This window comes from Pleurodeles waltl, chromosome 9 (genome assembly GCF_031143425.1).
Source record: "Pleurodeles waltl isolate 20211129_DDA chromosome 9, aPleWal1.hap1.20221129, whole genome shotgun sequence".
Taxonomy (NCBI): domain Eukaryota; kingdom Metazoa; phylum Chordata; class Amphibia; order Caudata; family Salamandridae; genus Pleurodeles; species Pleurodeles waltl.
This window is the reverse complement of record NC_090448.1, coordinates 580,411,156-580,483,244: the sequence shown is the minus strand read 5'-3', so window position 1 is coordinate 580,483,244 and position 72,089 is coordinate 580,411,156.

Here is a 72,089-nt window from a genome sequence, read left to right as displayed (position 1 = left end):
ACTGGAGGATTTCCGCCCAAAATGTGGCAGAAATCCTTCAGTACTCATGATCTGGTGGTCTTCTGGGACCCGCAGCTTTGGCAGTCTTGGTAAAAGACCACCAAAGTAAAAATGAAGGCCTTAGTGCATGAAAGTGAAAAAGATGACTGAAAAGAACAGTTCAAAAAGTATTTTGAGCATTTGGATGCAAAGAATGTTACTGTAGTTGCTTGCGAATTTTGACCTATATTTTATAGTTGTAGTACTCTTGGATATACAGTTACATTTAAGTTACATGAAATATAGAGGAATAGACAGAAAAAACGGTTGTAAATACTGTACTATATGCAAAGGTGGGATGCCCCAGAAATAATTTGTCACATATGTTGCGCTAATGAGCAATGGCAACAATTGCAGTAAATGAAGGTTTTGTACATATTAAAGTACAGAATGTTGACAAAAATGAAAATGCAGACTTATAGCAACCTTAAGGCCTTATTTAGAGTTTGGTGGGCAGGTTACTCCGTCACAAGTGTGATTTCATAATTACAAGTGGATTATATGCTAATGGAATTGTAATCAGTGGGACGGGATATCCTTCACCTTTGTGATGTATTAATGTGATGCATTTGTGATGCATTGTGTTGCATTAATTTGTTGGATAAACTAGTGTGCTGGAGGTGGCAACCGAGTGGCTAATATAGTTGCTGGAGCTTGGGCATGATTAGGATGTAGCTCAGTGACATGAGTAACTCAGGCGTTACCGATGAGTTTTGTCTGGAAATATTTTCATGGGATATCAACCAGATTTTTCTTCTTTTTTGTCTGTGATATGGAATGCTGTTGCTCGACAGCAGTTGGAACAGGTACGGTGACGGCAAAGACCATGTGTCAAAAACAATAGAAGTTTGCAGTTGATTCAGGAAGGATTTTGAATGTTGAATTAGGAAGCTCAGGTTTGGGTAAGACCGACAACATTGCAAATCAGATGTCTTCAAACTAAGCGGCGTAGCCCTCTGGGCAGTGCTTAATTTGTGCTTGTTGTTTCCGGTGCTGAGCAGCAGCGCTTATTTTTGAGGGTCGGGGCTTATTATTTTGCCTCAAGCATTTGCTGTGAGCAAAAGACACATATGGGAAAGACGGAGGAAGGGAAAAACGAAAAAGCGTCACAAAGGGAGAAAGTAGAAAGCTGCTAGAGTGAGCTGAAGGGGCAGAGAGTGGCTTTATATGGATTGAAGAGGCCCGAGATGGCTTCAGGAGTATGCTGTCTCAGTATTCCGTGTTCACACATTTAATTGCAGTAGCTTCATGTTTAAGAGGAGGGCTTTGGGCACCGGCACCTTTTTATTTACAAATTAAGCACTGCCTCTGGGGCTCCGTGATGCTATGTGTAGGGGGCATGCGTCCTTCAGCAGTTAAAGGAGGCACAATGTAGAGTAATTTACCAGTGCTGGAAAGGTAACCTGGAAGCACGACCTTCGTTTGGAGCGTTTTGTGCCTCTTTCTCACAACTCATTTAGAGTGATGGGAGAGGAGGAGCCTGCTGTCTTATCAGGATGGCACTGAACTCACGGAGATCAGCCCTAACCTTTGTCTGGACTCCTAGGACTATCAATGTTGACTGATGGAAGCAGAGCTTAGTGTAAGATGAAGGGACATGCGGGGCTCAATGTGATGTTTCACAAATAGGGAGAGGTGACTGCCTGCTGGGGGCTCATAACAAATGCCCATGGTACAGAGGATGGGGGCCTCATTGTGATTCTTTGCAAATAAGATGAGGACACTGCCTGCTGGGGCATTACTCCACTGCAAACCTATCCTACTGAGGTAAATATAATTAAAGAACTGTGCCAACAGAACTCAGGTCTGTTAATGTGAAAACCGCAGATCACATGAATGGACAGGAGCTGTGCTTAGATGTGTTTCTTTACAAAGCGCTGTGTTTACAATACTTTCTTAAATAAAGTATTGTAAACACAATAACAATGCTACAGCTTAGAAAGCACTTGGTAAAGAAAAGCAACTCTGAGATCTGGTATTTCTGTTCTCCAACGGATTCTGCCTCTGTTGCAGTGAGGTTGAGAGCATTATGCATGTTTCTAATTTCACCCTCTATTTTAGAGTGTCAACTTGGACCCACCACTCTCCAAACCAGGGATATTCCTCCAATTCACTTGAATGAGCTCATGTACTCTGAAAACCTTCCTCAGTCTCCTCCAAAAAACGTCATTTCCACGATTTCAATGAGATCACCATTAAGAATACCTGAAACTCACCCCCCTTGGAGATTTAAAGGATTTAGAGGTATGCTTCATGCCTTAATCTTTAAAAGTTGTACGTTTCTAAGGTGTGTGTCCTGCATCTATATGCTTTATTAATTGTTTATGAATAGATTGGAAAGCAGTGAAATACACGAAGAAATCATGTCAGAAGTTTGTTTTGCGTTTATATTTTCAAAGATGAAAAACATTTGCTTTTTCAAATTTTCGACCTTCTTTGCCAACCTTAATGTAATTTATGAAGCCTCAGTCAGTCTTTCTCCATCACCTTTCTGACCGTAAAGTTTTGAAGAAGGGCCAACATGAAAACATTTGGTTCAAGGAGGGCTTGAGAAAAGAAAGTCTGAAGGCCTCTGGGTTAGTCTTCCAGCGACTACTGAAGTATCCTAAGAAGATATGCGATCATTAATTATTATTTGCAGCGGCATCCAGATGAATCAATTGAGTATAGACAGAACTACTATTCCATTTGTTCATCCTTAGTAGCCTGGTCACAGAGAGAATGTGTTTGCAGGTGTTGTCTGGGCAGTGGTGGTGTGAGAGTGGGCAGATCATTGTTTTTAATGTAGGCTATTTTTTCTTGTCAAAGTGAGGAGGGAGATGAGATGTAGATAGGGCATTTTTAGCGGATGAAATCAGGAACTTGCCCAATGGCCACTACCAAAGTCTTTGAAAAACACACGATCACAATCACCATAGCCATCCAAGGCACCAGGCATGTGGCACCCCCTAGTGTTCCAGGAGAAACGCAGACAGACAGCATTCTCAATTAATTTAGAACAGAGTGCCCAAGATGTTGACAGTCTCTGTCAATTTAGACTCACTCCTCCAAAGTGCTTGTGAGCCAGCACTGTTTGCGCCAATCTCTGCATACTTACTCATATCAAGGTTACACAGTAACAAAATGTATCCTTGCCATGGGTGTGAACTACTCAAGACAATGTAGCCGGTAGTTGTAGCTCTGACCTCCTTGAAGGACACATGAGAAAACAGGTTAGCTTCCACTGGACTACTTGTAACACTGTCACAACCTTTTTCGTACAGAAGGAAAAAATGTTCTAATACTGGATCTGTCAAGCAGTTGTTCGTGCTGCCAGTTGAGGCTAGGGAGGGGTACTGGAGAATGAGTAAGTGTACAGTCTTTGGATCACTTGGATGTGGGTTTAGGAGAATTACTATTCATGGGTTTATTTGGCATTAGGGACGGAGTAGGGGGATAGCTATTTTCATTGGATCATGAGGTTTGGAAGGGAGTAATTTAATTTCTGTGCTTGTTAACGTCCAAACAATCAAAGAAGTTACAGGTTAGATCCTGTGTCCATCATTCTCTGTGCCGTTAAATTTCCTCTTGGTTGTTTGTTTAACAGTCACAGTTATGGTATACGTCTTCTCTTGATGGTATACTGCATCTAATGGCATTTTTGTGTAGGATATACTTAGTACCACAATGCGGCACCACTGACATACTAGTGGTGGAATATTGACTTCAGATGTTCAGGGGCATGCTCAAGGACGTTTCTTGGCTGTCTACTGGTGTAGGATCTTTTTTCTTATGGTGTTGATGTAACACGATAGTCGTCAAGATCTATGGATATAAAAGGTATGCAGAGTTGTGACGTGTGTTGACATCTATGTAAGTTGTTAAATGTGTTGGTGTGTATTTTTTGCTCCTGGAAAATGAATGTCTTGTCCCGTTGTAGCCAAATGTACTTGGGGGGTTTTGATGTGCATTTGCCACATCTCCCTTGAAATGTGTGTATGGTTTTCTGTGTGTGTGTGTATGTGTGTGTGTGTGTATGTGTGTGTGTGTGTGTGTGTGTGTGTGAGATCAGGCTTATAGATCTATAGGTCATGTCTTTTGAGCATGGTGCCATTCCATGATATGTGGAATCCGGTTCTTGTGGAGGACCATAAAGTGATTTGCTGAGCCTGCATTCAGACAGATGAGTAGGTGGATGGTAGGTTCACATATCATCAAGATAACAATTATATATTTTTTTCTATTTCAGAACACTTCCTTCTGTCACTTGGTGGCTCAGAACGGGGTATTCAATGAATAAAAATTTTGGGACGTTAGTAATGGAATTTGAGTAGGCTTTTATGCCATTTGCAATGAGTCAGTATATGGTAAAAAGTGATACAGAAACACAATTTACTGAATGAGGCATTCATGGCCTGCTTCAGTATTTGTGAAAACACTAGTGGAGAGATGCTGTGAGCCAGGGTGCTCAAATGGACTTCTAATTTCACGAGATGTTAATTTTTGTTTACATTTATGTACTAAAATACGTGTGAAACAGCTCTTGATCTACTGTAAACTCCTTTCGCAGTAATATCACTTTTTTACAGGCGTTGTTAGGAGAGGCGTGTTTTACACAGATTTGTTCTTCATATTGGTAGCCATTTTTATGCAGAATTAATTTTTGTAGCGTATTATCAAACATTTGGTTCAATCTCTTAATTCGCAGTTGTTCTAATGTTTGCAGTATTTGAATGGCAGCGAGGTCTTGCTAGCGCAGGTGCATTAAATTAAAAAATAAAAATTATTAATGAGTGTTCATGTATTCTGAATAAGGGGTTTGTATAGAAAATATAATAACGTAGAAAAATAATGCACGCATTTGAAAATGTGAATATGATGAGTGGCCGCCAATGTTCACAAGGTGTACTTACAAGTGGGTTATGCATTATGTTTTAGCTTTATTAATTGTAGGCCTTAACTTAGCGAAGGTCTTGGCATACTTGCAGGCCTCATGTCAAAGCTGTATTTCTTAACGTTTAATAAATGGCTGTCCTAGAGAGTTAAACTGTGATTTTCCATTTTGGATTGTTTAAAATGTGCTCATAACTAAAGGTTCTCATGAGAACCGAATGCAAGAAAATGCAGTTCTTGCTAATGTAACGTTTTGTGTGTAATGCATGTGAGACTGACTTTCTAAGGAGGAGAAAAATGGAGATACTGACTGGAGTTGAAGCTGCAACAATATTGTTACCTGACAAGCCGGATGATGAGGATAATGCAGGACAATCAATCAACGATATGTGAACGGAGTTATAGTAGAATTCATAGATTTGGAGTTTCAGTTTTATTGGACAAAGTGTGAACATGCAATTAATTGACCAATTGGGATTTGGGAAATAGTTTTAGTGGTTTTGATTTAACGACTCTGCAATGAGAGAAGACAGGTTCATTGCCCATTTTCTTACTGGCCGAAAGGTCCATAATTTCTTGTGCATCTTGACAAGAGACGTGCTTAACTTTACTGCTCAAAGACTTTGCGTTTTCTGAACTTTGATGCTGAATCCTGACGCTTTGCTGATGTCCTGAGGAAGAAGACTGGCTCTGCTTGCTGATCCACACTGAGGACAAGTATTATGAATTAGACTGTTGATTATTATGCATATTTGCTTTTTCTTTCTAGGTACCAACTGCACTATTTGATAGAACCATAGTTAGATGTTTTTCCAAATTGGTGTTACTAAATTGTTTTGCATGAAGGAACATGCTGATGCTAATCTGATGTTAGTTAAGGATCCTCCCTAATTAAATTATGCTATTAGGGAATAATGCTTATTGAATTTCTCCGCTGAACTCGAATGTATGTAATCACTCTGACGTAGTTGACTTTGTTATTAATTTGTACCATAACATTAGAATGTGTTGTATTTCAAGCTTTGATTAGATTACTTTTCTTCCGCTGCTTTGGACAGCCAATATTGTTTCTGTATGTGTTTCATTTGATTTTGAGATTAATCTACATGACCTTAGCATTGCTAATATAGGGAAATAAATATTCAAACTTTTACTAAAAAATGTGGTTATTCATGACTGAAAGGTCATGGTGTGTTACAATTACTGACTCTATTGATTATTACTGTTATTGATTGTTGTTGATTATTCATATTGTGTAATGGTTATTGATTATTGATTTGCATGTAGTGGAGCTATGGTAAGAACATCTTAATTGGGAGTCAAAAGGTTAATCAACCTATTCACGTCCCCTTGTAAGTTTACTTAGTAAGGTCAGACGCGCTAACACTTTAAACAAAGAAATCAAGCACATTGAAGGAAGTAAAATCTGAAAGGCGCTCCTGCCTCTGGTTTTAATTGGAATGTATGACTAGATATTGGGGGAAAGGGTGTGAAGGAAGATGCTGGAAGTGGTGTAATCTATCAAAAAGCAGTAATTGCAGAGACAGACGTTCAAAGTGTTATGTCACAAAGCCTCTATTTCACAGGATAAAACCATAAGGAAGGATGTGCTTAGCCAAGCCTTTTGCGTTGGGAAAGTGATCAAAAGCAATGCTTTGGGGTCCTGGCAATGGGGTCAACTGTGAGGAAGGAGGGCCAGGTGGCAGAGCAGGAGATTGACATTCTGGATAACAAAGCAGACGTTGAAGTCCAGTGATAGAAAGCGAGGTCAGATTGTGGGAACCGTGAGACAAAGAGGGTGGGTTAATTTGTTTACAGTACTTTAGCCTATTGTTAGGATAACTATTTTATGAAGCTTGATGCATAAATATCAGAGTTCAATAATGCTAATATTTGACTGTGGGATGCCGTTTGTTTTCCTCTGCTGTCGTGGATCTCAATTAGGAGTTGCTGGAGGAATTAGCTGGTACCCTGAAGTGTCTGAGTGCATTGCCAAAGGTATTTTAAAGAAGACTGCAGTCGTGAAAATATAAGGAAAACGTGTTTCTCAGGTAAAACAAGGGCAGCACTAGTCACTGTGTTGTGCAGCGCTGATTTGGGTAAGCAGAATAAATGTTGGAATATGTTCACCTCTTTGAACATGTTGGGTATAGACTGTGTTGCAATTTTCAGCTGGGAGTTTTATTTTTATGACTATGTAGAATTAGAGTCTGGCTTGCTTTCAAGTTAAGAACAATAGGGGCCGTGTTACATATATGGTGCATTGCCTAGTTTTTTTCATAGTGGTGCTCCCTGAACTGGATGTGCCTGGCAGAAATCAGGACAGTGTTCCTTATAACGCTAAGTGCTTTGTTCAGAGTGCATGCCAAACTCACATTTGCCCTTCGAATAATGCATATGTTAAAGACAGACAGACTGTGTGAAGCCTCTGACCTCCCTTTTACTGCAGACACCACCCCTGCCTGCATTTTAAGGAGGGTAAGAGGTCCCACTGCAGGTAGGTGCATTGAGTGACTGCACTTTCTTGCAAATTAATGTCTGGGGTACCTGGGATCTCCGTTCTCCCTCGCACAGGGCAGTCTGGGGGTGAACTGATTTTACCTGTATGTGGCAACAGAATAGATGCATCCCAATAGCTCCTTTGCCTCTGTGCACATATCTGTAATATGGCATGGGGATGAAAGCTAAGTGTTGCCTCCTTTGCACGCAGCCTGGCTCCCACGTAAATGAGGTTACACAACCACCCATGTGACTCGTTTCAATGCAAAAAGTGTGCTAGCAAAACCACTATTATAGAAGAGGGTGCCAAAGAATTTGCAAACCCTTCAATAATATCAAAATGCCCATGGATCAGAAATGTCTATTGCACTCCCAGGTTACTTTTTGTAATATGGTGCCACAGGTAGGAAACATGGGACCAGATGCAGCAAAAATTTGCGAGTCGCAAATGGCCCGAATCGCAATTTGCGACCAAGCAAATTCGGAAATGGGATGCAGAAATCCCATTTCCGAAGTGCAAATTGCGATGCGAGCCATTACCGACTCGCAAAAATAGCGAACCCATTGTGCGACCTGCAAATAGGTAGAAGCAATTTGCGAGTCGCAAACCATATGCAAAAGCCAGTCGCAAATTGCAACTAGTCGCAAAAAGCCCATTTTGCACACCCAAATTACCACTAAGTCAGAGCAGGTGGTAACCATAACCAAAGTATAAAAGGAGACCCAGAAAGCATCTGGGTTACTCAAAATGACTGAAATATATGTGATAGCAAGGAGGAGGAGAGTCCACGCCGCCCAGCAGAGGAGGAGGAGGAGCCAGAGACAGGAGAGGATATACAGAACCAGGCAGACACTTTTCCACCAAACTGAGGAGGAGATATTTGACAAATACAGACTCAGAAGTGCAGCAATATTAGAATTAATTGATCTACTCAATCCGCAGCTTCAACGACAGACTGTGCGCGGCAGCGCCATCCCCACACATGTGCAAGTGCTATGCTCACTGCACCTCTTGGCCTCGGGTAGCTATCAGGGGGTGATTGCAGTGGCAGGTGGGGTATCCCAAAGTGCACTCTCACGGTTCTTCAGATGTTTCCTAGATGCCATACTCACACACATGTCCAGATACATATACCTACCCAGGAATGAGGCAGAAATCAACAGCACCAAGTTGGAATTCTACAGAATTGCCAACTTCCCACATGTAATAGGGTGTGTAGACGGGACACATATACAAATATGCCCTCCGGCAAATCTGGAATATCTGTTCCGCAATAGGAAGTGCACACACTCACTGAACATCCAGGTGGTATGTGACGCCCATTATGTCATCATTGACATGGTAGCAAAATTTCCAGGGAATACACATGACTCTTACATTTTCAGGCACAGTGGGATACACCAACGCCTAGAACGTGGGGAGTTTGGAGACAGATATCTATTAGGTATTGCTAAGGACACCCTGAAGCCATACACACAGGTCACTGTAGAAACCCTCCATGCCCTGCTAACATTGTTAATTTTTGCCAAACAGGTGACAGTACATATGCGCTACGACCATGGATACTTACCCTGTACCTAACACCCAGCAATGAGAATGAGAGGCGATATAACAGTGCACATAGGCGGACCAGAAAAGTCATAGAGAGGACCTTTGGACTGTTAAAGGCAAGATTCTGATGCCTCCACAGAAGCGGAGGTGCGCTCCAGTATGCCCCAGTAACAGCTTTCAAGATAGTTGGCGCATGCGCTATACTGCACAACATTGCCACCAGACGTGGGCTACATCTCACCCCTGAAGACCCAGATTCGGAGGAAGATGAGCAAGAGCTACCACATCGCCATCCTGGGGATAGAAGCATTGCAAATCAAGGCAGACAGAGACGGGACCACATTGCAAACCAATACTTTGGAAGGTACGTGGTAGCTGTCACCACACACACTAATGTCACACACAAAAAGCCCAGTTGTGAAGTGGATCAAACAAAACATTTTAATAAGTGAACCTAATAACGAAATAACTAAACTGTTGGTAAGGGGCTGCACATGTCCACCGTCAATGAGGACACATTAACTCCATGTGCCTCATGAGTCCTGCAGTGTTTGGGCCTAACACCTCCTCCTGGTACGCCCAGCATGGCTCGTGCTAGGTGGGTCAGCAGACCCCTGACGTGCACTGCCACTCCACAAGACACGTGTGTCTGTGGCAGATGCGCTGCTGATGGTGGACCCCTCCTCACTGTCCTGAGGTGTCTCAGCCGTGAACCCTGCCACCTGCCTGGCCTCCAGCATGTCCACAGTGTGGCTAATGCGGCCCAGTCCCCACGCCACATCCCCTGCAAAGTGGCCCAGGTCCACCTACAGGCTCACGGTACGTCGTGACAGGCCTGTGGTGCTCACTGCAAGACGGACAATGGATGCTGCCATGCGGTCTAATCTCTGCACTAGTTGGCGCTCACGGCGCCTTGCACTTTGTCTCTCTGCCACCAGTTCCGTCACCAGTTCCGTCACCAGTTGGCGTATTGATAGTGCTAGGTCACTGACATTGTCATTCAGACTTGTGAACTGTGTGTTCACTTCTGCCAGGCCATGAGTAAAATTGTGCTCCGTCCTCGGCATTGCCCCAGAAATAATCCTCAATTGCCTTGTTTGCAGGCGCTGACCAGATAGGAGGGATGCCTCAACTGCAGACATGGATGCGTCCCCTATATCCTCCTGGGACACTGCCTGGACCTGGAGTCTGCGTCTGCGACACGGTGGTACTTCTGGGTCTTGCTGTCTCTCACTGTGGCTGGGACCAGGTGTTGTGTCTCTTTCCTCCATGTCCACTTCTTCATCTGGAGGGAACTGTGGTGGTGTGATGCTGGGCCCTGTAGTGGCTGCTGCAGCATCCTGCCCTGCCTGTGGTCTGCTTTCTTCACCCTGGATGGCGTGGCTGGTGGGGGTGTCTTGTGGGAGACCTGTGGGACATAGGGAACACACTATCAGTATCTAACATCTGTTGTATGCCTCCTAATAAACATTTGCCTATATGCTGCCTACTGTACTACATTGCCCATAATGCACCATTCTGGTGGTTGCTAGTCTGGAATGGAGCTAGTCTGGTTGTGTATGCTGCTGTGTACTGAGTGTGTGCGGGTATAGCATTTATAGGTGTACATGCATGTTTCATGGTACTCACTTTTTGATGTCCCTTGCTCCGACGTGTCCAGTGCTCCCATTCCTGACACTGCCTCAGGCTCCAGGGTCTGCTCAACCAATTCCTCCATGGCTGTGGGGGGTGGGATGGTGGATGGGCCTCCTCCTCTGCCCCTCACCTCCCTGAGGTGCTCTGCCACCCTCTCCTTTGTCCTGGAGCGCAGGTCATACCACAGTTTTTTTTATTTCTTCGATGCTTCTGTGGCTCACCCCTATGGCATTGATCCTCTCCTGGATGTCCTGCCAGATCCTCCTCTTTTCATTGTCTGGGACACTCAGCGATGCCTTTCCAAAAGGCTGGTCATGGCGCTGGCAGCATTCCTCTGTCAGCACCCCAAGTTCCTTTTCAGAGAATTTCAATTTACTCTTCCTTCCTGCATTGCCTGTGTCTTCCATTGTTGCAGCTGTTCCTCCAGGTAGTTGCTCAGCAGTTTGAAAAGGGTGTGGTCCTCCCTCCTCCCAGGTGTATTTGATGTCTTCCTGGCTCTGATGTCATCAGCAAGAGCCAGGAAGTGTTTTTCCAACTGTTTTGCTGCACCTGCATGCAATTTGCGGCACAGTCGCAATTTGCGATACCCGACTTGCAAATTGCGAGTTCGTTTTTAGCGAGGTCGCAAAAAGCGACCTCGATAACAGCGGACTTGCAATCTGCGGTTCGACATCATTTGCGAGTCGCAAATTGATGTTACTTTTTTTTGTTGGATCCCATTTTGCGAGTCGGAAATTGCGAGTCGCAATGACTCGCAATTTCCGACTCACAAATTTTTTCCTTCCTACATCTGGCCCATGATCTCCAAACATATGTTCACTCTGTTACTGTACTTTTGGTCAGCAAGCTACATATGATTTTAGGATTCATCATACTCATGTGAGTGTGGTGAACTGGGAGTCTTAAGGCAAATAATCATAATTCAGCTTCCATCTAACAAGGTCCAGCTATACCTGTGGCTTTATTTGCACTTAGAGGCTCATTACAAGCAATGCAGACTTTGGTGGGGTGTCTTGGATGGCCAGAATCGTGAATTTTGGGTGGAATTTCCACACACAAATATGGCTATCAAAATCTTATGAGGGCTGAATGGTGCATAACATAGAGATAGGGTGCCACAGATATTTTGGACATTATTGGGTCATTTTCCACTCCAACGTACCACCTGCTTGCTGGTATATTGCAGGAGGGTAGGAGAATGTTGTAGGGCAGGAGGAGGGTGTTGGATTGACTGTCCAAAGCCTGGCTGTTATGGCCTTAGTGAGCGTGAGTGTTGTACTGTTCCACTTCATGCAGGATAAAGGCAGACAGGGGCCTGACTCTGCAGATGCCTGCAGCCCCATCTGCTCTGTATCCAGGCTCAGAATTACTGGGTCCAGTATTTGTGGACCCAATAATTCCACCGTTTCGAAACTTCTCATGTTCGAAAACATCAGGCTATTCAGTATAGCTGTGGGTGGGGGTACTACTCCTGGTCACCTATAATTAGGGCTTCAGTAGCAAAGAAGTGTCTACTTTCAAAGTGCTGTCCCACTGCATCTGAGCACTAAGGGCCATATGAATCATTAATTCCAATAGTGATTACCAAATTGCAATTTTTTGCGTATCACAATTAAGTAATCGCTATAGGAATGTATGAAGCGATTCGCAAGGGCTCGCAAATGGACCAACCTCATTGATATTCATGAGGTAAGTCGCAATTTTGGACCCATTGCGAATGGCTACAAACACAGGAATGGTGGCCTGCTGGTCTCAGCAGACCACCTTGTCTGTGATTGCTTTTAAATAAAGCATTCTTTTTTTTTCAAATGCAGCCTGTTTTCTTTAAGAAAAACACGATGTGTTTAAAAAAGAAAAATGAAAAGTTTTCTTTTCATTTTTTTAAGAGTAGCCAGTGGTCCGTGGGACCACTGCCTGCTTTTAAAAATGTTTTTGAATGCATTCACAAAGGGGAAGGACCCCTTCCCATTTTTCGAATGGGTTACCACCAATTTGAAATTGGTGATAACTACGATTGTTTTGCAACTGCAATCACAGTCACAAAACCATCATACATCACAACCAAACCTTTCACGGAAGAAGCTTTAATGAAAAGTTTTGTGAAGATTTGTCAAAGGGCTCCAAAGTTATTAGCAAAGTACAAAACAATTCTATAACTAGGTTTTAACTAAACCTCGACATATAAATATGAAATTATATAGTGCCCGTTACCAGAAACATAGTGATGTAGAAAACCACACTGTACTTCTTGTGGCTCGATTACTCCACTGTGTTGTCAGGGTGCTAAGTAGCTGTTTTTAAATGAGATTAGGAGCTGTATCAATATCTGCCACAGTCCACTTATTTCTATAATCGCATGCATGAAGCATTGTACCTGCAAATGTGCAAAACAGGCCTGTCTATGTGTTTGCACGTAAGTGGATTCACTGGTGTCGTAGAGTTATTATTAATAAGCGGGAAGAGAGAATAATAGATTGTTTGTAGCCTCCAGAGAAGCACGCTGCCAAACCTTGTGATAAACATTGAGTTTGGCAGGCGGCCCAGGGAGCAGTCCCCCAGGCGAGGGCTGTGAGAGAGAAGCCACAACGGACAGAGTGTCTGCGCAGAAAGAGTGCTGAGCTCAGCGAAATCCAGTCACGAGCAGCTTGAAAGACAGGGTTAGAGGGCACGAGGCAGCTGGTGGCACCAAAAAGATATGAACACTCCCCGCACAATGAACTGCGCTGTCCCAAACACAGATCGCATGACTGCAAACCTGAGACACAGAGAAATTGCCCTGCTCTAAGAGAGACGCTTCTTTCGCTTGTTGGAGTCAGTGCACGGAATTCGCGACCCTCGGTGAAGTGTTATTTTACTCTAAACTTCCACTGTGCGTCCTTCTCCTGTATTCCATGCGTCAAGGCCCCTGAGGGTAAAATGGCTTGTTGGAGGGCTACAAATATAATAGGGAGAGAGAAGTGAGTTCTTCAGTTGCAGTGCTCAGACTGTGCCAGTGGCTGGAGGTGGTGGGCAAAGACAATTCTTTTGGGGACAGGTACCTATTTTCACCATCAGCCAATGACTTGGAGTAAGAGAGAGGCAGAAAAGGGATACAGGAAGAGGAAGCGAATGATAGGCAAACATTGATAGCGGGAGAAAGAACTTGCATGAGTGAGATAAAGTGTCAATAAGTGAAGGGCATGGGTGCTGTAAACATTTTCCCAGGGGAAAAAATGTTTGGTATGTGATGTGCCTGAGGGGCGCATTGATGCCAGCGGGGTGACGGTCCGGCGAGGGGGTTCGGGAGATTGGCAGTAAAGTAGGGGTGGGCGAAGCAAAGGATAAACATCTAGTGGCTGAATTGAACAATGTGAAACCAGAAAGCCTGGGATTAATCCCGGCTTCCCCACTTTTCCACACTGTGTGATACTAGACAATTGTTTAATTTCACTTTTCCTTCTTTTTCTTAATTGTCACGGATCAGCGGACCACGAAATAGATGAGGCTGTACTAGACCTGCTCCTGTGTTTGGTTCAATAAACTATAATGTAGTTCATGTATAATAGGAACCCAGGCCACCCACAAAGTGCACATAACAACTGACTTGCCTCTTTAATTCGCTATTGGTGTGGCAGGCAGGGTAGGGGAAGAATTAATCTAAATTCATGTTTTTAAACTATCACTTTTAATTTAATACCTCTCAATTCACTAGTATAATAATTGTACTTAGGTGAAAAGTTTCTGAATGTTAACTAAATACACTTTTTGAATTTTCAAGCGACAGTCCTATTTTCACACTTTTACCGCAAGATGCTTTTAAAAACGAACTGTTTCTAGAGTGAAGCACAGGATTCCCTAGTTACTTCTATCCTTTAACACCAATTAACCTTGAAATAAATGATTGCCTGCCTATTTAATATCATTTTATTGTTAGAGATGTAAATTAGCACTTGTATAGCGCACTACTCACCCGTTAGGGTCTCAAGGCGCTGTACTCATACCGCTATGGAACCCCTCCTGGCTTTTCCCTGTGAGGCGCCCACTCCTGAGCACCCCCAGGGTGAAGCCAGGCATCCAAGCGCTGTTGGGGCCGTTGTGGAGATTAAGCAAGCTATTGCCCAGAGTTGCAGAGTGGGACCCATGAATTAGATTAGGCACTGAGGCGAGAATTATCTGGTCAAGGGGAATTGAGCCCAAGACCTGCCGAAGCGGGACTTGAACCCTGGTCTTGAGCCGGATCTCTGCCTCAGGGTCTGCTGCTCTAACCATTGAGCCACACTTCTCCACCAGAGATGAGTTTAGCGAACCCCACCCCAGTGCTCGTGTTGCCCAAGGGGCACATGTAAAGGTCAGGGGGGCCGTAGGCGGCCCCGGCCGTACTTGAGTATCCATGGTGTGGGGTCTGGTGAAAGTAAAAGGCAGGAGGAGGTGGAATCCAGAATAAGCAGCCCTGGTATTCAACATTTGGAAGTGCTGGCCACAGGATCTTTTGAAGTACTGTGGGCTACTGCACTTATATTTATTTATTTATTTCATGTAACAAACTAAGCACTGCCCAAATGATTGCCACTAAAGAGGAGGCAGGTACTACATGTTTTTCAATGTGACAAAAAAGAATATTTTTTAAAGAAACTATTGTGGAGGGTGGTTGAGACGGCTCCCAAAAGAACTGAGCCATCCAAGAAGCAAATACTATTTTGCGAAACCACTTATTGCCCTGTTTTTTCTTAACATGGAACAAGTAAGACAGCTCTTGTGAGAGTTTTATAAAATCAGTTTTTTAGGTGATATTTTTATTAGGGCCTGGGCAAAATGTAAATTACACTGGTGTTATGTGCATAATTTTGGGATTATCACATTATGCTTGTTAGGTAAAATTCCTAAAATTATGCCATTACACACTATTCACGGAAAACGTTTACTGCGATAATAACGCAGAGATCGAATGCAAGCAGCTTCGCGCCACCTGTTTGTCGTGCTGTTTTTTTCTCGCAAAATGCATTCTTCTGTCAAAAGTTGACATGAGTATACATGTCATGCTAAAATATAGCAATAAATGACAGATTTTCATTTCACGTAATTATGCACAATTTTGCATAATTTTCACGAAATTTCACAAAATCATATGAAAGCAACTGGCATGCATTTCACACACTCCTGATGTTGCACTGCTTCAGTAGTATCACAGTTTTAGTATGAATTAATGCAAATACATAAGGTTGATCTTGTGTCCATAGTCACTATCACAGTCCCTACAAACATTTAGGCCTTCATTTTGAGTGGCCTGATATTTGAGTGTGGTAACACTGCTTGAGGAAATACCATTACCACTTGGTGCGGTATCTCCCCCAGAGCGATTTTACTTCCCCTTAAGTGTTTCACAGTTTGGAATGAAAGACAAGTTATAGTTTGTTCACCCTGCTACCACAGTATTTTCCTGTTTTCTGACCACTTTACCCATCGGAAATTTCACAAGTTTTTTTCTGACGAGATAAGCAAATATTGAATTTACCAGGTCACTTGGGATGACGTTTGCTACGTTTTAATGAGTATACACAGTCTCTGTTGAATTGCCAGAAAGAAGAAGATAAAGTGAAATGAAGCTATAGAGAGATAAACTTGTTGATGTGGCAATATGCCTCCATCTATGTACTGATGTAAATTTAGTTAACATCATTCATCTTTCAAATCTCTGGCATGAAGGACCTCCTCAGAGAATACAGTCCAGTATGCAGATGACATGCAAAACGCAGGCAACAAGGATCAGTTCTCAAATAGCACTATATGACTTAAAGGAATAGAAACTTGGATGGACCAAAACAACTTGAAGCTCATCAGTTCCAAGACAGGAATCCTGGAATCAGAAATAACCACCTGTTAAAAAATACGGACTCCACTTGACCCACCCCCTCCAACCTTTTTCAGAGAAAGTGTTCCTATCAAAGAAAGGTAAACAATTCTTGAATACAGGCCCCAGCTTCACACCCAAGCGAAGACAATTGCTAAATCCACATTTCACTAAGTGAAGCCATGAAAAAACACTCCCCTTCGCTCTGCTTGAATATAAACCATTGGCCAATGGAGTACTGGTAAACTTTATGCATCAACTATGCCAACATACTACATAGTAGCCTGCCTACTTACTCAATTAAAATACTGAAAGCATGGCAAAACCTTCAGCCCGCCTAATTTTAGACTGCCACAAAGAGCAGAATGTCCGCCAACACAGCAGAAACATCCACTAACTCATGTTTAATCCAGAAGCAACTTCAGAAGAACATGCCTCACCTTTAAATGCCTAGAGGTCCCTGCATTTGCGTGTCTGTCAAATATAGACCTCAATTTGGAGTTACCAGGTGTCACAACTGTGACTCCAAAGCAACCGGTCTCGACCTCAAATTTGTTTTAAAATGCATTGTGCTGGTATTTTACGCTATAGACTTAAAATAATGATGAGGTTGCCTCAGACAGCGATGGCTGTGCTGTTGTGATTATATGACAACATGCACTAGTCCTATCATGTGCACATGCATCTATGGATGTGGCATGGGTGAGTCTTCGCAGGGCAGTGGAGCACCTTAGCCCAGTGCACATTCACTGTGTTCAGGTAAGTGTGCACTGGACCCTCTATGTCCACCCTGGGACCTGCCTTAGCTTGTAGTGTAATTGCTAGTACAGGGGCACTGAGGTGACGTGACATGTGTCCCCGCCAAGCTCTGCAGTGTTTCTTCAACCACTCCTGGAGGTCCGCATCATGCTTCTAATGCACACATAGGCAAGGTTGGACTGGCCTATATAGCAATCAGGCAGTGCCCAATGGGCTGGTCTCACAGGTCAGTCTGTGGGCCGGTTTCTTGGCTGTTTGTGGGCCTGTTTTATGGCCTGCTGGACTGGCTTTTACTGTTTTTACTGTTGATTTTGATTTGATATTTAAACAAACATTGTCTGCAGGAAGCTCAAATTAATGCAGTCTTCCATACCATGCAAAACACTTATACTGCATGTTTATACAAGTTCAAAACTGCCCCAATTTGCAAACATGCTTTCAAAACACAAATGGGGGAGGCACTTTATTTTGGTGCACGGACCTATTTTCTGCCCCAGTCACAGGTAGGCCCTGGGGCTGTGAGAGTGGTCAGGCAGGAGGTACTTAATGCTTTATTAGCTCTTACTAGAATAGGCACACTCCATCTGTCTTTAGTTGTATTTTAATTTGTTGTTTTACGCTGATTTTGGTACCCAAAGTGGAAGGGTGCAATTGCTGATCATTGCATTGTCCTGAACCTCAGCCATGATAAAATGCATAGCTGCCTAGTTTTCAAATAGTTAGTGTGTGACATTTCCATTACTTATGTGTGACTTTTCATTCCCTAATTTGAGTGACACTGTATCACAAGTAAAATCAAGCAGTGAAACACCTAGAGGGATAACTATCCCGATTTTGTGCAGCTGAGAAGCTCTAGTATAATGTCCTTCTAATAACTAGCACACCTGCTTATTGAAGGTCACTAACCTCTTTGCCTTTCTTACATGATCGTACCAGAAACAACTGTGACATCATGATATTTAACAAGTATTTCGATCCAACCTGATTCTAAGGCTATTTTTCTCAAGGGAAGGCGGTCTACATTTATTTACATTATATTAAATAGAATTTAGTTTGCAACGTTATAAAACCGGTGACAAAATTTTTGGAGGAACGTTATACATGTTAACCAGTCACCAGCTCCCCCAGGCACTAGCCTTGCAATTGATCCCCCGCCTTACATTTTTGCACAGTCTCAGATTTTTCTGTGTATACTGGTCCTTTGCTATTCAACTGTGTGTGTGATGCAGAAACCTCAGACCAAGAATACATACAAACATAAATGCTGAGATGTAGATTACAATTTACGGTTGGGTATTACCTCCTTTCGTTAATCGGACTAGGCCACACCTGCAATTCATCACCATCAAATCTAAGACTGCACATCACGAGTGTAGGAAGTTGGCTCTGTATGTGCTATTTCAAAGTAAGGAATAGCATGCACAGAGTCCAAGGGTTCCCCTTAGAGGTAAAATAGTGGTAAAAAATAGATAATACTAATGCTCTATTTTGTGGTAGTGTGGTCGAGCAGTAGGCTTATCCAAGGAGTAGTGTTAAGCATTTGTTGTACATACACATAGACAATAAATGAGGTACACACACTCAGAGACAAATCCAGCCAATAGGTTTTGTTATAGAAAAATATCTTTTCTTAGTTTATTTTAAGAACCACAGGTTCAAATTTAACATGTAATATCTTGTTTGAAAGGTATTGCAGGTAAGTACATTAGGAACTTTGAATCATTTCAATTGCATGTATACTTTTCAAGTTATTCACAAATAGCTAGTTTAAAAGTGGACACAGTGCAATTTTCACAGTTCCTGGGGGAGGTAAGTTTTTGTTAGTTTTACCAGGTAAGTAAGACACTTACAGGGTTCAGTTCTTGGTCCAAGGTAGCCCACCGTTGGGGGTTCAGAGCAACCCCAAAGTTACCACACCAGCAGCTCAGGGCCGGTCAGGTGCAGAGTTCAAAGTGGTGCCCAAAACGCATAGGCTTCAATGGAGAGAAGGGGGTGCCCCGGTTCCAGTCTGCCAGCAGGTAAGTACCCGCGTCTTCGGAGGGCAGACCAGGGGGGTTTTGTAGGGCACCGGGGGGGACACAAGCCCACACAGAAATTTCACCCTCAGCGGCGCGGGGGCGGCCGGGTGCAGTGTTAGAACAAGCGTCGGGTTCGCAATGTAAGTCAATGAGAGATCCAGGGATCTCTTCAGCGCTGCAGGCAGGCAAGGGGGGGCTTCCTCTGGGAAACCTCCACTTGGGCAAGGGAGAGGGACTCCTGGGGGTCACTTCTGCAGGGAAAGTCCGGTCCTTCAGGTCCTGGGGGCTGCGGTGCAGGGTCTTTTCCAGGCGTCGGGACTTAGGTTTCAGAGAGTCGCGGTCAGGGGAAGCCTCGGGATTCCCTCTGCAGGCGGCGCTGTGGGGGCTCAGGGGGGACAGGTTTTGGTACTCACAGTCGTAGAGTAGTCCGGGGGTCCTCCCTGAGGTGTTGGTTCTCCCACCAGCCGAGTCGGGGTCGCCGGGTGCAGTGTTGCAAGTCTCACGCTTCTTGCGGGGAGTTGCAGGGGTCTTTAAATCTGCTCCTTTGGATAAAGTTGCAGTCTTTTTGGAGCAGGTCCGCTGTCCTCGGGAGTTTCTTGTCGTCGTCGAAGCAGGGCAGTCCTCAGAGGATTCAGAGGTCGCTGGTCCCTTTGGAAGGCGTCGCTGGAGCAGAGTTCTTTGGAAGGCAGGAGACAGGCCGGTGAGTTTCTGGAGCCAAGGCAGTTGTTGTCTTCTGGTCTTCCTCTGCAGGGGTTTTCAGCTAGGCAGTCCTTCTTCTTGTAGTTGCAGGAATCTGATTTTCTAGGGTTCAGGGTAGCCCTTAAATACTAAATTTAAGGGCGTGTTTAGGTCTGGGGGGTTAGTAGCCAATGGCTACTAGCCCTGAGGGTGGGTACACCCTCTTTGTGCCTCCTCCCAAGGGGAGGGGGTCACAATCCTAACCCTATTGGGGGAATCCTCCATCTGCAAGATGGAGGATTTCTAAAAGTTAGAGTCACCTCAGCTCAGGACACCTTAGGGGCTGTCCTGACTGGCCAGTGACTCCTCCTTGTTATTCTCATTATTTTCTCCGGCCTTGCCGCCAAAAGTGGGGGCCGGGGCCGGAGGGGGCGGGCAACTCCACTAGCTGGAGTGTCCTGCGGTGCTGTGACAAAGGGGTGAGCCTTTGAGGCTCACCGCCAGGTGTTACAGCTCCTGCCTGGGGGAGGTGTTAGCATCTCCACCCAGTGCAGGCTTTGTTACTGGCCTCAGAGTGACAAAGGCACTCTCCCCATGGGGCCAGCAACATGTCTCTAGTGTGGCAGGCTGCTGGAACTAGTCAGCCTACACAGATAGTCGGTTAAGTTTCAGGGGGCACCTCTAAGGTGCCCTCTGGGGTGTATTTTGCAATAAAATGTACACTGGCATCAGTGTGCATTTATTGTGCTGAGAAGTTTGATACCAAACTTCCCAGTTTTCAGTGTAGCCATTATGGTGCTGTGGAGTTCGTGTAAAACAGACTCCCAGACCATATACTCTTATGGCTACCCTGCACTTACAATGTCTAAGGTTTTGCTTAGACACTGTAGGGGTACAGTGCTCATGCACTGGTACCCTCACCTATGGTATAGTGCACCCTGCCTTGGGGCTGTAAGGCCTGCTAGAGGGGTGTCTTACCTATACTGCATAGGCAGTGAGAGGCTGGCATGGCACCCTGAGGGGAGTGCCATGTCGACTTACTCATTTTGTTCTCACTAGCACACACAGGCTTGTAAGCAGTGTGTCTGTGCTGAGTGAGGGGTCTCTAGGGTGGCATAATACATGCTGCAGCCCTTAGAGACCTTCCCTGGCATCAGGGCCCTTGGTACCAGAGGTACCAGTTACAAGGGACTTATCTGGATGCCAGGGTGTGCCAATTGTGGAAACAATGGTACATTTTAGGTGAAAGAACACTGGTGCTGGGGCCTGGTTAGCAGGGTCCCAGCACACTTCTCAGTCAAGTCAGCATCAGTATCAGGCAAAAAGTGGGGGGTAACTGCAACAGGGAGCCATTTCTTTACACAAGCCCCCCCCAGCCCACAGGCCAGGAGACTCAGCCAAAGCTGGGAGAGTCTTCCTAGTCTGTCAGGCGAGGAAGAGTAGAGGAAATAGGCTGGTTTGTTGCAGGGCCTACTCTGCCTTACATCCTCCTGTTCAGGTCATTCCCTCTGGGGAGCTGACCCACTTCCACAGTGATAGGACCTAGTCTGAACTGCCTCTTGTCTGTGCTTTTTATGTCTTCACCCATTCTCTCTATTTTGGGTTTAGAGGTATCCACCTCTGCTAATCTTATCTTAGCCAGGGTCACCCCTAGCTTACCCAAAGAGGTTACCCAGAGCTGGAGTAACCCCACCATGACCAACAGGGTCAGGGGGCCTAACTTGTTATTTGGCATGGGGTCAGACCACCATGCCAAGGATAGTGCAGCCATAAAGGCTAACACCCAGCAGAGGCCACTGACAGCTGTCAGTGCCCAGAACCACACCTTTAGCTCTTCACCTACAAGGGAAGGGGCTAAGTTACAGGCTTCTTTGGGTTCAGGGTGCCTGTCTGCTGTATTAGAGTGGGGGGTTACCACATCTTGTAGTAAACACCCTTCTTCCACTCTTTCTTCTGTTAGCTGAGGAGCCACCCACTCAGGCTTAACAGTTGCCTGACTAGCCAGGACTTCTTGTGGGTCAGGTTGGACTTTATCAGAGCCACTTTTGGAGTTCTCCTCTACTGGAGCAGAATCTCCTTGGCTTGCTGGAACCTTGGCTAAAGGTTGTCCACCTTTCCTACTCTGTTTCCTTTTCTTTTTCTTCTGGGGCCTACTTGCATTTACTGCAGAGGCAGGCACTCCAGAATCCTTGGGAGAGGACTGGCCCTGGACCAGTTCTTCTCGTAGGCTCTGACTAACCTCTGGGTAGTCATTTCCAAGGAGACAATCAAGGGGGAGGTCTGTACTGACTACCACCCTTCTCCAGCTAAAAGTTCCACCCACTTCTATGGGCACAAAAGCCACAGGCCTATTAGTGACCCTGTCTGGGCTAACTCTTACTCTGGCCATCTCACCTGGGATGTACTGGTTTGAGAACACCAGCCTGTCATGCACAATAGTGTGACTGGCACAAGTGTCTCTCAGGGCAGTGGCTGGGATTCCATTCACCTGTAGGTGGTGGAAGTGTCTACTTCCCTCTGGAATCTCCAACTCACCTGTTGGGCCCTTTTTCCAGTTGAAGGCTATGAAGACCTCCTCATCTGAGGAGTCATCCCCAATGGCTACACTGGTCACCCCTGGGATTTTGCTAGGGGGTTTGTTTTTGGGACAAGAAGTGTCCTTGGTGTGGTGCCCTGTCTGTTTACAGTTATGGCACCATGCCTTAGTGGCATCCCAGCTCTTACCCTGGTACCCACCTTTGTTTTGGGTTGTGTCTATGGGCCCACCCACCTGGTCTGGTTTTTGGGGGCCTACAGGGGACTCTTTTTCTTTGTTTCTAGTGTCACCCACTTTCTCCTGGGGAGGCTTTGTAACCCCTTTCTTTTGGTCACCCCCAGTGGAAGTTTTGGTTACCCTAGTCTTGACCCAGTGGTCTGCCTTCTTTCCCAATTCTTGGGGAGAAATTGGACCTAGGTCTACCAGATACTGATGCAACTTTTCATTGAAGCAGTTACTTAAAATGTGTTCTTTCATAAACAAATTATAAAGCCCAACATAGTCATACACTTCATTTCCAGTTACCCAACCATCCAGTGTTTTCACTGAGTAGTCAACATAATCAACCAAGGTCTGGTTCGAGGATTTTTGAGCCCCCCTGAATCTAATCCTATACTCCTCAGTGGAGAATCCAAAGCCCTCAATCAGGGTACCCTTCATGAGGTCATAAGATTCTGCATCTTTTCCAGAGAGTGTGAGGAGTCTATCCCTACACTTTCCTGTGAACATTTCCCAAAGGAGAGCACCCCAGTGAGATTTGTTCACTTTTCTGGTTACACAAGCCCTCTCAAAAGCTGTGAACCATTTGGTGATGTCATCACCATCTTCATATTTTGTTACAATCCCTTTGGGGATTTTCAACATGTCAGGAGAATCTCTGACCCTATTTATGTTGCTGCCACCATTGATGGGTCCTAGGCCCATTTATTTTCTTTCCCTTTCTATGGCTAGGATCTGTCTTTCCAAAGCCAATCTTTTGGCCATCCTGGCTAACTGGATGTCCTCTTCACTGGAGTTATCCTCAGTGATTTCAGAGTTGTTGGTCCCTCCTGTGAGGGAACCAGCATCTCTGACTATTATTTGTGGAGTCAGGGCTTGAGAGGCCCTGCTCTCCCTAAATAGGACTGGTAGGGGGGGAATTTTCCTCCAAGTCACTATCTTCATCCTCTGTGTTGCCATCCTCAGAGGGGTTGGCCTTTGCAAACTCTGCCAACAGCTCCTGGAGCTGTAGTTTGGAAGTCTGGGGCCCATTGTTATTTTCTTTATTTTACAGAGTGACCTTAGCTCCCTCATCTTAAGATGGAGGTAAGGTGTGGTGTCGAGTTCCACCACATTCACATCTGTACTAGACATTATGCTTCTAAAAGTTGGAATACTTTTTAAGAATCTTAAACTGGTTCTAGAATCTAATTCAAACTTTTAACAAACTTTTAAACTCTAAAAGAAATGCTAACAGGGACTAACACAAGGCCCTAGCAGGACTTCAAAGAATTTAGAAAACTTTTCAAATTGCAAAAATCAATTTCTAATGACAATTTTGGAATTTGTCGTGTGATCAGGTATTGGCTGAGTAGTCCAGCAAATGCAAAGTCTTGTACCCCACCGCTGATCCACCAATGTAGGAAGTTGGCTCTGTATGTGCTATTTCAAAGTAAGGAATAGCATGCACAGAGTCCAAGGGTTCCCCTTAGAGGTAAAATAGTGGTCAAAAATAGATAATACTAATGCTCTATTTTGTGGTAGTGTGGTCGAGCAGTAGGCTTATCCAAGGAGTAGTGTTAAGCATTTGTTGTACATACACATAGACAATAAATGAGGTACACACACTCAGAGACAAATCCAGCCAATAGGTTTTGTTATAGAAAAATATCTTTTCTTAGTTTATTTTAAGAACCACAGGTTCAAATTTAACATGTAATATCTTGTTTGAAAGGTATTGCAGGTAAGTACATTAGGAACTTTGAATCATTTCAATTGCATGTATACTTTTCAAGTTATTCACAAATAGCTAGTTTAAAAGTGGACACAGTGCAATTTTCACAGTTCCTGGGGGAGGTAAGTTTTTGTTAGTTTTACCAGGTAAGTAAGACACTTACAGGGTTCAGTTCTTGGTCCAAGGTAGCCCACCGTTGGGGGTTCAGAGCAACCCCAAAGTTACCACACCAGCAGCTCAGGGCCGGTCAGGTGCAGAGTTCAAAGTGGTGCCCAAAACGCATAGGCTTCAATGGAGAGAAGGGGGTGCCCCGGTTCCAGTCTGCCAGCAGGTAAGTACCCGCGTCTTCGGAGGGCAGACCAGGGGGGTTTTGTAGGGCACCGGGGGGGACACAAGCCCACACAGAAATTTCACCCTCAGCGGCGCGGGGGCGGCCGGGTGCAGTGTTAGAACAAGCGTCGGGTTCGCAATGTAAGTCAATGAGAGATCCAGGGATCTCTTCAGCGCTGCAGGCAGGCAAGGGGGGGCTTCCTCGGGGAAACCTCCACTTGGGCAAGGGAGAGGGACTCCTGGGGGTCACTTCTGCAGGGAAAGTCCGGTCCTTCAGGTCCTGGGGGCTGCGGGTGCAGGGTTTTTTCCAGGCGTCGGGACTTAGGTTTCAGAGAGTCGCGGTCAGGGGAAGCCTCGGGATTCCCTCTGCAGGCGGCGCTGTGGGGGCTCAGGGGGGACAGGTTTTGGTACTCACAGTCGTAGAGTAGTCCGGGGGTCCTCCCTGAGGTGTTGGTTCTCCACCAGTCGGGGTCGCCGGGTGCAGTGTTGCTAGTCTCACGCTTCTTGCGGGGAGTTGCAGGGGTCTTTAAATCTGCTCCTTTGGATAAAGTTGCAGTCTTTTTGGAGCAGGTCCGCTGTCCTCGGGAGTTTCTTGTCGTCGTCGAAGCAGGGCAGTCCTCAGAGGATTCAGAGGTCGCTGGTCCCTTTGGAAGGCGTCGCTGGAGCAGAGTTCTTTGGAAGGCAGGAGACAGGCCGGTGAGTTTCTGGAGCCAAGGCAGTTGTTGTCTTCTGGTCTTCCTCTGCAGGGGTTTTCAGCTAGGCAGTCCTTCTTCTTGTAGTTGCAGGAATCTGATTTTCTAGGGTTCAGGGTAGCCCTTAAATACTAAATTTAAGGGCGTGTTTAGGTCTGGGGGGTTAGTAGCCAATGGCTACTAGCCCTGAGGGTGGGTACACCCTCTTTGTGCCTCCTCCCAAGGGGAGGGGGTCACAATCCTAACCCTATTGGGGGAATCCTCCATCTGCAAGATGGAGGATTTCTAAAAGTTAGAGTCACCTCAGCTCAGGACACCTTAGGGGCTGTCCTGACTGGCCAGTGACTCCTCCTTGTTATTCTCATTATTTTCTCCGGCCTTGCCGCCAAAAGTGGGGCCGGGGCCGGAGGGGGCGGGCAACTCCACTAGCTGGAGTGTCCTGCGGTGCTGTGACAAAGGGGTGAGCCTTTGAGGCTCACCGCCAGGTGTTACAGCTCCTGCCTGGGGGAGGTGTTAGCATCTCCACCCAGTGCAGGCTTTGTTACTGGCCTCAGAGTGACAAAGGCACTCTCCCCATGGGGCCAGCAACATGTCTCTAGTGTGGCAGGCTGCTGGAACTAGTCAGCCTACACAGATAGTCGGTTAAGTTTCAGGGGGCACCTCTAAGGTGCCCTCTGGGGTGTATTTTGCAATAAAATGTACACTGGCATCAGTGTGCATTTATTGTGCTGAGAAGTTTGATACCAAACTTCCCAGTTTTCAGTGTAGCCATTATGGTGCTGTGGAGTTCGTGTAAAACAGACTCCCAGACCATATACTCTTATGGCTACCCTGCACTTACAATGTCTAAGGTTTTGCTTAGACACTGTAGGGGTACAGTGCTCATGCACTGGTACCCTCACCTATGGTATAGTGCACCCTGCCTTGGGGCTGTAAGGCCTGCTAGAGGGGTGTCTTACCTATACTGCATAGGCAGTGAGAGGCTGGCATGGCACCCTGAGGGGAGTGCCATGTCGACTTACTCATTTTGTTCTCACTAGCACACACAGGCTTGTAAGCAGTGTGTCTGTGCTGAGTGAGGGGTCTCTAGGGTGGCATAATACATGCTGCAGCCCTTAGAGACCTTCCCTGGCATCAGGGCCCTTGGTACCAGAGGTACCAGTTACAAGGGACTTATCTGGATGCCAGGGTGTGCCAATTGTGGAAACAATGGTACATTTTAGGTGAAAGAACACTGGTGCTGGGGCCTGGTTAGCAGGGTCCCAGCACACTTCTCAGTCAAGTCAGCATCAGTATCAGGCAAAAAGTGGGGGGTAACTGCAACAGGGAGCCATTTCTTTACAACGAGGAAACAACATTGATAGTGTTAAACATTTAATTAATAGATCATTGTTTTCAGGTTTGACTGTTTAACGAGATGAGTTGAACTATATCAGGACTACAAGTCCTAGCATGCATTGATTTGTATACATGTGAGAATGGGAGACTGCCTTTAACAAGTCAGTGACAGTTCAGGATAATAAGATCACCAGCCAGGATTTGCCTGCTGTAGAGGGGGGGTAGTGGGGAGATGGTGCCCCGCTTAAATTTCCACCTGTACCACTAATGTCATGGGGTTCAAAGGACAAATTATATCACTTGATGTGATGTCACGAGGCCAAAGATCTTGTGATGTCACTTCCCTTGACACCTTTAGGGGATTAAAGGGCATGCAGGTTTGCTTTGCTACTCCTGGCATTTGGGTGTATTGACGGCCATGTTCTGGAGCAAAATGAACATTTACCAACCCACCAGGTATTTCCATTTTGACGGTCTGCACTTCATAGTGTTCCCCAAAACCAATTGCAAGTGTTCTCAAAACCAATTTCAAGAGCAGTAGCCAACCTTCACCTGCTGACCTAATGTTGTACCTTCTATCTCTAAAACTACTGAAAACCCCCCTAACCATTCTATTAAAAACTGTTTTTCTCTGACCGATGCACGCCTTAGACCCTTTGAACTCTCACCCACATGCCCAATCTTCCACAGCCAGCAGGACCTCTCTTTTCACAAGCATCCAGAAGCAGTTTATTTGTGCGGTGTGCTCCATGCAATTTTTTTGTAAATTACATCAATTCAATACGGTATGTCTGCCCTTTCCACTAAGTTCATAGCGAGTAAAAATTCTCTGCTTCTCCCTCCCCTTCACTCCGGTTACTGATTAAAGACCAGCTAACCACCATTGCCCTAAATGAATTACCGCTTCTCTTGCTGTCTGAGTCAAAGCTGTCAGATGTATGATCTATCGTTCCTTCTCTTTTAAATCCTTCATTGACCGCATATAGAAATCCTTCCTACCAACTATAACTTTGGGATTCTGTCTACAGGATTTTTTAGAAAACTTTGTGAGAAATGGCACATTCAAAATCAAACTTAACCAGTCACATTCTAAACTGGACAGATGCGTACGTCTATATGGGCACGTACACAGACATAGATATAGTCACAAAATCAAACAAAGGCACGCTACAGACATGTATTCACATGGAGGTGCTCTCACCCTCTTCTCAGACATGCCGTTCCAGTGCGCCACCCATGAATGTCCTGCTGCACCCTGCAATTATCCTAACAGGTTGATGGTGTGACTTGCCACAAAATAACACACAATCATGTTTTGCTAGCTGGTTTTGGCTTGACGTTTTCCTTCAGAACTTTACCTATGAGTACTCATGATCCCCGTCCATGTATGGTTGCACTTCAAAAATCCGGTAGGAAAAGTATTGTCCAACAGAAGTATTGTTTCCCAAATAACATTTACAAAATATTGTCCTATTGGGCTAGATGTACAAAATTCCAATTTTGCACCTCGTTTAGTGACTGTAGAAATTTAAGAAATTGCTAAATTGCGATTTCTTATTAAGAAAACACAGTTTAGGAAATGAAGCCCAAAATGCAGCTGAAAGCAGCTTGATTATGTCAAAGCCCAAGTAGATGATAACTAAAAGGGTGTGGCCACCAGCCTGAGGCTTAACACACCTACAAACAGGAAGAAGGGAATGGCCCAGAAACACTGCTGCTAGCACAGGGAAACCAGAGCACACCACACCTTGGCTGCAGAGAATGGGAGGGAAGCTGCAGGCAGCAGAAAATGTAATATGAAGTTTTTTAAGAGGAAGCTGGAGGTGCTGATGAAGGAGTGTGTTGGTCAAATGGACCAGCTGTTTGGGAAGGCCTCCATTTCGGTTCCTGAGGCCCAGAAAAACAACATTTGGAGGGGGATACTGGACAAAGTAAACTCCTTGGGGGTGACACAGAAGACCACACCCAAAATCAGGAATACAACCTGTGCTCCAGGACAAAAGATAAGCTGTCCAGCAGGATGGCAGAGGGGCTTGGGACTGGAGGAGTACCATCTGCACATCCCCTAACTGCCATGGAAACCCTGATTGAGAGGACACTCAAACAAGTGAGTGTCACCGGTGTTAGGGACATTGACTCCTCCATCCCAGCAGGCACCAGCCAGGGTAAGTCATCTACCTTCATGTACCATCCAGGCCATGCTATTAGGCAATCCACATCACACACATCACAGCATGAAATACTCTATTGAGGTGTTTGGCCCACTCAGGCAAAGTATCATGGGAGCTATAGTGCACTCCATCAGCATGCTGTACTGAGTGCTGATGGCCATACTAATCAATTGGCCACATCTCCAACAAGTCATATACACATGCAGCAACATCCCAACATTTTAGTGCCAAAAGCGATTAGATTTACTTACAAGTATTCTGCACATACATGTCCCAAAGATCAAAGCCCAGATGTCTCTGCAACTAATACTTCAGGAACCATCAACACCACCAACACCTCCACCTCTCTGATCTACCCTAATAGGCAAGAGAGTCAGAACCTCATCACTGTCCACGTTTGCAGACTGTGATGGTGACCAATCCATCAAGAGGGAGCCCACCACAGCAGAATCCAGGCCTGTTAGTATGCCCAGTGAGCCCATGCCAGGAGTGGCAGAAACAGGTGGGCTTGAAACATCCATACTCAGGACACAACGCCTGTAAAACTAGAAAATAGATGGTGTCAGGGAGCGGCAGCACCTCACCAAGGCAGTGGAGAAGGAGCAGGAGCAGTGACAAATGACAATGGAGTGCAAACAGAGGGCACAGCATACATCACATGCTTAGACACCTTCACCATTGGACACATAGACACCTTCACCAGGTCTATTAACCGCCTGGCAAATGCAACATCTAGCCTGGCAAGGCGGACATTAAACATTCAAACAGATATGTACCACTATTTCCAGGATATTGCGCGTGAGCTGGTGCAGGTCATAACTGCACTTCCAAGCACTCAGACCCACAAACAGTGTCAGCCCCCATCCTACCCCCACCTGAGAGCGAAGAGGGATCAAGCATCAGTTTTGTGGCTGCTCATGAGGTCTGCCCAAAAATCCATACATGCCAATATCCCTCTAAGTCCAACACAGCATCTGGCCCATGACACAGTGCAGCTGAGAAGCAAGGCACAACAAGGGGACGCAAAAAGTGACAACATCAGAACTCTGTTGTTTGTGTTGTCTCTCTTTGGCCCATAATTAGCACATACACATATATATTATGCACTTGTGAGATCCACCTGAATAAAAGGTGGTCAGTGAGTTGTGCACCAAGCACTAGCCCATGTGTGATGTTTCATTCCTACAATGTCACGTCATGTTTTACCTCAGAAATAGTTTGTCTGTTATCTTTGTGCATCCTGACCATCCCTCAGCTGAAGGGTTCTGTCCTGTTGACCTTGAAGTGGCTGTTGGTCATCCTCAGAGTCATCGTCAGAGTCTGGCTCAAGGTTGACATTCTGCAGTCCTCTCCTCATTGTAATGTTGTGCAAAATGGCACAGGTTGCTATTATTTTGTAGCATGTTTGTGGTCTGTAGAGAAGTGCCACCCCGTTCCTGTGGATGATCCTGAAGCGGGACTTGACTATGCCAAATGTCCCCTCAACAATAGAGCGTGTTGACTTGTGTGCCCTGTGGCAATGTCACTCACTTGGTGTTCTGGGGGTCAGGGTGTGAGGATCCAGGGCTGTAAGTCATATGCACTGTCACCTTATAAGCTCCTGGCCAGTTCATTCAGTGAGTTTGAGATTCTCTAACCTAGCAGGAATCCATTTCCAAATTCCCTCTGTGCCAGTCGGCTGTTTATCCCACTGTGGCGGAACATGAATGAGTTGTGGGTGCTTCCTGAGTACCTGGCCACAAGGTCAATGATGACAAAGGAGGCGTCACACACCATTTGCCTATTCAGGGGGCTGCATGTTCTTCCTGTTCCTGTAAATGTATTCTGCTGCTGAAGGTGGACTTATGGCAGTATGTGTGCCATCCACACAGCCAAGGACATTGGGGTACTGCGATACCCTATAGAAATTCAGGTTTGTCTGCTGCAATGCTTGAGGTGTATTTGGGAAATAGATGTATTGGTTCAGCTTTCCAACCATTACATCCAGGAACTTGGGGAAGAACCTTGGAAATGCGCTCTGTGACACACCCCCTGCACTACTATGACTGTCTGGTAACTCCCTGACACTAGGGGGTGTTGGCAACACAATACCTGCACTTGGGGAGGATGGCATTGCTCCTCGGTGTTGGATCCTGTAGCTGGGTTTGTAACTCAGCCATGAGATCAAGAATGACCTGACTACTCAGTCTGTACCTGTCTATGATCTCCTCCTCTGTCATGTTAAAGAGGGTGACTCTCACCCTAAATATCCTCTCCAATCCCCTCCTCCTCCTGTCCCTCACAGCCGGAATCCTCATTCTCCTCACCAAGATGGATAATGCCACCATTGTGAAAAAGACAAATGCACTTTGGGGCTCTTTTTATAGTTTGCACATGGTTACCACCTGTATCAAGTCAATGGTAATTGCTTTTCTTAAAAGCCCATTTTTGCGTCGTAGCAAATTGGAAAAGTTTAGTACAAGTGTTTGTGATTTGCAAATAGTGATATCCTATTTTACCTATTTCCAAAATGTGACCACATTTTTGGCATTTGTACATATCGATTGCAGATTTTGCATTTCTTAACAGCCCGAAATAGCGATTCGGTCCATTGTGTGTTGTGAGAGACTGGGCACAATGGCCAGCATCCTGTGTGGCAATGTGAGGCAGATGTCCCCTGCATGAACGCGCACCATGAATAGCTTCAGCAGCGGGTGAGAGCTGGAACAATACCATCTGCTAGATGGCAGTCACCACCGCAGGGCAAGCAGTTACCACCCTTCCCTCTTCATCCCAGACAATGTCACAACCTACCAGCTACAGCAGCCCATCCAGAACCAGAGTGGACGATGGTCCAAATAAAGGGAAAAAAAACAAACAGTTAAAGAAAGGAAAATGGAGGATCAACCCAAAGAAGGAAAATTAGGAAAAACAAACACACAAAACAAAAGAGCACAGGCAAATCACAGGGCAGTACTCACTATCAAGTAGTGCACAGAAAACACACTATAGAACATAAAACGAGAACACACGGTCATTGTGCACAATGCTCAGCAACAACAGCAGACAACACAACCCCATCCACCATCCTGGGCTTGCGCACACACATTGCTGACCACACTACCCTGATTTAGTGAACTGGTTGAACCAGCAACTGCAGCAGAAGATATGGGTAGGCCAGCTGAATAACTCCTTCCGCTCCACCCGGGAGACAGATGACACAGTGAAACACTTCCTACTGCTGCATTATGGAGGGGGAGAAATCTGCCAGCGATTTGCTAACCTCCCAGGGACTGGAAACTAGGTGATGACAGAGCACAATGCAAACTTTGATCCACAACTTAATCCTGATTTCGAGCTCTTCAAGCTCCAGCAAGCCTGCCAATGAAAGGACAAAATAATCAACAGTTTCCATGCCCAACTAAAGACTCTCTCAAGCATTTGCGTCAATGACGATAAATCAAAGGAGGTGAGATCACTGCTGATTTAAGACTCCCACTCAACAAGTCTGAGGTGACTTGTCCTAAGACAACCAGACATAAAGCTGGAAGACATCCTAATATTGGCACAATCACATGAACTGGCCAACAGTCGGACCATAGAAATGGATTAAGCGCTCGTAAAAGTGTAAGTTCAAGCTCTAATGATGAAACCAGCCAAGGTGAAGGAGGAAATAGTCAACTTTGTGTACAGAAAGGCAGCACAAAGCCTGAGTTCAAGACCTTAACAGCACATACAGGAAAAATGCCCGAACTGTGATCTGGAACTCCACACACCTGACCCCATACTTATCTCACGGTAAGGCATACTCCAGATGTGGCAAGCCAAATAATTTCACTCATGTTTGTTGAAGTGGAGAAAAGGACACCAGGCACTGGCTAGACAGTGAAGCATCCCAACATTGAAACAAGCTGGAGGACAACCCACAAGAAAAGACTGGAAAGGTAGGTGAAGAATAAATGCATGGAAGCAGCAGCTACAAAGTTTTCATGATCTCATACATTGAGCAGTGAGTGGAGCAAGGAGATGAGATCACCCCCAATGTGTACATTGATGATCCAATTTGTCATTGACACAGGGGCATCAGCGCATGTCATGACCCTCAAGCATTTTCAAACCCTGAAGCCCAGACCACCTCTCAAACGCACCCACCCAAAAATGTACACATATTGCTAAAGCACACCTCTGCAGCTGGCTGGAGAGATGGAAGTTAGGGTAACAGATGGACCCATGACAAAACAGGCATGCTTCCACATGATGAAGGAGGAGACAGGCACAATACTGGAGTGTAACAGGCCCCAGGACCTGGGGATATGATTTGCAAAGCATGTCAAGACTCCACAGATTAAGAAATATTAAAGGGCTTTCCCCAACTCTTCGAGGTTCTAGGTTGCCCCAGGAATACATAAGTTGTCCCACAGCCTTGCGACGTCACGGGGTCCCATTCCACCGCCACCCTCTGGTGGATGAAGACCTTTGCAAAAACAAAAAGCAAGGGGAGAATGAGAAACTTACAGGGCCCACCCTGTGGGGGTTGCCTATGGTGGTCACTCCAAAGCCAAAACAGCCAAGTGCCATTAGGCTATGCATCAACATGTGTTTCCCCAACAGAGCTATCAAACAGGAGAGGCACTCCACCCCAAAAATGGAGGATATCATTACTGACCGAGGGCTCAGTGGTTCTCGAAGCTGGACCTGAACACATTGTAGTACCAATTGTAGCTAGATCCAAGCAATTGCTTTATAACTACCTTCCACACACATCCTCAGGCACAAGTGGCTCAATTTTGGCATATCATTGGCCTCCAAGGTATTTCAAAATGTGATTTCTGAGACACGTTATGGTCTTGAGTGTGTGCTAAACATCAGCAACGACATCCTAATACATTCCGCTGTGCTGGAAGAACAGCACCCCCAGCTCAGAGCTGCTTTAGCGAGACCTGCGAGCCAGGGCCTCAACCTACATCAGTGGAAACGTGCATTATTCAAAATATCCATAGAGTTCTTTGAGTTTCATATTCTCTGAGGGAGGCCAGAGAGTAGACCTAAGGAAAGCAGAAGCCACCCTCTGGCTACAGACAGCAAAATAGGCATGAAGCTTACTGGGGATGACCACATACTGTAGACACTTCATACCCGGGACCTCTATGCTATCTAAACCAATTTGGGCCCTCACAACAAGTGATTATGGAAGTGAGACGATAAGGCTGAAGCAGCGTTTCACTGATTCAAGAAAAAACTGATCAAGGATGCAGCAATGGAATACTTTGACCCTATGCGCCGAACAGAACTTGTTGTGGATGCCAGACCGGTGGGACTAGGAGCAATCCTATCCCTGGAAAAGTCCCTCAGGACATAGGTTTCCATAGCCTACACTAGCCGAGCCATAATGGATAATTAAGTGAGGTCCGCACAAATCGAGAGGGAGGCCCTAGCAATTGGGTGGAGCTGTCGTATTTTATCTACCTGTATGGCGGGAAGTTCCCAGTGGTCACAGACCATAACCTGGCCCCACTATTTGAAGCCATGTCCCACTATCCACTTCCAAGGATTGAGCAGTGGGCAGTACAGCTACGGCTATACAACTTCGAGATGGTGCGCTTACCAGGTGCCAGACATACTCCTGGCTACCTAGCCCAGGACCCACCACTAGAGGAAATCATGGTGCAAGACGATGATGTGGTATCGGACAAGTTCGTCATAAGCATCACCCAAGATCCTGTCTCAGGGTATCGACAATCTAAGAACTCAGGGAGGCCACAGCTGAAGATGCCAGCTTGCAGATAGCCATAGAAGCCATGCATCACTTGTAGTGGAAGGATTTCCTGAGAGTAGCCAAATCATGGACCCAGTGGAAAAATCAGTGATGACCCAGCATTGGAGAGTCTGTAATGAATTGACTCACAGGTCTTGTGTTGAGAGGCAGATGCATCATGATATCCCGGTCACTGTAGTCCAGGGTTGTTGAGGGGGTGCATCAAGGATACCAGGTGATGGAAAAGACCAAGGTGAGACTCAGATTCAGAGTGTGGTTCCCTGGCATGGACAGTCTTGTGGAAGTGAAGGGAGACAATGCAGGCTGTGTCAAATCACCAGGGGAGGAAGAAGCCCAGCCCTGGGCCTGACCAAAGAACCCTACCTCAACCCATGATTGAAACTAAGCATGCACTTCAGTACTTTTCCACTATGGCTCAACCATGGTGGTGATAATAGACAGCTACTCCAAGTACCCCTGGTCAAATCAAGACACAATAGGCACCTGTTCTGGGGATTCAAATTTGCAGAATGCCTCAATACCCTGGGAATCCAGCACTGAACAAGATCCCTGCAGTGGCCCCAGGCCAACAGGAAAGTGGAGCTGCTCCTGTGAAAACAGAGCCAGGCACTGTGGATCAGATTTGATCAAGGGGACGACCAGGAGTGGTGCCTCCACCCATTTCTCTGGACATACCTACAGACTTCTTATAGCACCACATAATGTCCCCCATCAAACTAATGTTCCAGAGGTCCGTTTTAAAGGTTTTTCAGCAGGGCCATTATGGAAACCAAAGCAGCTGGGTGTGGACAAATTACAGTCCAGGAGGAAAGCCACCAAACACGTTTAAACTTTTGAGTACACTCAAATCTGGACCCCTTCTAGAACCTGCACCCCCATCAATTTTACTCCAGGGTGCGTCAACAATAGTTCCATCTTGACAGAACTACTGAATCTGTCACTGACCTGCAGCTCCCTTCCATCACAGTAGAAGAATGCAGTCGTAAAGCCATTGCCTAAAAATCCCAATCTGGATCCATCTGTGTTGAACAGCTATAGACCTATCTCTGTGTTACCAACCGCCATTAAAATTCTGGAAAAACATGTGAATACCCACCTTTCCAAGTTCCTGGAGGACATCCAGATTCTCCAATCCTCTCAGATGGGTTTTAGACCATTTCATAGTACAGAGTCGGCCTTGTTAGGAATGACAGAAGAAGTCAGGAAGCGACTGGACCAGGGAATGGTCTCTGCAATTGTGCTTCTTGACCTTAGTGCAGCCTTTGATACCATAGACCATATTATTTTACTCCATAGAATGAGGGAAATTGGACTCATTGGACATGCCCTTAAATGATTCACAGAATTCCTAGAAAGTAGATCTTTTCAGGTACTCGACCGCTCTTCCTACTCAAGCAGTTTCAAGAGCCATTGAGGAGTACCGCAGGGCTCATGGCTCAGCCCTTTTAACATTTAGATGCTTCCACTGGCAAGGATAGGGTTCGGAACCCTTTGTTCTCTCGCTGGTATCCTATGCGGACGATACCCAGTTGGTAGTTTCTTTCTCCTCCCCACATGATTCCTTTAACTCTCAGCTTGGCCCTTGCTTACGGGCAGTCTCCAATTGGATGGCAGATTGCAAGCTCAAGCTGAATGGAGACAAAACAGAGGTCTTGATTATGGGACATCATTCACTCCCATCTCCAGTGACACTTATCCTGGACTTATTAGGAGATCTTCTATCGCCTAAGAACCACATTAAGAGCCTGGGTGTGTGGTTAGACCCATGGCTCACTATGGACATCAGGTAAAGAAAATATCTTTCACCTGTTTCGGGATACTCAGACTCCTCAGGAAAGTCTTTAAAGTTCTCCCATTCATTGCTAAGAGGCTCATTGTACAGGGATTAATTACCTCACGTCTGGACTATGGAAATGCCCTGTTCTTAGGCTCCTCAAACTATGTTAAAAGAAGCTACAGGTGCTTCAGAACATGGCGGTGTGCCTTCTTTTCAATTTGCCCAGACATCATTCGGCCAAACCCACCCTCTCTGCTCTTCACTGGCTCCCCATTGAGCAACGACTAAAGTTTAAGGCCCTCTGTTGTATTCACAGAGCTCTTCATGCGAAGGGTCCCCCGCTTCTACACTCCTTAGCTACTTTTCATAAGCCAACTAGACACCTTAGGTCATCATCAGCAGCATTAGCATTGATACTGCCTATAAATTTTTTTACATGTGGCGGAAGATCTATGGCCTATCTTGAGACTAATCTTTGGAATTCCCTTCTTCTTTCTCTTCGGCAGACTAGCCACGAACTGTCATTTAGTCGGCTTTTAAGAACCTGGCTGTACTAACATCTGTCCCCCATGCCTAGCCATTGGAGATTTCTGCTTTAAAGGACTGGGAAGCCTGAGGGCAGCTATGCGCTCTATAAATTTCACATAAGATAACATAACATAACACTGGGCCAGCCAAGCCTGCGGGCCCAAAACAAGTAGGAGATCATTGACACCAAGGGTGGAAGTTCAGCACACCCTTTGAGAGGGATACATGTCTTGTCACCTGGATCCAAGGCACCTTGGTCACAACATGGAGCGGACAGGAGATTGTGACAAAGAATGTATACTGGCTTAAAATAGTAGAGACTTCACTACACCTGGGACATGAAAAGTCCATGGAGGAGTGGAACGCAAGTGTAAGCTTGGAAGAGCCAGACAGTTTAGAGTCATCATCCTCAAACAGAGCTCAAGAGAGAGACATGCCTGGAAAGCTAAGGGCATCCCCTAATGAGGCTCCCAAGGCAGTAAGGGCATCTGGCGTCAGAGAGGAAAATGTGTGGCAAGATCAGATGAGGAGCCAGCGATACTACTTGTGGCCCAACCCCACTTAATCCCAATCTCTGCGGTACTACCTATGTGTAGTCTGCCCCAAAGGATGACCCAAACCCACCAGCTAGGCGTGTTCAACAACTGATGTGAGGAGGGATGTAGTGGGCCACCACGGGCATGATGGTAACACTGTATGCACCTGGAAGTTGGGTGTGGCTGAAAGAATAAATAAATGGGAATAGGACCGCTTGTGCCCATTCCCATACACCAAAACCAGTTGTGTATCATGTGGTCACTAGCTGTCAAGATAAGGCACTTGGTAGCCCCACCCAGCTTGGGACCAGGCCTCCTCACAGTAAGGGGGCTAATATTCTGATTGTCACATATAGTGCACAGGAGAAGGATTTAAGGTCACATGTCAGAAGGAACTGGCACATAATAAAATCAGATCCAATTATTGGCCACTTGGTACGAAGGAATCGTCTCATCACTCATCGAAGAGCTTATTCTATGAGGGATGCCCTTGTAAAGCACAGCCCTGAGATAGTCAGACCACAATCCTGGTTGAGCCCTAAGAAGGGTTTCTTTAAATATACCAGGTGCAGAGCCTGTTCTATTGGAAAGAACCATACTGAATATGAAACACCCTTTCAGAAACGACCCAAGAAAATAATAGGCACCATTAGCTGCAAAACTGAATTTGCGGAGTATGTACTCACATGTACCTGCAATTTAAGATATGTGGGGAACACAGTGTTACAAGTATACACATGCATCCTGCAGCACATGTAGGGAATCACTAATAGTGATCCCTCGTACCTAGTAGCACGACCGGCACATAGTAGCAAGAGAGTGATGTCAAGCAGATGTCATATTTGGTTATAGATGATGTCCCACCTAGTAAACGGTGGGGTGATCGGGAGGTAGCCTTCCGCAGACTGGAAACCTGATATATCCTTGACCTCGATTCCAAGTCACCCAATGGGCTTAACATGAATGAAGAGTTGTATACATGGCTATGAGATGGCTACTTGTCAGGAGAGATATATGTGTGGCTCTTTTCGATGAGGCAGGTTTTATGCCAAATGACATTTACAAGCAAGATTTGGTGTAAACATCCCCAAGTCCCCTCTTTGGTACTTTCATTGTTAATAGAGTTTTTTAATTACAAGAAGCAAAAACAGCCACTACGGTTGGCACATTTCAATGTGTATGAGGAAGTTATTATTGCACAAAGTGAATGTGTATGTTTAATGAATATTTATTGGCTACAATTTGTGGACACAGACCACTTGGGCTAAATTGTGGAATGTATATAAACACAAAGGCCCTCATTACAACCCAGGCGGTTGGTGTTAAAGTGGCGGTAATACCGCCAACAGGCCGGCGGTAACAAACATGGAATCATGACCACAGCGGAAACTGCTAGCACATACAGCCACTTTAACACTCCGACCGCCACGGTGGTAGCAACACACACCGCGGCGGTAACCGCCAACAGCCAGGCGGAAGACAATGTACCGCCCACCCCATTACAACCCATCCATCTGCCAGCTTTTCCAGGGCGGTACCAACGCCATCAAAAGCATGGCGGAAACAGTACTTTGAACAGAAACCACTCACCTCTCGATACTCAAGGAAGAACCAGGACGCCATGGAGCCCGAGCTGCAGGTCCTCCCCATGTTGGTGTTTCTGCTCATATACCAGGAGTACCAACGGCGGTGGCGACGACCACGATGAGTACTGCACCTAGCACATAGGGGAGGGGGGAGGAAAAAGAGAGTGACACACACACACACTCAAGATGCAACACCCCCACCCTCACCCCCAACACCATACACATAAACACATGCAACAACATTACATATACACCCGGTAACACTCTGGAATAACGCAAGGACAAAAGTAATTGAGTCAAATGAGTGTTAAATTAGAAATAGTTAGAAATACATTAATAATTCAAAACAGTATTTACAAAATATACAATATGTACAAAAGGCGGGACAATGTCCACTCAAAATGTCCGTGGCCCACTGGTCCAAAACACATAGGCCAAGCCCACACTTGACTCCTGCCTCAATACGGAGAGAACACTGCAGGGGAATCAGGTTGAAAACACACAGGCACCTCAGGGGGACGGGGAAGGGGCGGGCACCTCAGCCTGAAGATGGGACAACGCCACTGCTCCTGGAGAGGGCTCTATGCCTACAGCGATGTCCTGGGGAGTGCAAAGCCACAGTCTCTCAAGTGGGTGGTTTGCCCACTGCTTGGTCCTGGGGAGTGCAAGGCCACAGTCTTTCAAGTGGGTGCTTTGCCCACTGCTTGCTCCTGGGGAGTGCAAAGCCATGTCTCTCAAGTGGGTGGTTTGCCCACTGCTTGGTCCTGGGGAGTGCAAGGCCACAGTCTCTCAAGTGGGTGCTTTGCCCACTGCTTGGTCCTGGGGAGTGCAAAGCCACAGTCTCTCAAGTGGATGGTTTGCCCACTGCCTGCTTCTGGGGAGTGCAAGGCCACAGTCTCTCTAGTGGGTGCCAGTTTTCCACTGGTTCTGGAGGAGCCTTGGTGCCCAGTGTGCGTCATCCTGCCAAGGATATGGTGAGTGGATGCCTTCTTCCATTGGTTCTGGAGGGGGCTGAGTGCCCAGTGTGCTTCATCCTGCCAAGGATAGGGTGAGTGAATGCCTTCTTCCACTGGTTCTGGAGGGGGCCTGGTGCCCAGTGTGCTCCATCCTGCCAAGGATAGGGTGAATGGATGACTTCTTCCACTGGTTCTGGAGGGGGATGTGTGCCCAGTGTGCTTCATCCTGCCAAGGATAGGTTGAGTGGATTCCTTCTTCCACTGGTTCTGTAGGGGGCTTGGTGCCCAGTGTGCTTCATCCTGCCAAGGATAGGGTGAGTGGATGCCTTCTTCCACTGGCTCTGGAGGGGGCTTGGTGCTCAGTGATGGTGCAGCTGGCGGTGCTGCCAGTGGAGGGGGAGGCTCCAGCCCTTCCCCTGCAGCCTCAGATGGCTTCCTACTGGGGCTGCTGCTGCTGGTGGCATTGCTGCTGTCCACTTGCAGGTGGGGGTGCTGGCCGTGGGGCAGCTGGCGGTGGTGGCTACGGTGCAGGTGGCAGTGCTGCCCGCAGTGCAGCTGGCGGTGCTGCCAGTGGAAGGGGAGGCTCCAGCCCTTCCCCTGCAGCCTCAGATGGCTGCCTACTGGGGCTGCTGCTGCTGGTGGCGGTGCTGGCCGTGGGGCAGCTGGCGGTGGTGGTCGCAGTGCAGGTGGCGGTGCTGGCCACGGTGCAGCTGGGGGTGCTGCCAGTGATGGGTGGAGGCTCCAGCCCTTCCCCTGCAGCCTCGGACGGCTGACGTGCCCTGGCTGATGTTCGGTGCCCCTTCCTGCCCTTGGCAGATAGTGGTGCCTCCTTGCTTCTGCCAGCTGGACTCTTTGCCTTGGCTTTGCTGGCTGGTTGTGCCTCCTTCTCCTTGCTGGATGCTCTCCCCTTTTTCCCCTTTCCTGGTGGCGGAACCTTCTTGTCCTTGGCAGGTGTTGGCAGGTGTTGGTGGCACACTGGATGGGCTGACGGGTGCCTCCTTAGAGCCTCTCAGAGCTCCAGAAACCACAGCGGACGTGGACTTGGTAGCTGAGGCGCTGGGCTGGGTTCTGGCCACCCTAGCCCAAGGTGAAGGACGGGGGGGAGGGGGAGGGAATAGATCAAGGGTGGTGAGGAAAAGCTTCTTAGGGACACTGGGCCAGGAAGAGGGTGAAGGTTTGGGAGTGGAGGAAGAGGGAGTGGTCGTAGGAGGTGTCAGTCTGCTGTGTTTGGGTGCAGGTGAATGAGCTGGATGCTGTTGTGAGGTGGATGGTTGTTGGTGGGTGTGTGTTTGCGTTTGTGTACTTTGGGAGGAGGGGTCACAGACACAGTGGGAGAGGACACAGGGGACGTGTGCATGGATGTGGGGGTGGTGACTGCCAGTGAGGGGCGTGTAGTGATAGGCGTGCTGGTGATGGAGGTAGTGGATGAGGATGTAGTGCATGCAGGTGTGAGTGGAAACGCTACTGGGAGGGAGGGAGGTGGACAACGAGGAGGAGGGGGACACAGTGGAGGCAGTGGATGTTGGAGTGTCTGCTTCTGGATGGTGCTTGTGTGAGTGCCTGTGGGATGATGTGTGGTGCTTGTGTTTGCCTGAGCCACTTCTGCGTGTTGATTTGGGTGAATGCTGGCCTGAAGGTGTGCTTGGGATCGGTTGGGGTTGAGGGGATTGGGACTTGGTAGAGGAAGTTGGAGGGGGGAGGCTGGAGACAGGGACAATGGCTGCCATCAGTGCGGAGGCCAGAGCCTGAAATGTTCTCTGTTGGGCCACCACGCCAGAGTGAATGCCCTCCAGGTATGCATTTGTTTGTTGCAAATGCCTCTCGACACCCTGGATGGCATTCAGAATGGTTGACTGCCCGACAGTGAGGGATCTCAGGAGGTCAATAGCCTCCTCACTGAGGGCAGCGGGGCTGACAGAGGCAGGGCCTGAGGTACCGGGGCGAAGGAGATGCCCACCTTCCTGGGTGAGCAGGCATGGGAATCACGCTGAGGGGCTGCTGGGAGGGCGGTGCTGGTAGGGGGGTGGTGGCTGTACCTGTTGTTGGGGTGGGCACAGAGGTTGCTGCCACCGCCAGGGAGCTTCCATCGGAGGAGGAGTCTATGGCTGTAATGTCCCCTCCTGTCTCCGTCATTGTTGCAAATGCCTCTCAACACCCTGGATGGCATTCAGAATGGTTGACTGCCCGACAGTGAGGGATCTCAGGAGGTCAATAGCCTCCTCACTGAGGGCAGCGGGGCTGACAGGGGCAGGGCCTGAGGTACCGGGGCGAAGGAGATGCCCACCTTCCTGGGTGAGCAGGCACGGGAATCACGCTGAGGGGCTGCTGGGAGGGCGGTGCTGGTATGGGGGTGGTGGCTGTACCTGTTGTTGGGGTGGGCACAGAGGTTGCCGCCACCTCCAGGGAGCTTCCATCGGAGGAGGAGTCGATGGCTGTAATGTCCCCTCCTGTCTCCGTCGTGGTGCTCCCCTCGCCCTCCATCCCACTGGTGCCCTCACCGTCGGTGGATTCGGCCTCCAGGCCTATGTGGGATGCAGCTCCTTCCGTCACCGATGCCTCTGCTCCTCCGCCAGATGATGCTAATGCACACGAGGACAGGGTGACAAAACAAAAAGGGGGAGGAGAGATAGGGGATACAATTAGTCAATGCCAGCAACAACAGTACCGTTGGCGTACACAACACTCAGGGAGCTGCCCTATGCACTAAGCCATGCACTACCAGTTACACAGCTAGTCACCAGCCCATGGGGTACAATGCCTAATGCCATGAGCTGCACACCTGAAACCCACAGGACCCTGCCCAATAGAAGATGCCCACTAACACTATTGGGGTTGGAGTGCTTCAGAGCCTGCCCAACAAGTGACCTACCCTGCCAGTTCGCCGTGGCCTAGGGGCACCCACAGCCCACATCGCCCACCCAGGTAAAACCTTAACGCGCGCAAAGTCATGATTCTGAATCTGTATTCACCCCCTTGTGGCTGCTGTGATGCCTTCAAGTGCCCATCGAACTCCGGATAGGCCACCGCCAGGATGCGGCACATCAGGGGTGTCAGGGTACGACGGGCACCCCTTCCTCGTTGGGAGGCCAGCCCCAGCTGGGCCTTCGCCGTCTTCATTGCCCAGTGGCGCAGGTCCTCCTACCGTGTGCGGCAGTGGGTGCTCCACCTGTCAAAGACCCCCCAGGGTCCGCACCTCCTTGGCGATGGCCGTTTGTAGATGCTATTTTTAGGGAAAAACAAACACTTTTATCTGGAACATTTTTCTCACAAAAAAATTCAAACTTTGTTATATTTTGTCTATTTTCTTGGTCTCCTCCAGGGGAATCCACAAACTCGGGTATCTATAGAATCTCCTGGATGTTGGGAAAAAGGAGACAAATTTTGCATTGATACCTTATCTGGAAACAAAGTTAAGGAACCCTATGAGCGAACTACCCCAAATAGCCAAACAGGGGCTCAGCACTGTGGGCTGAGGGAAGGCCAAGCAGCAAAGGAGTTAAAGTTTGCATCCTCATTGTGTGTCTGAAGCTCAAAAGCATACAGTGTACAAAATGTCACACAATTTAAGTTGCAGTGTGGATCCCTGCCCAAAAGATTGTCTGGGCTTTACTCACATATTACTAACTGATGGTACTCTTGAAGGGGAGCTATCTTCATAAGGAATTTAGCTGAAACAGGATTTACAATCTATTTATTGAAATGGCTATAACTTGGACTTGTTTTAAAGAGAGGGGTAGTTTGGGTACCTCCACAGTTCCTACAGTAAAGCAAGTAGCACTTGCATCAATAAGATATGATATGTGGTGGCCATTCATCTACTCATCCACATATGGGCCACTCTTGTGGATCTCAAAGACATCACCAAACAAGCAATCTTCCTCCCCTCCCAGGCACCGTTATTATGATTGTTCAGACCATGGATCTCCGAAACCTTTGAAGCATGGGAACTGTTGGAAACTGTCATGATTTGTGAAAGTGATGGGCTGAACTCTGGGGGTGGGGTTTTCATTAAATCTCAGACCTTTAACATTCTGCTGCATCAATGGGCCTTAGGGCACATTTGTATTCTAAGGTCTTTGCATTTGCATGTTTTGTGTCTGCATTGCATCCGTGTTAGACAACGGACCATCATTTTGCATTAGATTAGAATTCAAACTACATTCCAACCTACAGTGGCCGGCCTTGTTAAAATAATGACACTGAGTAGTCTTTTTTAATTTTGTTATGCCCATCCCTGAATTAGGGTCAGCTGGCATTCCTTGTTCTCTGCCCTGTGGAATACCATTAGCATTCTAAATCGCTTGACCACCACCTTGATATCCAACACCCAAAATCTCTGCACCAACATCACAACTATAACTTGAATTTGCCACCTACAGGCCACTCTGTAATCCTTTCTGTGCTAACTTTGTTTGGCCAACATGAATTTTTCTTTGATCATTTTCTGTCTCGATTCCAAATCATCACTGCAGCACTTTGCATAGCGCAACATTTCACCCAAAGGCTTTGACTGCCAATAAATCACGGTCTGCTGAATGTGTGAGCTAATCTGCTGGCACAATTCACAAACAAACTGAGAAAACAATTGCTGAGATTGCCTCTTTTGAGATTTTCAGTGTCACTAAACTGACAAAAAGCCTGCATTAGCCTCTTATAATAAGCATGCAGAGTCTCTTGAGACTCTTGGGTGGTTCTTGCTATTTTCAACCAATCAGTCTCTTTCGTTGGAACTTTGGTTTTCAGAAAAGTATTCACCTGATTATATTTATCCATAACTTTAGGAAAAGGAACATTAGTTTGAGCAACCCCCTGCGTTTAATCAATTAGCCACTGCACTGAAACCTTACATTTGGACCACAAATTACTAGGAACGACAGAAGTCCTTCTGAAGCACCTTAGAAATCATCATACATCAGTCAACCTGAGTGCACCAAAGGTCAGGATTTTCTTGATTTTGGAAATAGATTTGTAAATGGGAAAAGATTACCATGACTCCAAGGTACATGTTCATATCAACCCCCATTCACCTCTTTCAGTGGGTAAACTTTGATCTCAGCATCACTTTGACTACTCTCTCACAGTTGCTCCCTCATCATTATCTATCTCTTTTTTGCGCTTTTCCTTCTGAGACCACACCTATATGATATCTTTTGTACATCACTCCAGAGTAATTTTTGTCCAGTTGTTCAAATGTTCTTGAGAATGTCCTCACCAATGAACATCCTGAAATGCTTTTTTTAGATTCAGAGTTTTGGGCAAATCGACCCCAAACCTGTGGCCATTACTGCTAAAATATCATGACTCTCACAAACACGTCTAGCAGCTTCCTTGCACAGGAACAAGAGTTCCTCTTTGTTGTACATTTCTATTAATCCCAACTTTGGATTTCCCTTAATCATTCTTCAAATGTGGCCTTTGTTCTCAAAATGTCCAAAGGCCTTACTTAAGCGTCCTTATCTGAGCTTCTGATTGTGGACTTTTTCTTCACCTCTGCAACAGACACACTCATGATGGGTGTTGCTCCTATTTGAGGTTGTGCTCCTGAATCTAAGGGAACAACAATGCGTTGTGTAGCAGAGATTGTTGTACCTGTGGATTTAACTGGGGCTGAGGCAGTGACAGTAGTGCTCATGGCTTCTAATGGTGGAGCCAGTGTAACAATAGGCAAATCTCCCTCAGGGAGACGTTGATCAGCAGGAGCACTTACACCTTAATTTACGATAGGTGGGGGCCTCCGGCCTGTTTAGGCCCTCCAATATGATGAACAATATTATATGGAGGTGGTCAAAAAGCCAGTAGAACATCCAAAAAGTCATCACTAGAGCCATGGTTGCTAGTCTCATTTTTCTTTTCTTGGTGTTCACCTCCTCACAAACTTTCTGCCTCTTTATCTCCAAACTATCTCTTGCAGGATACATCCTTATACCCCCAATTACATTCTCCCTCCATTCTTGTTGTTCTGTATCCAATATTGCTTCCATCCAAATATGAACCTTATTATTTGTTGAGGTCCAATATTTCTCCTTCTCTTTTACATGTGCACCATACTCCCATGTATTCAAAGCCTTATATTGGGTTGGTCAGGGTGGGAGTTTCATCTCATACAACTCTCACGTCAAATTCTCTATTATTCTCACATTAAAGGTACCATGTGGGAAAAACTGCAAGGGCCCTTCATTTGATGTGATCTTATTCCATTGTTTGACCCAGATACACATGTATAAACTGACCTTGGTTGTCATCTTTACTCTTTATGCGGTGCAGCACATAATCCATAGCCTCAATTGAAATAACCAGCGGTTCTCAGCAAATCGCAATGCATATGCAACAACACTAGCATCCAATCTAAGTGCAACACCACTGAACCAACCACTCACAGCGTGGCACATTCTGACATAACGATCAATCCCAGCATGACACACACACCAACTGACCAATGCAAGTGTGGCACCCTGTGATGCAACTTGCCATTCCTCACATCAGCTCTCGCTCAACAACCATTAGCTTCACATAACCAAATTACTTAAAAAAAACAATAATTCTTGTCTGTTTCATTAAACAAAATCAAAAGTCACCACTCACTCTAGGGAAAGAATGGGGAATAACTTCCTACCAGCACTATCACACATACAAAGTGAAATCTCGACTAACAGACTAATGTAGTCTGCTCCCATGCAAAGGATTCAACCAAACACCAATCTCAGTTAGTAAACCCTCACAATAGAAGTTTAATAAGTCCCTATCTTTTTATGCAGCCGATAAAGCTTAACGGTCTGACACCAGAAACCTTAACAGACAAGGCACAACTCAATATAATCAATATCTAACCTGGGATCTTAGACCATGATGAGTTTATAACTAACCTTCACTTCTTTGCAGCAAACGTGTTTCTCTTCATAAGCACAAGCAAAATGCACAAGGCGGCGTTTCACAACTAATTTCAACACAGAAGCCTTCTGGACCCAAATGGACACAACACTTCAAAACACACTAAGGGGGTTATTCCAACTTTGGAGGAGGTGTTAATCCGTCCCAAAAGTGATGGAAAAGTGACGGATTTACCACCAGCCGTATTACGAGTCCATTATATCCTATGGAACTTGTAATACGGCTGGTGGTATATCCGTCACTTTACCGTCACTTTTGGGACAGATTAACGCCTCCTCCAAAGTTGGAATAACCCCCTAACTCATCAAAACCACAAGCATTGCAACACTCAACAACCATAAATGCATAATTCTACTTTTACTCACACTCCTAGGACACTGTAACTGCTTCAGGAACACCTTAACACTGCCAAATCTCTGATCTGTACCATGGAACCTCTGGGTCAAGGCTGGGGCGGATTCTATCTGACTCTGTGGCAAATTGTAACTCTCAAAATCTCAGTGGGAACCATCCTCTGCTACCAAAATTGTTGCAGCAGAGGCGGGATTTGCTCCATGCAGATTACTGAGGCAAACTCAAGTACAAGCTACACGCCAGTGGATAAACCTTTCATCCTGGGCTGAGGATATATCGATGACAGTGAAACACATTAGGCCCCACAAGGTAAGCATAGTAGATTTGCAAACCATGAAGGTTTATTAGCAGATTAGCAAATTACAAACTTAAATCATTCAAATTAGTCATAAATCTATAATCATCATATTGATACATTGGTCTATATCGGTCAGTATAAATCGAAGCAATTCAAAGTAGTAAACAAAAAAATTGTCTGTTTAAAATCATCATAAGCAAATCAAGCAACCTTCAGTTTTCCCTGAAGGGAAATGAAATGTCCTGAAGGGAGCATGCTATATTAGAAAACTGGATGAATGAGGGAAAATGGCACGGAAGTAATAAACAAATAAAGCCTTTAAAAGGCAGATTCAAATGAAGATTCAGTCAAATTAATGAGAAAGGAGTCTAACTCTTCGAGCAGGTGCAAAAGTCTTGTGAGAGTGAAAAGAGACATCTGCTGTCAGGCAAATGACAAGAGCATCTACAACTAACTAACACAGAAATGCACAATTAAACATACAATTCTCAAAGGTATGCAACACTTCCCGTTTCTCAGGGAGAGGTGACCAATCAGACTTTAGCATTAGTGATGATGCATATGCAGTCTTCTTCACAGGCATTGCACAACGGAAGTGTTCAGCTGTGTGACCTTCAAGTGATATTTCGTAACAGAATGGTACAGCGCAGTCAGTTTGTCCCAGGCAAAAGTATGGAAATTCACTATTCACTATTTATGAAGCACATTCTGATAATCTATTCTCACAAAATCCAAAAGATATGAAACTTTTAGTTAGTTCAGACTACTACTGCTTGGCCCCTGAAACGAGAAAAAGAAAGTCAGAGAACTGCAGCCAAAAGAAAATTTTCTACTTAGCATGGGTTAGTTAAACTGAGACCTACATTAACTTTGACAAACTTAACAAACACACTTTAACCGTGGTCAACTGTCGAGTGACAATCACACTCTAGGTAAATGTATATAATGTGCAAATTAGTGTGTGTTATGCAACCCATACAAATGGTGATAGAGTGTCACCAGACACAGATGGGTGTTAAGATGGCTGCAAGTCAAATTGTTGTAAATCACTGATGGACTCCAGTGGGTTTTGAGTCTCCAGAGGGCTTCAATTTCAACATACAGGGTTTCAACAATCCTTGATGCACTGGGGGCTCCAAGGCTGCTCTGGCTAGGCTTCCAATGGTCGTGTACTTTATTTTGGCTGGCTGGGGAAACTCCATTAATGGCAGAACAAATATGCTAACAGCCTCTTGCTTTCAGAAGCATTTTTGGCATAACGCACTTTAAGCCACCCTGTCTACTCTGGCAATACCAGTGCCAAGAGCACCATGTCATACAGCATACAGCCCCTCAGTCATCCAGAGCATTGGAGATTCCTGGCCAGGTTCAGGCCTATAGCACTGACACAAAGCACCGTTTGTGCGTGCAGACCTAAGGCCAATCACAGTGGCATTGACTGGGGATCACTTTCCTGACCTTCACCTTAAGTCTGCGTTGCCATACGCGCCCTGATAAGATGGCATGACCATGCCAGGAGCATTTTCTTCAAGCCTTTCTGCAAGGTACTGGGCTAGCCTCCCTGATGCAGGGGCACATGACTCAACTGTGCAAAAGGGAAGAAGAAAGCATCCGCATAAAATACATAGAGCAAAGGGTACAATGGAATTTCTTTATACATATCAATAAGCAACAAAAATAAGCAACAATATGGATTATAAAAAGATCTTAATATGAAAGAAGTAAAAACAACATACTTCAAAAACAAATGACAATGTTTGTACTTGGTTTACAACGTTGGGTACCATCAGTGATATCATTTTGTTTTTTAAAAAAAGAGGGCTATAATTGGAGGCAGAGCTATTGACACCAACTAGAGTACCATTAAAGTACCTAACAATTAGAGGACTTTTCTAACAAAAAGGAAATCTTTCTACCAATAATATTTGTATGAAAGAAGACCACATCGCCAATAAAGAGAGCTTTAACTAAGTAAAGTGCAATAAATTCTTACAAAAATGCAGTGGGTTTTTACAGAAAAAAAAATCATTTTAATTAGGGAAACAGGTTCAAAACCAGTCCAGCACTACTGAAAACAATGTTTTATTAAGGAAAAGACTGGATGCCTGGGTGATATTTTAATTGTGTCAGCAAAACTTGCTACATTCTGATTATTGAAATATGTGCAATTTACAGAATTCCTAGAAATGTTTGCACTACATCATTGTTGCGTAATGCACCATGCATAAAAAAAAGTCTTGCGCGATACCAAAAGGAAACTGGTTTCCATAGAAAATGTTTTGGAGATATAAATTTTATGCACAGTCCATTCTCCAGTTGGTATCTTGTGAATCATTTTTACACACAGTGTGCGCTCATCAGGATCAGACTGACCTTTAGGGCAATCGGGCAGTGCCTGAAAGGGCTGGTCTGACAGATCAGTGTGTGGGCTGGTTGTTTTAGCAGTTTCTGGACCTATATGGCCAGGTAGGCAGTTTTTCTTGTTGATTTCCTGGATATTAAAACCAATATTACCTGCAGCAAACACAAAAGCATGCAGACTCCCATATCTTGCAAAGTGCCCTCAGGAGCATCTTGTCCTTGAGGTAGGAGCCAAAGGTACAGTCCTCTCTTCGCTCGCCCAAGGTGTAGCAGGTGCAATCCAGCAGATGGTGCAGCCTCTCTTGCCAGGTCCAGAGGTCAGATGGACAGTTCTTATTCGCTCCCTTCTCTAGTTTTGTCTTGATCTGAGATTCAGGGTACCAGGTGTGCCATATTTATGCCCAGAAAGTGCCCTAGGGGGATGAGGTGGTCGCTAACCAATTGGCCCCCAGGATCCCTCCCGCTGTGTAATTACTTCAGGCTATGTGTGGCATCTAACAATCCCAGGGTGCACTATTATGCCTACTCCCAAAATTTCTGAACCTTTCTTTTGATGTTAGGAGCTTGCTAGCCCACCCTAGAGATGTGGCTACCTGTGGGCTACACACTCACGGGAAAATCGGTATAGGAACTAGTTTCCCGCTCCGATACTGCTGACAGCCTGTCTACCTAAACAAAGGGGCAACCCATCAGGCGAGTGATCGCCATTTATCCATCAAAAGTGGCTTCGCCTTTGAAGCTCCCTTTTTAAGCCAACACTCTGAGTGGCTTCCAGCAAGGGGGAGGTAAAATCTCCCTCTGTAGCTGGCTTCTATTGTTCTTAAGCCTCTGACTCATTCACACCATTCCCCAGGAGGGCAGAAGGCTGCCTGGTGATCTGCAACCATGTGAGGGCACTGGAAAAACTGGACTACAGAGTGGCAACTTTCTAAAAGCTAGTTTTCCATAAGTGACATTAATTTAGACTTAGGTATCAAGTTGGGTTTAATGCCATGATTAATTTGATACCTTGAAGTATCCATTTTAGTAGTCCCAATCAGAAGTTAGCCGGGCTTAGGGAGCAACCGGTACCTCTGTGTTGAGCAATGGGGATACTAACTTCCAAAGCAACAACAAACAATTTGGAAGTTTTGCTATTAGGATATATAAAACGTACATTCCTATCTAATAAAACACAGCTCCCTGCCTCTATGCTCCTTAAGGCATTCTTAGGAGAGACTTACATATATTGCTAAGGGAAGTGGGGGCTTTGTCGTTGGTTTAAATGGCAAAGTTGAACTAGCAGTTTAAAATTGCTCTTCCAGCTTGGAATGGCAGACTGGGAGCCATTTTGTACTTGGACATACACAGGGTGGCACAGCCAGTGCTGCAGCACTGAGAAGACAGTCTGTCTTACATGCCCTTGTTACCCTTGACTCAATATACTAGGGACGTATAAGTCAGCTTATGCCAATTGGGGTAGACAATTCAACATACACTTTGTAAGGGGTTAGAATACTGGCAGTGAGGTCTGGTAAGCAGACCTCAGTACACTCTCAGAGTCAAAATCCAGCAGTATAGGCCCAAAACGTTGATGGTGATCATACAAAAAAAGACATTTCCTTACAAGCTTTCTAATGAGAAAATGAATCTAAGCTCCCCCAAAAATACATTTTGTACTAAGTAAAACAACCAAAAGGGTGCCAAACAGGAATGAGTTTTAAATTAAAACATTTTGTCTTGATTTCTCCCGCAGGAGAATTTCAATCTTCCACTAAAACCCACTGGCAAATTGAGTACGGTTAAACTGGGGTATAGTAAAATCTGCTGTTTACAGCACTTAGAAATGGCAGAAGTGTTATTGCATGCCAAAACTTGCTATTGTTATTCTGTGGGCCCAAACAAAGGTATTGCTAGTGCAAATACAACCATTTTTCATTATACTTAACCCAAAAGTATTGTCTGTGCCATTGCTCGTTTTGAGTTTAGAAATGTGGGTGATGTCTTGAGCTAGCCCTATTAGTTGTGGATTCCACAGTGAGCTGATTACAGCAGCGATTTCATTGATAATGTATCAAGGTAGCCATCATAAGGAGTGTCTGTGTATTTGTGGGTCATTTGTGAGAAAGGCACAATATGCCAAACTGGTTCTGGGAATGGGGCTTCAAGTCCACTTTACATTAGCTAAGGCACAGTAGAGGATTGGAGTAAACGCAGAGAATGATGCCTGGGTGTTTCTTCTGAAAACTTTAGAAGTAGGGAAAGCAGAAAGTATGTATAATACAAGGTTGTTTTTGCTCTTACTATTTAAGGTGTTTACTTTACTGTTGTTACTATATAACCTGTTTGTATGGTGTGTTCTGTTCTTGGCATGTGAGAATTTAGAGTATGCTGCTAGGTGTCCCAAAAAAGCACGATGGAAAGCACCAGGTCTAAAGTATTTCATAGTAGCTTGAGGTCACACAAACTCCCCACCAGAGTGCATCACAGACTTTCAGGAGACCAGCGTCGGCTCCTCTGCAGTGGCAGAGGAGCGTCACCTCACTAGCTCAGAGCCAGCAGCTGAAAAATAAAATTATATTTTATTATTGTTTTATTTTTCAGCTGCTGGCTGAGCCAGCATGTGAAGGGAGGGGCAGGGCTGGGCCATGGGAGGGGGAGGTGGAGTGGTGTCACTGGAGTGCACTTAAAAGTGAGCATATCAGTTTGGCTGGCCGTCTTAGGCCGGCCAAACAGACATGCGCATTTAGGTTTCTTCAATCTAGCTGTGTTACACAGCCAGGTTGGAGAAACAGCACAGACTCCCATACACTGTCTAAATGCTTGTGTCCCAAGGACTGCTGGGACACCATCAGGAGCAGGAGAGAACAGCGAGGTGGCCGGGAGCAGCACAGGTAAGTTTTTTTTTTTAATTATTATTTCCCCTCTTTTAAGATTTGCGAGTGACTCCACTGCAGGAGAATAAAAGTTATTTCACACTCCATGCCCATTCAGTTCTTTTCATTCTGCTGAGGGTAGCAGCCTTGGCCTGTAATTGCAACATGAGTTATATTACTCTTGGAAACAAACGGAAAAGTTGGTGTAGACATAAGACAGCCGTGGCTGCACAACTGGGCTGCGTGATAGGTCAGACGGGCACGAGACAGTGAAGATAAGTTTGCAACAAAGCTATATTGTGTAGAACTAGTTTGATCATTGAGAGTTTCTGTTCTGTCTGGTCCCCTGTGTGTCCCCTGTGTGCATTTTCCTTCTCCACCCAACACATCCCTCGACCCTCTTTAACAATGATTTCTAAAGACGCTGCGCAAATGTATGCTGCAAGAGCTGAATATGGCTAGGTGTGACATAAAATGACACCGCAGCCGTGCTTGTTGTAAGGCAGGTTGCCGGGTCTATTTTAGGCAGCAGTTTCCAGGGCAGAGCTGCACTCTGCAGAGGTACGTGCACGCTTGATGTGGGAGAAGGCGGGAAAAAAACCCCGCCCATCGCCCTTTGAACACACAGCGCGCCAGTCTCTGAAAGCCGGCAGCCCTCTCCGACTGGCAGCCTGATCAACATTACACGCCCCGAAAGCTTGGTTTTTTGCACATTCTCCCCAGAAACGCCGCGGGACCTTCCTGGAAGCGGAAGAGAGGAGGCTCAGAAGCAGCATACGCCCTGTTCTACCTTGCAGGGACGTCAAGGAAAGCTAAATGAGTTTATTAAAGAGGGCTGAAATTAATTTAACAGTGATTGTAAATGCGGGAGTTATAGGGTTCTGCTATTATAATACAGGGGTGCTGCTTGCTTTGAAAACCAAGGCACCAAACAACGTGACAACAAATTGAAAATTACATTTGCATGTGTCTTCGGTCCCTATTTCATCTAGCGACGTTCATTATCGGAGGACTTATAACACACAGAGCGAGAGAGTGCTCTGTTTGAAGAGTGAAACATTTTTAGACTGCATTCGGCTTTTCGGCGCTTTTTGAACATAATGCTCTCTATATAAACAACTTGTAGATTTATAAACAACATTCATTTATACACAATGATGAACGAACCTGCCCCTGGAAGACAACCAGATAAATTAATTAGCTTTCTACAGGTACTATCTTTGAAATATCGCTTCCTTTTTGCCATGCTTTCATTCATGCAGAAGTGTATTCACCCATTCAGTGTTATTTGATTTGCTCGCTGATGCGCACCGTGCGCCCTATCCTTCTCCTGCAACCTCTATCATTTAATAGCGTGGATTTCATAAACCCGCCCTTCCCTATCACTGACGCTCCGCTCAGCTGGCGAAGCCTGCCTCTCTCCCCTCCTCTTCCTCCGTCCAGTAGCAACAGACGTGCAGCCAATCGGATTGTCTCCTCCTTTGAGAGCCAAGCGGTGACTCATCCTCTCAAACGGGCATGCTGATATCATCCTTCTGTTTTGTTCATTCCTGCATACAACAGAGAGCCCCTGCCCCGGGTGGCTTTGCATGTGCTGATGTAATTACTTTTGTTTTAAAAACATGAGTAATGCAGAAAAGAAGATGCATTTTTTGCAGGTGACAGTGGAGGCAGTTGAGCAGTTGCGTTGTCCAGAGAACTGTGGGGGTGACTGGTGTAACAGAAGCAGCTTCACAGTTTGTACTACATTGTTTCAGAAAGAAAACGCACAGGGTACGGTTTACAGAGGTGAAGGAGCTATTGGGAAAACTATATGTCGGAAGCGTTTTCTATTGTTTGAAGTCCAAAAGCGCTTTCTGGTTTAACCCCTTGGCTGTTAAGCCTCTACTTCTGCAACCGTGCTAAGCTTCTTTTTGTGGATATTTGGGGTAGTTCACTCTTGGGCCCTGTAGGAGGCTGTCCTGGTTTGTAGAGGGTACTGTGGGTACTTGCACCTTATACCAGGTCCAGTTATCCCTTATTATTGAAATGTAGTGTTCTAGCACCTTAGGCTGATAGAGGTAGCTGTAGCAGAGCAGCTTAGGCTGAACTAGGAGACATGCAAAGCTCCTACAATACCACTACGGTTACACAGTACTTATACACAATAAAAGGCAATACTCAGTGTTACCAAAAATAAAGGTGCTTTATTTTAGTGACACAAGGCCAAAAATATCTTAGCGGCAATACTCCTTTTTGAGGTAATTATTATACACAAAATATACACTAGACACCAAAATAAGGTAGGTAAATAGTCCTAGGATAGTGCAAACAATAGAAAATACCATAGAATGCAATAGGAAGAAATAGGTCTGGGGCAACACAAACCATATATTAAGAAAGTGGAATGTGAATCACAAATTCCCCCCTAGACAAGTGCAGTGCGTACAGATTCGCTGGGAGAGTAAGAAAACTACAAAAGTGAGTAAAATACCCCACCCCAGAGCCCAGGAAAGAAGGAGTAAAGTACTGCAAGTTTCCTTAGGACACGCTACAAGTGGTCATTAGGGTTATTGCAAGAACCAAGCAAGACTGCAAGCAACAAATGGTGGATTCCTGGACCTGAAGACCTGTAAAGAGAGGAGACCAAGTCCAGAAGTCGCAGAAGATTCCAGGAAGCACAGGAGTCCCTGCCAACCTAGAAGATGGTGCAAAAGTGAAATCTCAGGTTGGAAGAAGTCTGCCGAAGATCTCCAAAATAGATGGCTGCAGGTTCCTGCGTGATGCAAATGATGTCCCACGCAGAGATGTTGGATGCAGGCGAGTTGCAGTGCTGGATTCGTCCAACAAGCCAGGAGAGGAGTCCAAGAGAACCGGTCACCGTCTTAGAAGGTGCCTGCTGGAGCAGGGAAGTGACTCCGTCACTCCACAGGAGATTTCTTTGGTCCTTCTGGTGCAGGGTGAAGACATGGAGTCCCCAGAGCGTGCACACCGTGGAATCTGTTGCAGTTGCTGGCTGGAGTTGAAGTTGCAGAGTCGAAGTAGCCCTTCGGGATACTTTGTTGCAGTTACAGCCGTTCCTGGAGCAGTCTGCGGTCGATCTGAGGTCAGAGGATGAAGCAGTGGTTGCAGAGGATTTCTGATGGAAACTTGCAAGCAGAATCTGAAGAGAATCCCACAGGAGAGACCCTAAATATCCCTGAGAGGGGGATTGGCTACCTGAGCAGGTATGCACCTATCAGGAGGGGTCTCTGATGTCACCTGCTGGCACTGGCCACCCAGAGGCCTCCAGAGTGTCCCTACACCTTGGAAAACAAGATAGCTGAAGTCTGGGACACACTGGAGGAGCTCTGGGCACCACCCATGGGGTGGTGATGGACAGGGGAGTGGTTACTCCCCTTTCCTTTGTCCAGGTTCGCGCCAGAGCAGGGACTGGAGGTCCCTGAACTGGTGTAAACTGGGCTATGCAGGGAGGGCACCATCTGTGCCCTTCAAAGCATTTCCAGAGGCTCTGGGGGGCTACCCCTCCTAAGCATGTAATACCCATTTCCAAAGGGAGAGGGTGTAACACCCTCCTACCAAAGGAAATGCTATGCTCTGCTTTCCTGGGAAGGAACTGCTAAGACCCCAGGATGGCAGAACCTTGTCTGTGAGGTGGCAGCAGCTGCAGCTGCAGTCCAAGCCTCAGAGAGCTTGTTTGGCAGTACTGGGGTTCCATGGTGGAGCCCCCAGGATGCATGGAATTGGCTCCCCAATACCAGATTTTGTGAAGCTACATATAGGTATTGACCTATATGTAGTGCACGCGTGTAATGGCGTCCCCACACTCACAAAGTCTGGGGAATTTGCCCTGGACTGCATGGGGGCACCTTTGCTAGGGCAGGTGTGCCCTCACACTTAGTAACTTTGCACCTAGCCTTCAGTAAATGAAGGTTAGACATATAGGTGACTTATAAGTTACTTAAGTGCAGTGAAAATGGCTGTGAAATAGTGTGTGCACTATTTCACGCAGGCTGCAGTGGCAGTCCTGTGAAAGGGTTTGTCTGAGCTCCTTATGGGTGGAAAAAGAAATGCTGCAGCCCATCGGGATCTCCTGGATCCCCAGTGCCCTGGGTACCTAGGTACCATATGCTAGGGACTTATAAGGGCGGTCCAGTGTGCCAATTGGAATTGGTAAATGAAGTCACTAGCCTATACTGACAAATTTAGTAGCAGAGAGAGCATAAGCACTGAGGTTCTGGTTAGCAGAGCCTCAGTGACACAGTAAAGCACTACTGACAACACACACATTAGGCCACAAACTATGAGCACTGGGGTCCTAGCTAGCAGGATCCCAGTGACACAGTAACAACACACTGACACACACTCACAAACAGGCTAAAAGTGGGGATAACCATGCTAGAAAGAGGCTACTTTCTCACAGGACCCCTTAAGGTTTTGTCCACATAAGCTATCCACACCAAATTTGAGCCTTTTTTTCCAATATCCTGGGGATTCTAAAGGTACCCAGGGGGTGTGGATTACCCTAGAGGGAGCAGAGAAATTAGCTAAAATGCAGCTAAATTTGATTTTTTGGGGGGGAAATGGGAAAAAAGTGACGCAGAAGAAAGCATCTGTTTTTTTCCCTGCAAATGGCATCAATGAAGGGCTTGCGGTGCTAAAATCACCACCTTCTAAGCTTTCAGGAACAGGCAGACTATAATCCAAAAATCACATTTTTCAACACAGTTTTGGCATTGTACTTGGACATACTCCATTTTTCCTATTTTTTGTGCTTTCAACCTCCTTCTAGTTAGTGACAGAAATGGGAGATAAAACCAACGGTGGAGCCCGGAAAGCTATACATTTCTGAAAAGTAAACACTTCTGAATTCAGCAAGGGGTCATCGGTGTAGATCCTTTTTAGTTTTCCTCTAGAAAGTAACACTTGAAATTTTAAAAAAATTGAAATTGAGCTAAAAAACAGCCATTTGTTTCTTAAGTTTTCATCTGTAACTTTTTCTAAGTATGGCAGATTTTCAAAACCAATATACTGTTACGTCCGCTGGACACTTCTGGTTGCAGGGATGTATAGGGCTTGTAGGTTTGCCAAAAATCCAAGCTACCCAGAGCCAATAAGTGAGCTGCATCTTGCAATGGTTTTTCATTGTGTACCTGGTGCACAGCAATTCATTTGGTAAAATATCTATATGTTTCCAAAATGGCCACAAGATATGGTGTTTAAAGCAGTGGTTATTTGCACATCTCTGAATTTAGGGGTACCCATACTAGCATGTGACTTGGAGGGCAATTCTCAAAGTGACTTCGTCTTACTGTTTTATATTTGGAAGGCGCAAATACAGAGAAAGACAATTGGTAATAACACTTGTTCTACTATTCTGTGTTCCTCAATTCTGGCGTTACAAATGGTACCTCACTGTTCTGGAATGTGAGGGAAGCCACAAACTTCCTTCCACTCAGCATTCCCCCAAGTCTCCCGATAAAAATGGTACCTCTTTTGTGTGGTTAGGCCTGGTGCCTGTGACACAAAACAGCCACAAAACGCAACGTGGACCCATCACCTTTTTCCATCCAAAACTAACAATGTTTTGCAATGTGCCTAGCTGTGGATTTGGGCCCTAGCTCAGCTGGCACCTAGGGAAACCTATCAGACCTGTACATTTTGGAAAACTAGCAACTCAGGGGAATCCAGGATGGGGTGACTTGTGTGGCTCTCACCAGATTCTGTTACCCAGAATCCCTTTCAAACCTCAAAACTTGTCTACAAAAAGTTCTGGAATCTGAGAGGAGCCACAAACTTCCTCTCACCTAGCAAGGCATCTAACTTGTGTCAATAGGCCTAGTGCCCAAGACAGGGAAGGCCCCAAAACTTTTTGTGGAGACATCAAAATCATGACCCGTTTTTGCAAGGGGGCTCCTGCATTTTTGGTCCCAGGCTCAGCAGCCATCGCGGAAAAACTATCAAACCCAGACATTTCTGAAAACTAGAAACCCGAGGGAGTCCAGGAAGGGGTGGCTTGTGTGGATCCCCCAGTGTTGTCTTACCAAAAATATATATATATTTTTTTACCTAAAACAAATCTAATTTTCTCACATTTCTGTGTGGGATCACTGCACCGGCACACATTTCCTACCACCCTGCGCTCCCCTTGGGCTCCCGATAATAATTATACCTCACTTGTGTAGATGGGGCAAGTGCCTTCGACAGGGAAAGGCCAAAACATGCAGAAAATGAGGGGGAACCAAAGTGGGTCCAAAAGGGCAGGTTTTTTCATACATTTTAGGCTGACTCTGCTTTGGGCACCCACACAAGTGGGCAGAATTTTTATCAGTACAGATGGGGCAATGCTGGGTGGTAGGAATTTGGTGGATTCCTGCAGATTCCTGAAGTTTCCATCACAGAAATGTAAGGAAAATGCGTGACTTCAGGCAAAGTTGGAGGTTTGCAGGGCATTGTGGGTGAGAAACTAGTGTGAGGTGCATGTGAAGAGCAGTTCCCTGGACTCCCCCAGATCTTTAGTTTTCAGAAGTGTCTGGGCCTAGTAGGTTTTTCCAGGTGGCAGCATACCCAAGTCCAAAAAGTGCAGCCGTTCACCATTGCAAGTGAGACGATATTGGGAATTTGCCAAGTTCTCTCGGCCCATATGTGAAATCAAATCGCAAAAGAGTCAAATGTCCTCTTGCTTGCCATTAGGATGAGATGCTTTAGTTTGCGGGGGCTGAAATACTGCTACCCCTTTCAGTTGGGGTGGGGAGCTTAACCATGCCCATGGTGGTGGGCAGTACCCACCTCTCTTTTTTTTTTTTATTCCCTGGCGTCTAGTGGGCTGTCTGCCCCCCAGGGGCGGACTGCGGGTATTTACCCCCATCGGCTCCCCAGAGAGGCAGATAGACTGTGTCCCCATTTATATGGCCATGCCCCCACCCGTCTTTTAAAAAAAAAAAATCTTTCTTGGTGTCTAGTGGGCTTTCTGCCTCCCCCAGGGCAGATCAGGGATAATAATACACATCCACTCCCCAGGGGGACAGAAAGACTGTTTACATGTTTGGGACAGGTGGGGCAATGCCTGTTGCATTTTGGGCAGCCCCTCCCACCCCAAAGTTTGAAAAACAAATCCCTAGTGCTTTCTGCGCCCACACAGGGCAGATTGGGGGCTATTGGCTCCAGGGGGGTCAGGAAGCCTGTTTATATTTTTAGGGTGGGAGGGGCATTGGTAAGCCAACTGTAGGCAGCCCTACACCCCCCAAAAAGTTTGAAAAAAAGAATCCTTGGTGCCTAGTGGACTTTCTGGCACACTGGGGAGGCAGTTTGAGTTATATGCCCCCATCTGCCCCCTAGAAGGGCAGAAAGAATGTTTACATATTTGGGGTAGGGGGGCATTGGTAAGCTAATTTTGTGCAGCCCCCCCGAGTTTGAAAAAAAATAATCATGGTGCCTAGTGGGCTTTCTGCACCCCCAGAGGGGACCTTGGGGGGGCTATTGCCCAGTTATTCCCCCAGGGGAGACAAGAAGACTGTTTATATATTTGAGGTGAGTTTGGGGCCTTCGTAAGCCCTTATTAGGTAGTCCCCCACCCCAAAGTTTGAAAAAAAAATCCCTGGTGCCTTGTGGGCTTTCTGCCCCCTTGGGGGGCAGATCAGGGGCTATTCCCCCCATATGTACCTGGGGTGCAGAAAGACTGTAACATATTTGGGGTGGGTCCAGGACATTGGTAATCCCATTTGTGGCAGCCCCACACCCCAAAGTTTGAAGAAAAAAAAAACCTTGGTGCCTAGTGGACTTTCTGTCACCCTGTGGAAGCAGATTGGGTGCTGTGCCTCCATCTGCCCCCGCGAGATCCCCAAGTATGGATCCACATGGGAGGGGTACCATTGGAAAGGGGATATTATTCCCTTTCCAATGATACCTCTCTTCCATCTGGATCGGTGCTCAGGAAGCTGAGATAGTCCTGCGAGCACTGATGCAGAGAAAGTGAAATGAGCAGATCGTCTCATTTCACTTTAGTTTTCAGAGAAATTACGTCAGCGTTCCCTGAAAGCAAAAAAACAGCGCCAGGAGGGGGGTAAGCTGTTCCCCACCTCCCAAGGCTGTTTTTAGCAGCAGGGAATCCCTCTGGTGCTCACAAGAGGGATTTCCTGGCTTGTGTGCGAGGGTGGCTGGGAGCCGTATGAGGCACACAAGTATTGTGAGGTCGGACGGCTCCCAGCTGTCCAACGCATGGAATGAGTTAAGTAACTGCTTCATTGTTACAATGACCACAAAGGGCGTGTTACATTTTCATTATATATTATCTTGTATAGTGGTAGGGTACTTTAGAGCTGGCAAACGGTCATGGGGGATTGCTTGCAATTCTGTGGCATATATATGCATATCTTCTCCCCCCAGTTTCTCCTTGAGTCGGTTAGATTTGCATGTTAGATGCACATGGTACACTAGGGGCCTGCTATGAACACCAGGTCTGTTTTCAGCTGCCAGTGCACCACCACTAAGTGTGAGGAAAAAGTTAACTAAAATAAGTCAGTGGATGGCTTCCTAGCGTTCCTAAAGGTATGGCCCAATTTTGAAGTAACTGCTTCCAGCTTGTTCCAAAAGTGTCTTGATAGCCGCAGGAGCTTAGTTTCCATTGGTGAAGCAGGCGCAGTGGCACCGACATGCAGGGGCCTTAGGGGCCCACCGTACCCTGATTATTGTTTTACTTCACAATATAAACAATAGGTAGAGGGGCTACTTACTTCCTTGCAATAGGACCTGTGGCACACTGGCTACGCCTCTGGATAGCCCTAAGCCGAGACCTACATTCTCCCCCTCATATAGACTTCATGCAGACCCTGACATACTTGTACAGTCTGTGTCTGTCTGAGCTTTAATGAACCTTTTAGACATGTAAGTCATATGATTATTTACCTTGAATGTTGAAAGTAGTCCACGTTGGATGGGCGATGCTTCGTTTTTCTCCAAGCTGTGGGGGCAATGTGTTGCGTCCGAAGCGGTGGTTCTGGGGGTGATGCAGCACCTTTGAGTGTGATGTGCCAGTCGGTCACTGCAGCCGTGTTGATGCGTTGATCTTGCAGTAGTCGATGCATCAGTTCTGATCGGTGCAATGGTGCTGAGGCGCAGGTTCTGGCAGAAGCAGAACTTTATACTTACTTCGAAGGTCCCTGGACTGGGTTGGCACCACTTGGCAGAGCAAGACTTACCACAAGCAAAGCCTAGGTGCTCTTTGTAGATGGCAGGGAAGTCTTTGATCTCCTTGAGATTTCGGAACAGGAGGCAAGCCAGGAAGCCCTTGGAGTCACTTTCGTTCTGAGGATGTAGAGATGCAGGTCCAGTCCTTCTCACTGTTAGGCAAGGAGGGCAACAGGGCAGGCACAGCAGAACAGGGGCCCACCAAAGTCCAGCAGAGTGACAGCCCCTTCAGCCTGCACAGCTTTCCTTCTTCCTGGCAGAATGTCCTTAGGTTGCGAAATGTACTGATTTGTTGGAGTCAGAAGTCCAGTTCTTATACCTAGTGGTGCTATTGAAGTGGGAGAGACTACAAAGATAGGCCTTTGAAGTGCACAGAGTCCCTGTCCTTTCTGCCATAGCTCTAGACACACTACAGGGGGTAATGCAGCCCGTTGTGTGGGATCAGACACAGTCCATTCAGGTGTGTAAGCTCTTCCCTCCCATCATGATGTTGATGGTCCATCAGTCACACCTAAGCTCCCTTAATTGTTTGGCTGTCTGGAGGGAATGCACATGAGCCCAGTTGTCTCCCGCCCAGCCATGTATTCAGAGACAGGTAAAAGGCACTAAATGATTTAAAGTAAGAACATGCCAACTTTCTAAAAGTGGCATTTTCAGAAATACAATTTAAAATTAAACTTCACCATAAGTTGTGATTTTTAATTGTGATTCCAGAGACACCAAACTTGAGGGTCCCATCTCTTCCCCATTAGAAATTACACTTATAAAATGTATTAAGACAATCCCAATGTTAACCTATGGGACAGAGAGAAAAGCACATTTAAGAATTTTGCACTACCCGGACATGTAAAACTTGAAAGTACATGTTCATCGTTTTATATACACTGCACCTTGCCCTCAGGGCTGTCCACGGCCTACCTAAGGGGTGACCTATATGTATTAATAAGGTAGATCTGAGCCTGGCATAGGGGGTTAATTTGCCAGTTCAATATGTTAGTTTAAAACTGCACACACAGGCTCTGTAATGGCAGGCTTGAGTTATGTTTGAAGGGCTCCTACAGTGGATGGCCCAATCAGTGCTGCAAGCCCACTAGTAGCATTTAATTTTTAGGCCATGGGCACAGGTAGTGCACTTTACTAGGGACATGTAAGTAAATGAAATATGCCAATTGTAGATAAGTCAATGTTATCATGTTTTAGGAAAGAGCACATGCACTTTAGCACTGGTTAGCAGTGGTAAAGTGCCCAGAATCCTAAAGCCACCCAAAATGAAGTCAGCAAAACAGGAGGTCAGAAGACAAAAAGTCAGGGAAAGCCATGTCAAGGATGCCAGGTTGAACACTAACACAGATGCACAAATTACATCATCTCCTGTCATAGCTGTCAAGAGGTGAGTCCAGGTTGATCTAAGACAGAAAATAGGCACAAGGGCACCAAAATAAAAATGGTCTTGGTTAATGAATCAGATAGCAAACAAAAAGGGGCCCAAGTTTGCAAATAGGGCAGTTTTGAGCTTGTAAAGGTAAGCTCTATAAGTGTGTTGCAAGGTTTGGGAGACTGCATGCATCATGCTTGATACAGGCAATCTCTGTGGAAATATCAGGGAAATCAACATTAGAGACCGGCCCACCAGAGCATTAAAAAAAGGCCCACAAACCTCCAAAAAAACAGCCCACATTCTGACCTATAAAACCAGCCTATTGGACACTGCCTGATTGCCCTACAGGCCTGTTTGACCCTGGGTGAACCTGAGGACTGAGTGTAGGAAAGTACCATCTTCCTTGGCAGCATGTTAGCCCCATTTTTACCTGTATGTCAGTATTTTTTTGTCTGTCTCACCGGGCTCCTGCTGGTCAGGACTCCAGTGCTCATAGTGTATGGCCTGTATAGTGCTTGACTGTGTCACTGAGGCTCTTCTAACCAGAACCTCAGTCTTTATGCTCTCTCTGCTTTTAAATTTGTCACTGTAGGCTAGTGACTTCATGTACCAATTTCAATTGGCACACTGGACCCCCTTTATAAGTCCCTAGTATATGGTACCTAGGTACCCAGGGCATTGGGGTTCCAGGAGATCCATATGGTCTGCAGCATTTCTTTTGCCACCCATAGGGACCTCAGACAAACCCTTGCACAGGCCTGCCATTGCAGCCTGTGTGAAATAACGCACACGTTATTTCACAGCCATTTTCACTGCACTTAAGTAACTTATAACCTATATGTCTAACCTTCACATGCCGAAGGTCAGGTGCCAAGTGTAAGGGCACCCTTGCACTAGTAAAGGTGCCCCCACATAGTTCATGGCCATTTCCCGGGACTTTATGAGTGCGGGATATGCATGCACTGCATATAGGTCAATACCTATATGTAGCTTCACAATGGTAACTCCGAATATGGCCATGTAAGGTGTCTAAGGTCATGGAATTGTCCCCCATTCCATATTTGGTATTGGGGAGCCAATTCTATGCATTCTGGGGCCTCCACTATGGACCACCAGTACTGCCAAACCAGCTCTCTGAGGCTTGCACTGCAGCTACTGCTGCTGCCACCTCACAGGCAGGGTTCTGCCCTTCTGGGGTCTGAGCAGCTCAGTCCCAGGAAAGCAGAACAAAGCATTTCCTCTGAGAGCAGAGTGTTACACCCTCTCCCTTTGGAAATAGGTGTTACAGGCTGGGGAGGGGTAGCCTCCCCCAGCCTCTGGAAATGTTTTGAAGGCCACAGATGGTGCCCTCCTTGCATAAGCCTGTCTACACCGGTTCAGGGACCCTTTGTCCCCTGCTCTGGCATGAAACTGGACAAAGGAAAGGGGAGTGAACATTCTCCTGTCCATCACCACCCTAGGGGTGGTGCCCAGAGCTCTTCCAGTGTGTCCCATACTTCAGCCATCTTGCTTTGCAAAGTGTGGGAGCACTCTGGAGGGCTCTGAGTGGCTAGTGCCAGCAGGTGACTTCAGAGACCCCTCCTGATAGGTCCTTACCTGATAAGGTAGCCAATCCCCCTCTCAGGGCTATTTAGGGTCTCTCCTGTGGGTTCTCTTCATATTCTGCTTGCAAGTTGCATTCAGGAATCCTCTGCAACTACTACTTCATCCTCTGACCTCGGATCAACCGCAGCCTTCTCCAGGAACCGCTGTAACAGCAACAAATTATCCACAAGGGATACTTTTCCTCTGCAACTTCAGCTCCAGCCAGCAACTGCAACAGTTTCCATGGTGTGCACGCTCTGAGGACTCCCTGTCTTCACCCTGCACCAGAAGGACCAAAGAAATCTCCCCTGGGGTGATGGAGTCACTCCCATGCTCACGCAGGCACCTTCCAAGACGACGACCGGTACCCTTGGACTCCTCTCACAGTGACTAGTGTGCTCCTAAGGACACAGAGGGTGTACCCCATCGACATAGACTGTTGTGAGGTCTTGCTGACGCAATTTGGAGGAGGTAAGGCCTTGCCTTCCCTGATAGCGATGGTACCCCTTTGTACTGCGTCTTCTTCACCTCCTGAGGCTTCTGTGCACTATTTGCAAAATTCCTTTGTGCACAGCCTGGCCCAGGTCCCCAGCACTCCATCCTGCGATGCTCAACTCGCTGAGTTGTTCTCCAGCGGCGAGGGACCTTCTTTTGTTGTGCTGCACCAACCGTGTTTTGCACCTCCTTTGTCCCCATGTCCTGGGGCTCCCATGGGTGCTGCCTGGCATCCTGAGGGCTCTCTAAGGCGCTGATGCCCCCCTCTTCCTCCTCACACAGAGTAGGTCCCCAGATCCCTCCTGGGTCCAGCCAGTGCCATTTTGATGCAAAATGCATATTTGTTGTAACCAAGGCTTGTTGGTGACTTCCAACACAAAATCACATCTCCATCCATCTTCACGTCGTGGGACATCTTCTGCATCTCGCAGGAACCCGCTGGCATCTTCCTAGGGTGCATTCCTGCAGTCTTCGTCCAACTCGGGACTCTTCTTTTGCACCCTCTTCTGAGTTGGCAGGGGCTCCTGCCCTTCCTGGAACTTCTTTCGACTTATGGACTTGGTCTCCTTCTTTTGGAGGTCTTCAGGTCCAGGAATCCAGCAGTTGTTGTTTGCAGACTTGGTTGGTTACTGCAATATCCCAATCACGAGGTGTATTGTGTCCTAAGGAAACTTGCAGTACTTTACTCCTGCTTTTCTGGGCTCTGGGGTGGGGTAATTTACTTACCTTTACTGTATTCTTACTCTCCTAGCGATTCTGCATACACTACACTTGCCTAGGGGGAAATTAGTGATTCACATTCCACTTTCTTAGTATATGGTTTGTGTCCCCCCTAGACCTATTTTCTCCCATTGCATTTTATAGCATTTCCTATTGTTTGCACTATCCTGTGTCTAATTACTTACCTTATTTTGGTGTCTACCATTTATAATACTTCCCTCCAGAAGGAGTATTGTCTCTAAGATATTTTTGGTACTGTGTCACCCAAATAAATACCTTTATTTTTGGTAACACTGAGTAGTGTTTTTAAATTTGTATAAGTACTGTGTAACTATAAGTAGTATTGCGTGAGCTTTGCAGGTCTCCTAGTTCAGCCTAAGCTGCTCTGCTATAGCTACCTCTATCAGCCTAAGCTGCTAGAACACTACTACTTCACTAATAAGGGATAACTGGACCCGGTATAAGGTGTAAGTACCCAAGGTGCCCTCTACAAACCAGGCCAGCCTCCTATATTGGTGGTGCATCAGTGAGATAAGTACTTGCAATTGCTTTACCACTTTGTTACCTGTGCTTTTCACAAGAAAAGCTTGCTCCAATACTTAGAGCATATATAATATATACCTATAAGTAATTTTCTAACTTTTCTGCAAAAGTTTTTACAAAGTCTTGAAAAGTTTTCTTATTCTCTCTAAAAAGTTAGCTCTGTTATTCTACTAACTTTTTACTCACTTTCCCAATTTTGTTTTTCTCTTTCAATATATCTTCCCTAGAGTTGTGAAAACAACATATGAACATCTTAACTTTAAAAGTTTGAGGGGTCTTTGTATTGAAAGAAGTTTGGGGATTGGGAAGAACCCCAATGAGGAGTTCCTCTTAAATCTTCTCCTCCAAGATGACCAGGGATTCAGCACTGGTCCAGATCAGACAGGGGAAGAGGTAGAGGATGTCTCCAGACAGGAAGGCTCAGAGGAGCAAACTTACAATCTTGGGGAGGGTCCTTCCACAGATCTATCTGTCAATAAGCCCCCTAGTATAACTGGTAGTGGGAAGGGTTCACACACAAGTAGGGCTCCCTTCACCCCTGGAGGCCAGGTCACTAGAGTGGCCCCTGTTAGAGATAGATCTACCTCTGCAAACTCTCATGTTACCTCTGTTTCAGAGGCATCCCACAATTCTAACCCTGAGGATCAGTCCCTAGATAGGGAACTCAGAAAGCTGAGGTTAGAGGAGGCCAGACTGAGGCTAATGCAGCAACAGTTGGCCTTAGACAGGGAATCCCTGACTGTGGAGAAAAAGAGGCAGGGTTTGGAGTTAGTTCCCCATGGTGGCAGCAACAGTTTTAGAAATTCAAATGTTAGGGAACCTTCATTTGACTCTAGAAATCTGCACAAAGGTGTCCCTCCTTGCAAGGATGGTTTGCTGCACTTAAGAGGACCTGTAAAGTTCAGGGGGTCCCTCATGTACAGTGGGCTGCTATCCTTTTGTTATCCTTCTCTGGCAAAGGGAAAGACAGACTTCTTATTGTCAGAGAGGATGATACAGATTACTATCAAATTCTGAAAGGTGCACTCTTAGATGGTTTGGGCTTAACCACTGAACAGTACTGACTTAAAATCACAGAGACCAGAAAGGAGTCATCACAGGACTGGACATACTTTGTAGACTGTTCTGTGAAGGCCCTAGAAGGTTGGTTAAATGACAGTAAGGTGACTGAATATGAAAGCCTATATAACCTGATTCTGAGAGAGCATATCTTGAATAATTGTGTGTCTGACTTGTTACATCAGTATCTTGTGGACTCAGGTCTGACCTCTCCCCAAGAATTGGGAAAGAAGGCAGACAAATGGGTCAGAACAAGGGTGAACAGAAAAGTTCATACAGCGGGTGAAAAGGATGGCAAGAAGAAGGTTGGTAAGTCACATGACAAGGGTGGGGACAAATATAAAAAATCATCAGCGTCTTCATCAGGCCCACAAAAATCCTCTGGGGTGGTGGGTCCAAATCCTCTTCCCACAAAGATAAGAAACCTTGGTGTTATCTGTGTAGAGCCAAAGGCCATTGGGCAACTGACAGTCATTGTCCAAAATGAAACACCAAACCTCCCCCACCACAACCCCAACTGCAACCACTAGTGCCCCTAGTCATAGCAATGGTGGTGGGAAAAGCACTACTAATAGACAATCAAGGGGTGTAGCTGGGCTCACCATTGTTAATGTAGTTGGGGTTGGTCTAGTTAGGGAGATCACTGAGGCTGTTTTAGTCTCTGATGGTAGCATTGACTTAGCCACTTTAGTAGCTTGTCCCCTTAACATGGATAAGTACAATCAGCTACCCCTGATTAATGGTGTTGAGGTTGAGGCCTACAGGGACACAGGTGCCAGTGTCACCATGGTGTTGGAAAAACTGGTTGCCCCTGAGCAGCACCTACTTGGTCACCAGTACCAAGTGATAGACGCCCATAGCAACACTGTAAGCCACCCCGTGGCTGTTGTGAATCTCAACTGGGGATGGGGGGTTTACTGGTCCAAAGAAAGTTGTGGTAGCCACTGATTTACCTGTAGAATGTCTGCTAAGCAATGATTTGGAGACTTCAGCTAGGGCTGAAGTAGAGGCCCATGCAGCAATGCTGGGCATTCATGGGCATATTTTTGCTTTTACCGGGGCTCAGGCCAAGAAGCAAAGAGGACAGGGAAACTTGGATCCTGGAAAAAGGGACTAGGTGCTCCCAAAAACTATGGGTAAGAAGGGCAAACCATTGTCCACCATCCCTCCCTTCAGAGATGATTCCCCTCTTGAGGAAGAGGAATTCTCTCCCTGTACAGAGCCTACACCAGAAGAGCCGGAAGCTGATACAGATGAGCTTTTGGGAGCAGGGGGGCCTACCAAAGAAGAGCTGAGTGTGGCAAAGCAAACCTGTCCCACATTGGAGGGCCTCAGACAGCAAGCTTTCAAGCAGCAAAATGGTGATGTCACTGATATACACAGAGTTTATTTGGAGAATAATCTCCTTTATACTGAAGCACGGGACCCTAAACCTGGTGCCACCAGGAGACTGGTCATCCCCCTTCAGTACAGGGAATTCCTCCTAACTCTGGCTCATGACATCCCTTTAGCTGGGCATTTAGGCCAGAGTAAAACATGGGGCAGACTTGTTCTACATCTTCACTGTCCCCATATGTCAGAGGACACAAAGGCATTTTGTTGCTCCTGTGTCTCCTGCCAAGCCAGTGGCAAAACTGATGGCACCCCAAAGGCCCCCTTGATCCCACTGCCAGTGGTTGGGGTGCCCTTTGAAAGGGTAGGGGTTGATATTGTTGACCCCCTTGACTTTCCAACACCTTCTGACAATAGATTTATCCTTGTGGTGGTGGACCATGCCACAAGGTACCCAGAAGCTATCCCCTTAATGACCACTACGGCTCCGGCAGTGGCAAAGGCCCTCCTGGGATTCTTTTCCAGGGTGGGTATCCCTAAGGAAGTGGTGTCAGACAGAGGTAGTAACTTCATGTCTGAATACCTAAAAGCAATGTAGAAGGAGTGTGGTGTTACCTAAACGTTGTCCTTATCATCCACAAACTAATAGATTGTTTGAGAGCTTTAATAAAACTCTCAAATGTATGAGTATCCGACACCTTGAATGAAAAACTCAGAAGGAGATGGGATGTCCTATTGCCATGCCTTCTTTTTTTTGCCTACAGGGAGGTACCCCAAAAAGGAATGGGCTACAGCACCTTTGAACTCCTATTTGGTCACCCTGTTAGGGGTCACCTTGCTTTTGTTAAGGAGGGTTGGGAACAGCCTTTAAAATCTCTAAAACAAGACACTGTGGACTATGCACGTTGGCCTGAAAAGTAGAATGGCTGAGTACATGAAAAAGTGCAGCAAACACCTTTAGGCCAGCCAAGAGCTCCAAAAGCAAAGGTTTGACCAGAAGGCTGTCCTGGCAGAGTACCACCCAGGACAAAAGGTGTGGGTATTGGAGCCTGTGGCACCAAGAGCACTCCAGGACAAATGGAGTGGACCCCATCTAATTGTAGAAAAGAAAGGTGAGATCACCTACCTGGTGGACCTGGGCACTGCCAGAAGCCCTCTTAGGGTGGTTCATGTCAATCGCCTAAAGCCTTACTATGACAGGGCTAACTTAACCCTGCTCATGGCCACAGATGAGGGGCAGGAAGAAGAGGGTGACCCTCTCCCTGATCTCTTCTCCAACACTGAAGCTGATAGCTTAGTGGAAGGAGTGGTTCTGGCAGGCTGCCTTACTGCTGAGCAGAAGGAAGACTGTAAAAATCTTCTTGATCAGTTTTCTGAACTCATCTCACCTGGTACAACTACTTGGTGTGAACATAAAATTGACACCAGAGACAGTTTACCTGTCAAAAGTAAATTTTACAGGCAACCTCACCATGTCAAAGATTGCATAAAAGCTGAAGTTCAGAAAATGTTTGACCTTGGAGTTATTTAGCCTTCTGGTAGCCCCTGGGCCCGCCCAGTGGTGCTTGGCTCCAAACAACAAGTTACTTACCTTCGGTAACTCCTTTTCTGGTGGATACACTAGCTACCTGTGGATTCCTCACCTAAAGAATATTCCCCACGTGCCAGCTTTTGACGGAAATTTTCTTACAGCTCTGCACGTTGACGATGACGTCATAATTGCCCGACTCCCACGCGATGCTGTATGACGTCATCCAGGCAAAAAGAGGTCCTCGTCGACGTGCAGACGTCAGTTATCACCATTTTTTATGTGCCTTTGAGGCGAACAGGAGAACATTGACATTACAGATGTGATATGAATACATCAATCAAACTTATATACCAACTTTTATTTTAATAATATGAAACGTAACCAATAGAAATAAACAACACGAAATATGTGTATGTATGTATATATATATATATATATATATATATATATATATATATATATATATATATATATATATGAATGAACATTGCATCATCATATACATATGTACAATATACGGGCACACACTCAAGGAATTTGTGGTAAGACCAGTCAGGCAACGGGGAGGCGGGTGGGACCATGAGGAATCCACAGGTAGCTAGTGTATCCACCAGAAAAGGCGTTACTGAAGGTAAGTAACTTGTTCTTCTGATGGATACAACTACCTGTGGATTCCTCACCTAAAGAATAGAGTCTTAAAGCAGTACCGCCTCTGGAGGTGGGTGCCTGAATGGTCAAACCAAGAAATCCTGAAGCACTGAGCATGCAAAATGGCCATCCCTCCTAACCTCAGAGTCCAAACAATAATGCTTGGCAAAAGTGCGGAGGGATGCCCAAGTTGTCGCTTTGCAGATGTCAACCACAGGAACACCTCTAGCCAAGGCCGACAAAGCAGCCTTAGCCCTTGTGGAATGGACTCGTAGCCCTACAGGAGGTTCTTTCTTTGCTAAAGAATAACATAACTTGATGCAAAGGAATGACCCACCTGGACAGCGTTCTCTTGTGGACAGCTTTGCCTCTCCTCTTCCCCACGTAACCAACCAAGAGGTGATCGCCTTGCCTAAACACCCTCGTCCTGTCGACGAAGAAGCTCAACGCTCTTCGTGGATCCAACCGGTGCAGTCTCTTTTCCTCCTTAGATGGATGAGGTGGAGGATAGAAAGAAGAGAGAGTAATGGACTGTCCCAAGTGAAAGGGTGTAACAACCTTCAGGAGGAAAGCTGCCTTGGTCCTTAACACCACTTTGTCCCTGTAAAATGAAATATATGGGGGTTCTACGCTAAGGGCCTGGAGCTCACTCACTCTTCTAGCCGATGTTATGGCCACCAGAAAAAGAGTCTTCAAAACTAGAAGCCTCAATGGACAAGAGTGCATTGGCTCAAATGGCGATCCCATAAGAAAGGCCAATACCAAGTTAAGATCCCACTGTGGCATAACAAACAGAGTGGGAGGAAACTTATTAGTGAGACCCTTTAGGAACCTTAATACAATGGGCGATTTAAACAAGGA